This window comes from Chenopodium quinoa, unplaced genomic scaffold (genome assembly GCF_001683475.1).
Source record: "Chenopodium quinoa cultivar QQ74 unplaced genomic scaffold, ASM168347v1, whole genome shotgun sequence".
Taxonomy (NCBI): domain Eukaryota; kingdom Viridiplantae; phylum Streptophyta; class Magnoliopsida; order Caryophyllales; family Amaranthaceae; genus Chenopodium; species Chenopodium quinoa.
In genome coordinates this window covers 5373685-5444968 of record NW_018743792.1, presented here as the reverse complement: position 1 = coordinate 5444968, position 71284 = coordinate 5373685, and the positions used below count along the sequence as shown (strand labels likewise).

Sequence of the window (71284 nt, the reverse complement as noted above, 5' to 3'; positions counted from 1 at the left end):
TCAGTGTTGGAGTAATAGGCCCCTATCTTATGCAGCTAGAGTTACCCTCATCAACTCTATGCTCTTGAGTTTGCATACTTATTGGGCTTAGTGCCTTTTGGTGCCCAAGAAAGTTATGTTGAGAGTTACTCAGCTTTGTAGGGCTTTTCTTTAGACTGGGAATGAAACTTTAACTAAAGCTTCATTCCCCCTTGGCTTGGGATTGGGTGTGTAAGTCCAAGGTTGGTGTTGGTTTGGGTATTAGGGATTGCATGAAATGGAATAAGGCTGCTTTGGGTAGCTATGTTTGGAAGATAACAAAAAAGACTTATTCTCTTTGGGTGAAGTGGGCTCATTCAGTGTATATCAAAGATTAGAACTGGGGGGGACTATGTTCCCACTAAACCTGCTCGCTGGGTATGGAAACTGCTGTGTAAAGTGAAGGATGATTTGAAATTTGGGTTGCAGCTCAAAATTAGATTACTAGCAGATACAGAACTGTAGACTACTACAAATGGTTGCAAGGTTCCTTGGAGAGAGTGAATTGGTGCTCATGGATTCGAATAGGTACAATGTTCATAAGCCCTCTTTCATTGTTTGACTGGCTTGGAAGACTGAACCAGAGACAAGCTTGCCAATTTCGGAGCTTGTGATGACAGTTCCCGTATTTTGTGTGGGGAGCAGCCTGAGACTAGTGCTCACCTGTTTTTTAAGTGCATATATAGCAGATGAAGTATTTTGGAGATCTGTGATTGGTTGGGGATAAAGGAACATCATTGTAACATTGATAGTTACTGGAAAAACAAGAAGAGGAAGGGGAAGAAGGATATTCAGAAGAAGTTCTTCCTGGCTGTCCTAGCTAATGTTGTGTATCATATCTGGCTTGCCAGAAATCATGTGTTTTGGCATAAAGTTGTTCTGATTCCCTCTATTCTTGTTAAAGCAATTCAGAATGAAGTTGGTAGAGTTCAACAACTTGTTAATCACAAATTAAAGGCTGAAGACTGGAAGAGGCTGCACCAACTGAAGACAAGAAGTTGAATCTTAAAGCTGGGTTTTGTTCCTGCTGTTTTTGTTTTCTGTATGTTGTTACCTATTAGTCTATTTATTTATGTAATTTGATGGTTTTGTATTTGGTAGTTTGGTCCTTGCATGCTTTCCTGAGACCTTCCTGGAAGGTAGCAGGTTTGCTTGAGTCTAGGCTTGATTTTGTATGAATGAGCGACTTTGGCTTAGAAGAAGAGCCAATATATCTTCTGCAGGGGAGTTTTCAAGAAACTGCCTTTAAGAATTTCGTAACCAAGTCCATGGATATTCTATGACTATGAATCATGTTCAGGTATACAAACATTATGCTAACAAACTAATCGAGCTTCGGAACATAATTAGTAAGCACTGTCAAACATGAAAAGCAACCTTTAGGCAAAATAGCACCTGTGGTTCCAATTTTAGAATAGATGTCAATTACCACAAATGTTATTTATATTCAAAGTCCTAAGTTTTTTTGTTTATTCACCATATACCCCTTTTGCTAAAGCACGCCAAAATAATACATAGTAACAAGACTGGATTTTGATGTCGTGCTTCACTGCTTCTTACTTAGAACATGTATGTAAACTATTAAAACTAAGATAAAATATGAGCAAATGGTCATATAATTGTATGGAATGTTCAAAGCAACAAATTAACATCAAAAGGAAAAAAAAAAATTAAACACAATATGCCTCTTGCCTTATGCTATTTTGGATAACCTAGAAAGACTTTGAAGGAAGTTCTTATGGAATAAAGTGGATAAGTCGAAATATTCTCCTAGGCTTAGATGGGCTCATATCACAAAAGCTATGGAAATTGGGGGGTCTTGGCATTAGAAAATTGAGACCATGGAACTTAGCTTTCATGGCAAAATTAGGATGGACCATGCTCAATAAACCTGAAAAGTTGTGGGTAAAAATTTTGAATGAGAAATACTTATGTAAGTTTGCTCTTTTTTATTGCATTCCTAATAGCTTCTCATAGGGAATTGAACACTCCCTAATATTGTCATGTCCTAAAAGGCCGAATTAAGGCCATGGCCGAGAGGTTAGGGACCTTTCAAGCGGACAATGTAATGGGTTCTGATTACTTTCTATCAGTGCCGGATGTTGAAGATACAGTAGTCTGGCCTGAGGGGGCCAGCTATGGGGACGCCTGTTTTGGCTGCTATGAGGCGGCCATTAAGGATGGGTTAAGACTCCCCTTGCATCCGGCTGTTCAACAAATCCTGGATGGGTACCAGGTGGGGCTCTGGCAGTTGGCCTCAAACTCGTGGTCCAACATTCTGGGCTTTGTGGCAGGCTGTGAAATGTATGGGGTTGAACCAAATTTTGCAGCGTTCGCACAAATGAAATATCTTAGTCGAACCCCAAAAGCAAGCGGTATCGGATGGTACTAGATTTCCAGCCATAAGGGCTACTTGATGACAAGGGGAAGGAGAACTAGTGGAAGGACTGAAGGAACACCTTCTTCATTGTTTCTATCCCCAACAAACTTCTTAAAAAGAGGTACAATAGGTGGAACAGGGATCCACCTCTCCTCGTAGGCGGCTCTAGCCTGCCGCCTGTTCCTCGTAAAGCCAAGGAGGAGATCCTTGATCAAGGTCTCTTCAAAGTAGAGATCAGAGCCAAATCTGCTACTGGGGTACGAGTGTTAATCCCCTTAAACTGCATACCCCAATTCAATTGGTTGTATGATGAGTATTTCCTGGCCGCCTGTCGCCTAAGTGAACGGACCACTAGAGGTAGCCAGCTCTTTTTATGTTCTTGCATTTTTGTTTTTGCTTGAATTTTTACTAACTCTGTGATGCATTTTGTAGGTGAAGCCATGGACAGAATCTTTTCTTCTAAGAAGGTGGCCGCCTTTCTTCGCGCGGCTATTATTGGCCAGAAGCGGCCCTCTACCGACTCTCCTTCAAAGGAGAAGTCCAAGGTGAGGTTCCCACACTTCTAAAGATTCTTTGTGCTTTCCCCCCTTTTACCATACTAATAACCTTTTCTTGTCGCAGGACAGGGCACCTAAATCTTCTCCCTCCCAACAGCCAAACCTCATGGTTCCGAAACAGACGGCTAGAAGTACGCCTGGTTCTACTAGGTAACATCCGGCTGAAAAGCAGGCGCGGACCCCTCAAGGTGGGTCAAAACAAACAACCCCTGAATAGTCCACGTGGCTAACACGTGGCAGGCGCTGACTAGACCACGTGGCAGGGAAAAATCCCCTAAACATTTGCCCCTCACAAGGGTCACGTGACTTGTCACGTGATGCCTGTGACAGGTGTCGACTCATAACCAGGCGACGGCTTGTGACAGGTGTCGGCCTGTGGTAGGTCGTCTGTTTTTTCTCGCCTATTTTTGAATTTAGGGTTTGACCCTTCAAATTCTCGAATAACCCTATATAAGGGCATGTTGACCAAGTCTTTTGTTCACATTTTGTGAACTTTGCAAGAGAACTCGGAACCTCTGAACTTAAGCTCTGAAATTTCTGGACGACTGTTATTCATCCGACTATTTATGCTAGCCGATTGTTTGTGGTGACCGGCTGCTTTAGACTTCCGTCTCCTTTCTCAAACAACTTCCAATCTTTAGGTAACCATTTGCTCTTGCTCTTTTCTCATTTCTTTGCATTTTTCTTTTGAAGATATGGTATCCCAAAAGCACCCAGCACGACCTAGGTTAGTGATTAGTCAGTCATCAGGGACGGCTGAATCTAGGACTAAGAGTGTCGCCTGCCCCTTTTTGGACCAATCTCTGCCCTGTGCTCCAACTCCGACTATCTCTGTGTCTGTGTAGGACACTATGGCCAGAACAAAGAGGACGGCCAGATATACAAATTCAGACGACTCCTCATATTATGTTCAGATGAGCGAGCTCTCAGACCAGCCGCTTGGTCCCCCAAGCACTCCGAGTGATTCAATTTTAGGAGAATCGGAGGAGGTTCAAGGGGCCACTCCTATGCTTGTTGATATTTCAGGACTAGAGCCGGTCCTTTCTGATAAAGAGGAGTCGGCCTCTTCTGAGAGCTCAAGTGACTCTGAGTCCAGCTCATCCAGCCGGCAGTCTCTAGACTTAGAAGAGAGGCATTCTCGTCTTCATGAGGCGAGAGCGTCTCATGCGGTTGAAAAGGGAGTCGGCTGGGATGAGTCGTCTGCTTCTCATAGGGAATTGAACACTCCCTAATATTGTCATGTCCCTAAAAGGTATGGTGTCCTTCCTACAAGTGTATTATTCTGATAGAGAGTTCAGAATTATTACAGAGCTAATTCTTCAGTTAGGTCAAGTGATCGGAACGCCTAGGTGGAGGCCGCTTCCGATCAGTAATATTAAGGTATAATTAATATTACAGCTTAATCTTAACTGAACCCTTCGGGTCGAACCCAATCGAACAACCGATCCGATACAACGAATTAATCCGAAGGATTTTAATGAGTCGTCGGAGTTTTACGAACACAGACATCGGATATCGAGCCTAGGGCGTCGAGGCCGAGCGTTGCAAAATCACAAGCAACAAGTACAAGCATAGCAGTAGCACCACATTAGTCTAGCCATGTAGATGCTAGGCTAGCTCGAGCTAGTATGCACCTAGCATGGCTAGGCGCACAAGGCGGCCCATCGCAACAGCATGCCTGCGTGTGTGCGTGCCTTCGCATGGCACAGCAGCACAGCAGCACCGCAGCATGCATGCATGGGTGCCTAGACACCATCGCACCATCGCAGCCTACGCACAGCGCACCATCGCACCATCACATCACAACACTATCGCATGGCTAGGCTAATGCGTATGTGCGTATGCGTGTAGAGCATCGCAGCAGCAGCTCTAGGCTCGCCTAGTGTGTGTGCGCATGCGTGGAAGCCATCGCAGCATCGCTAGCATAGCACCAAGCATCACATGCTTGTGCGTGTGGCTGGCGAGGCGATGTCCAGCATGCGTGGCTCGCTAACAGCACGCATGCTAGGAGTGCGAGGGCCTTGCGTGTGCATGTGCGATGGCGAGGGAGGCAGGGTCCAGTAGCTTGCTAGCAGCGCCCAGCGCCTAGCAAGCAGCAGCAGCGTAGGCACTGCCCAACACTGCCACACGCATCTTGCTTGTGCTGGCTGGGCTGGTGCTAGCTGGCTGGGCTTGCTGGCACTGCTAGCTGGCGTGCTAGCTGGCTGCTAGCCCAGCAGCCCCTTGTGCCGGTTTTGTGAGGGGTGGGGACCAAGGCTTAGGCAAAGCCTTGGGGAGCAAGGCAATGGTCCCCCCCCACCTTCTCTTGGTTCTCACTTAAATCTCTCTCTCCCCTTGACACTTGTTGCATTGTGATTGATTTGATTATTAATTTAATTTAGAATTAAATTAATTATCAAAATTACTCATTCTCCCACATTGGTTGGGGAATGAAAATCAAGGGTTCATTTCCCTATAAATACCAAGGCATGGGTATTTGGGAAAGAACACACTTGAGTGGAAAAGTAAAGGAAACTCCATTGTTGAGTACACCTTGAAATTCGTAAAACTCCAAGTTTATATTTTGTCCGGGCCTTGACTAACCTTCGAGGCTTAGGACGATCGGGTCGAGTTCGAGGGTACGATCCCGTTGGAGGCCTCGCATTATCGAGATTGAAGTAAGAGCTTTGTGTAAGAGCGAAGCACGCGTCGAGGGTATAATTCTTATCCTTACTCTTAATTGTGTTTTAATTACGTTTTGCTTGTATTAGTTGCATTAATTATGGGGGCGGGTCTTGGGGGGTTTCTTTCGCATAGTGAGGGTCACTACGAAACCCAACAGCGGTATCGAAGCCACGCTCCTTTTAATTTTTGCAATTATTCATTAATTAAGGTGTTTTAAAGTAAGATTTATTTTCTGGTTTTTCTTTTCTAATTGGATTAGAAGCTCGTTTTGATTAATTTTAAAACTCGTATTTTTTCTCGATTTGGCTGTCGGAACCCAGATTTTGGCTCAAAAATAGTGATTTTTGGGTGGAATCGACATTCTAAACAGATTCTACCCTCTTCGATTCGAGAGCTATCTAGAAGCCAAATTCAAACCAGAAACCCAAGTTTTTGGGGTTTTTTCGTTTTTCAATGAAAATTTTAAATCTTTTTAAGCCTTGATTATTGCAAGCATTACAAGGTTAGATTAAAGGCATTATTGCATCCCTAATCTACTGCCTTTTTTAAATATCCTTAAGCATAATTATGGAGTTTTTAATTAGTGCTTGAGTTGATATGCTATTTTTCACACAAACTTGATTTTTCACAATTATGCAAATAAATTGCATTAATGTGTAAATGTTTGATGTGAATGTGTAATTTTAAGTTCCCAAGTATGTTATAAATCTAATCTTTAAAAGTTTAAATGATTGGAACTCTAACCCTAAATTCCATGAATGAACTAAGTTTGGATTTTTCATTTTGGTTGATTAAAATCCATGAAGTTCAAATACTTGTGAGTAAAATTTTGATTAATCTTCATATTGGAAGATGTAATCTTAGTATTTTACACAAGTATGAAAGTTGGAAAATTTTTATCATTAAATGGTTAATTTATTTTTTCCAACTCCCATTTGTCAAATCCATTATTAATTTGCATATTGGCTAAATTAATTATGGACATATCTCATTCAATTTTAAGCATAAAGAAAGACCTAAAAATTGTTTCAAAATAATTTTTTGAATGATTTAGGTTTATGCACCATTAAAATTGAATTTAATTAAGTTAGACTTATTTCATTTTAATTTTTTCCTCAAATTGATTCTAAAATAAAATTTAGAATTAATTTATGCCACACATAAATCTGGATGAAAATCCTGAGTAAAATGCACACAAAACGATGCAAAACCGCAAGCGCCACCAAGACTACTCGGGTTGCCTAGCAGCCCACATGTAGGCTGCCTATGGTGCACGCATGGGCTGAGCATTAATGGTGTGTGGCTTTGTGGCGAGGGGTGCTAAGGCGCTGGGCTTGGGTAGTGGCATTGGCTGCTGGTTGCTTGGGATGCTGCTAAGCAGCGTGGTAGCAAGCACCAGCCAGCCCCCAACTTGCTGGCAGGCGCCAGCATGCGAGCTAGCATGCGTAGCATGCGCAGCAAGCAGCTGGTGATGGCCAGCGTAGTGTGCTGTGCTGGGCGCAGCATGCTAGCACCAAGCGCCAGCACAGGCCTTGCTGCTGCGATGCGTGTGTGGCGAAGGCTGCTAGCGTGCTTGTGCTGCTGCTAGGCAGCGAGGCAACAAGCCCCACCCAGCCAGCCCACTGCTGCCTAGCAGCCATGGTGCGCAATGCACCATGCTTATTTGTGGCTACGTTGCTTGATTTTTGAGCTATGTAATTTTGTGAAAATTTTGCCGTTTAAATAATTTATGTAATTATTTTAACGAGGTTAGACCTCGGTTTTTCTGGCTTTTGCAAAATTTTTTGATTTTGACAAATTATGGGTTATGCCAACTTAATTAATCGGATTGATTAAGTATGGATGTGGAATTTAGTGGGAGCTTAGTTGATTACGTGAGCAAATTTTGCTTTTAGAAATAATGGATTAAACAACTTTGACTAGTTTTAATTAGGCGCGTTAATCGGATTAACCACTTAAGTTAGTTACTAGTTTTGTTTGTTTAATTATGTATTTCGTAATATGCATAGGCCATTCACAAATAATGAATGGGTGAATGAAAGATTGTTTTCAAAACAGGTTATTGAAAAAGGCGACTAGTAGGACCCGACTAGGATAGAAAATAAGGACTGTGTTCCGTTATGTATTTTTGTAAATCTAAATACGGTCTGCAAACCGTTAAGTATTTTTGTACTTTAGATTAATCTTAGTCGTAGTAGCTAGTTATTTTATTTTGGCAAAGATTTCTCAAGATGGCGTTTCGATGAAGACGAGCCAAGATGAAGACCCTTGAAGATTTGAAGATTTCAAGGGGTCATGCTAGTTGCCAAATGCATCAATTTATGCTTTATATATATTATTGTTATATATGAATGTTAGATGCATGTCTAGGATTTCATATGTTGCGACGATTAGTTAAGTTCACTTAAATCAACCAACATAGAAACCCTAGGTCCCTTATATTGAGCTAAAATTTGTCGTTCCAAGAACAACACTTACCGGACTTATGCGGGTATGTGATGGGCTACGCCGAAGCGAGGCATCACTACTTCCCTAGGAACGTAAGGTATACTAGGTATACAAGTTGTCTTGGTTAAGCTCAACGATATCAGTAAGGAGTCCTTAGATGTCGTGGCAAAAGAGATAAAATGTCAAGAGTGCATTAGATGCGACATTTTATCAAACCGAGAGTAGCTTGGAGCTATTAGCAATTGGATTGCTTACCTTAAGATATTTAATGTTAAGACAAGACAAAGCATGCTTAACCCTTTCTTGATCTTTGGGATCTTGGAATCATTTTATTCTCGCCCAAAAGGGACAAATTTATTAATGCGTGGATAAAATGCTCAATAAGATTGAAAATATGCATGAATGCTTTTAAATTTCAAACTTATTGGTTTATGAATGGTTTTTCATTTTAAATTCTTTCAATTGTAGAACAATGTCTGCAAGTAACTCAAACAACAACCAATTCTCTTTACGCTCAATTCCTGACAAGGAGAAGTTAGGCCAAACTTTCTTGATTGGCAAAGAAATCTGCACATTGTACTAATGCAAGAGCAAAAGGAATACGTCCTTGATGAGGAAATGCCCGACGCTCCAAATGAGGAAGTCACTCAGGCTGCCCTTAACCGATGGCAAAGTGCCAATCGGGATGTCAAATGCATTATGTTGGCCACCATATCTCCGGACCTTCAAAAGACTTTCTTTGAAAAGGAGACGGCTTTTGAGCTCATTTCTGAGCTTCAGAATATGTTTCAAGAGCAGGCTCGAACTGAAAGGTTCGAAACCCACAGGCAGATCCTTGAGAGCAAGCTCAAGAAAGGAGAGCCAGTTAGCCCGCATGTCCTCAAAATGATTGGATTATTTGAGAACATGTAAAGGCTTAATTCTGGGTATTCAATCGAGATGGCAATTGACATCATTTTCCACTCGCTTCACAAAGGCTATGATCAGTTCAAGATGAACTATAATATGCATAGCATGGAGAAAACCCTCACCGATCTTCATGGTATGTTGAAGCAAGCCGAGAAAACCCTCAAGGATGAGGGCAAGCATGACATTCTCATGGTGAGGAAGGGCAAGCCATTTAAACGTCCGCGCAAGAAGAAGAGCTTTAAAGGGAAAAAGAGAAATTTTCCGCCTAAGTCAAACACTGTTAAGGGCAGCAAGGACAAAAAGGTAGCCTCTTCCAAATTCGATTCCGAATGTTTCTACTACAAGAAGAAGGGACATTGGAAACGGGACTGCCTCAAATTCAAGGAAGATAAGAAGAACGGCATTGTTGCTTCTTCATCAGGTATTTTTGTTATATACTTAAACTTCGCTAGCAAAACATCATGGGTATTAGATACCGGATGTGGCTCACACCTTTGTTCCAATGCTCAGGGACTAAGGATAAATAGGAGGCTAGAAAAAGGAGAGGTCGAGCTTCGGGTCGGCAATGGAGCAAGAATGTCTGCCGTCTCCGTTTGAACTCTCAGTTTGTCATTGGCCTTTGGGCTTATTTTAGAACTTGACAATTGTTATCATGTTCCTAGAGTTACTAAAAACATTATTTCAATATCGGCGTTGGACGCCAAAGGTTTTGAATTTCGAATTAAGAACAATAGTTGTTCATTTTATTTCGATAATGTTTTATATGGTAAAGCATATTCAGAATATGGTCTTTATGTGCTTTCTCTTGACAAACAAGTCTATAAAATTGATGATACCGCCAAAAAGGCTAAGACCATCGAGTCGAATCAAACCTACTTGTGGCATTGTCGTCTTGGCCATATTAACGTCAAACGCATCAAGAAACTTCTACAAGAAGGTGTTCTTGACTCATTCGACTTATAGCCGTTTGAAAATTTCTAAGGATGTATATTAGGCAAGATAATAAAACAGCCATTCTCCAAGTTGGGAGAAAGGGCAAGTGACTTATTAGGTCTAATACACACGGATGTATGTGGACCAATGAGTACACCCGCAAGACAAGGTTACCGATATTTCATCACCTTCACCGACGATTTTAGTAGATATGGCTATATCTACTTAATGACGAATAAATCTAAATCTTTTGGGAAATTCAAAGAATTTCAGAAAGAAGTTGAAAATCAACTTGGCAAGAAAATTAAAGCCCTTCGATCGGATCGAGGTGGAGAATATTTGATCCATGAATTCGACAATCACTTGAAAGAAAATGGTATTCTTTCAGAATTGACACCTCCTGGAACTCCTCAATGGAACGGAGTATCCGAACGAAGGAATCGAACCTTGTTAGACATGGTTCGATCAATGACGGGTCTAGTGAACTTCCTATCTCTTTCTGAGGACATGCCCTACAAACCGCGGCACTAACACTGAACCGAGCTCCGTCAAAAGCTGTTGAAAAGACTCCATATGAATTATGGACTAAGAAACCTCCTAGGTTGTCTTTTCTCAAGATTTGGGGATGCGAAGCATATGTCAAACGATTAATTTCGGACAAATTTCACCCCAAATCAGACAAGTGTTTCTTTGTGGGGTATCCAAAAGAAACCAAAGGGTATTACTTCTACAATAAATCCGAGAACAAAGTGTTTGTTGCTCGTGATGGTGTCTTTTTGGAGAAGGAATACCTTTCCAAAACGACAAGTGGGAGGAAAATTGAACTCGACGAAGTTCGAGAGGACGAGCAACAATGTCAAACTGATAAAACTGACAATCTAAGTGCTTTGGAAGCAACTGAGAAGATTGGTCCAAAATCAAATAGACAATGTAAATGCTCAACCCATTACCCTTCGTAGGTCGCAACGGCAAAGATCTCAACTAGACAGATACCTTGGTATTGTCCTAACCGATGATCAAGACATCCTAGTTATGGATGGAGATGAGCCAGCGACATACAAGCAAGCTATGACGAGCCCCGACTCTACTAAATGGCAAGAGGCCATGAAATCCGAGATGGACTCCATGTCTGAAAATCAAGTCTGGGACTTGGTGAATTTGCCCGAGGGTTACACACCCATTGGTTGCAAATGGATCTTCAAATTGAAGACAAACAAGGATGGAAATGTATTGATATACAAGGCTAGACTGATGGCAAAAGGTTATAGACAAATCCACGGGATTGACTATGATGAAACCTTTTCACCGGTTGCAATGCTAAAGTCTATTCGAATTATTCTAGCAATTGTTACATATTACGATTATGAAATATGGAAGATGGATGTCAAACCGCCTTCCTAAATGGAATTTTGGAAGAAACTGTGTACATGAAACAGCTAGAAGGTTTTGTTGATCCGAGCAACGCTAGAAAGGTTTGCAAGCTTAAGAAGTCCATTTATGGACTAAAGCAAGCCAGCAGGAGTTGGAATCTGCGATTTAATGAAGCTATAAGCAAGTTCGGTTTCATTTAGAATCCAGATGAATCTTGTGTATAAAAGAAGGTCAGTGGGAGTGGCAGTGCATTCCTAGTCCTATATGTCGATGACATACTACTCATTGGAAACAGCACAAAATTACTGGAGTCCGTAAAGGGCTGGTTGGGAAAGTGTTTTTCAATGAAGGACTTAGGAGAGGCACGGTACATATTGGGCATCAAGATTTACAGGGATAGATCTAAGAGGATGATTGGATTAAGCCAGAGTACTTACATTGATAAGGTACTGGCACGATTCCACATGGAGAATGCCAAGAGAGGGCATCTACCCATGTCCCATGGCGTAACTCTCAGCAAGAAACAGTGTCCACAGACACCTGTTGAGCGGGAGAGAATGGATCAGATTCCATATGCTTCTCTAATTGGGTCGATCATGTATGCCATGATATGTACCAGGCCAGATGTATCGTATGCCTTGAGTGTTACGAGCCGATACCAATCAAACCCAGGAGAGGCGCATTGGACTGCGGCCAAAAATATCCTAAAGTACCTGAAAAGGAACAAGGATAAATTCCTGGTTTATGGTGGCCATAAAGACCTGGTTGTTGAAGGTTACACCGACGCCAGCTTCCAGACTGACAGAGACGACTTCAAGTCAAAGTCAGGAAACATATTCTGTCTGAATGGAGGAGCGTTTAGCTGGAAGAGTTTCAAGCAGAGCACCACTGCAGATTCTATAACTGATGCCGAATACTTGGCTGCTTCAGAAGCCGCTAAGGAGGTTGTTTGGATTCGCAAGTTCATCAGTGAACTTGGTGTTGTACCCTCCATCAAGGGTCCGATAGATCTCTATTGTGACAACAATGGAGCTATCGCTCAGGCTAGAGAGCCAAGAGAGCACTAGAAGGTCAAACATGTCCAAAGGCGATTTCACATGATCAGAGAATGGAAATCCGAAGGTGAAATCAAAATTTGGAAGATCGGCACGGATGATAATGTGGCTGATCCTTTGACTAAACCTTTGCCTCAAATGAAACACAACAAGCACATTGAGGCAATGGGAATCAAGCACGTCGGAGACTGGCTTTAAAATAACCTGTACATGTGTTTTAATTAAACTGGTTATTTTAATGTAAGACACTATATTGAAACCATTCATTAATGGAGTAATTAATTTTTATGCAAAATTAATTTCACTCCATTACTATTTAATTGTGGTTTTGAATTAAATAATGAGTCCATTCGATTTATTGAAATATTTTAAACAGGGTATCAAGACTATTTCTTGGATAAAGAAACACCTGTTAAGTGAACATTGAATATTTAAATCGAAAATTATCCCTAATCGAGGTCATCTAACTGATGGACGATTGATGACCACCAGAGATTAGTGTGTAGTATGATTTACAACACCGTTTCTTGTGCTGCAAAGACATGATGGTCATGAATCATTTTCACAGGTGCCAGTTTGGAACTGCACTGGATAGACCTATGAGAGTACTTTAAGAGATTCAAAATTGTCATAAGTACATTTCTCATTATAGCTATCGGAACTCGTTTCCTCGACCATGAGTTTTGTGAAGTTTTCTTGTTTGAGTATTAGTCTCTTTGATGTTGCCTAACGTCTTCCGTAACAAGGGCTCATAACGGGAACACTCAGGAGATTAGGTCCTCTTAGTAAGAGAAACTTACAATGCAAGACTGGGAATGTCCCCCTATTAACAATAGGGAACATGTCTTTGCTGTTTACAAGGTCGCTCGAAGAGCGAGACTGTGAAAATGCATGGCCATGCTCAGATGGATTTTAGAAATCATCTGCTTATTGACAGTCTAACTCGGAGATCGAGAAACACTTCTGAACGTAATAAGGATGACGATGAATCTTACCTTATAGTTCACGAAGAGACATTAAGCGACATAGGAAATGGGTTATACACTGTATGCACACTTGTCCAGAAGGACAAGTGGGAGATTGAAAGGAATGGTGTCCTTCCAACAAGTGTATTATTCTGATAGAGGGTTCAAAATTATTACAGAGCTAATTCTTCAGTAAGGTCAAGTGATCGGAATGCCTAGGTGGAGTCCGCTTTAGATTAGTAATATTAAGGTATAATTAATATTACAGCTTAATCTTAACTGAACCCTTCGGGTTGAACCCAGTCGAACAACCGATCTGATACGACGAATTAATCCGAAGGATTTAATGAGTCGTCGGAGTTTTACGAACATAGACGTTGGATATCGAGCCTAGTACATCGAGGCCGAGCGTCGCAAAATCACAAGCAACAAGTACGAGCATAGCCGTAGCACCACATTGGTCTAGCCATGTGGATGCTAGGCTAGCTCGAGCTAGTATGCACCTAGCATGGCTAGGCGCACAAAGCAGCCCATCGCAACAGCATGCCTGCGTGTGTGCGTGCCTTCGCATGGCACAGCAGCACCGCATCATGCATGCATGGGTGCCTAAAAACCATCATACCATCGCAGCCTACGCACAGCCCACCATCGCACCATCGCATCACAGCACTATCGCATGGCTAGGCCAGTGCATATGTGCGCGTGCATGTAGGGCATCGCAACAGCAGCTCTACGCTCACCTAGCGTGTGTGCGCATGCGTGCAAGCCATCGTAGCATCGATAGCACAGCACCAAGCATCGCATGCTTGTGCGTGTGGCTGGCGAGGCGATGCCCAGCATGCGTGGCTCGCTAGCAGCACGCATGCTGGGAGTGTGAGGGCCTTGCATGTGCGTGTGCGATGGCGAGGGTGGCAGGGGCAAGCAGCTTGCTAGCAACGCCTAGCAAGCAGCAGCAACGTAGGCACTGCCCATCACAGCCAAACGCATCATGCTTGTGTTGGCTGGGCTGGTGCTAGCTGGCTGGGCTTGCTGGCACTGCTAGTTGGCGTGCTAGATGGCTGCCAGCCCATCATCCCCTTGTGCCCGTTTTATGAGGGGTGGGGACCAAGGCTTGGGCAAAGCCTTAGGGAGCAAGGCAATGGTCTTCCCCACCTTCTCTTGGTCCTCACTTAACTCTCTATCTCCCCTTGACACTTGTTACATTGTGATTGATTTGATTATTAATTTAATTTAGAATTAAATTAATTATCAAAATTACTCATTCTCCCACATTGGTTGGGGAATGAAAATCAAGGGTTCATTTCCCTATAAATACCAAGGCATGGGTATTTGGGAAAGAACACACTTGAGTGGAAAAGTAAAGGAAACTCCATTGTTGAGTATACCTCGAAATTCGTAAAATTCCAAGTTTATATTTTGTCCGGGCCTTGACTAACCTTCGAGGCTTAGGACGATCGGGTCAGGTTCGAGGGTACGATCCCGTTGGAGGTGTTTCGGGGTTTTCTGATGTCCTACGGGAGAGTTACAATTCCGAGACTGGAACCGGACGCCTGTACCTGCAAAACAACGGAGACTCCTGGTGGTGGGAGCTCCGCCTCCAACGGTCAAGTTAGTACTTGATTAAGGAGTAATTAATGCGGAAATTAAAGTGATTGGGTCTCTCTAGGTGAGAGTGTAGGTAATCTGCTTTGTTAGCGTGATCAGCCTGTTATATCTGTAATCCCTCCTTAATGAGGATTAAGGGAGGTATTTATAACCTTGGGAAACGTGCCAATCCTAGGTTTAGGTTAACCTAGGGCTGATTGGGCTTCCCTCGGAAGTTGGGCCTGGGTGGCCGGTTTCTCACTTAGGCATGGAGTATGCCACGTGTCATGACATAATAGGTCCAAGGTGGACGAATAAGCGCGTGCCACGTGGCAAGCCCTGACAGTTCCAATTGGGGGACACTTGGCAGGACCTGATTGGCCCACGTGGCGCATTCCGATTGGTGGGAGCAAAATCCCCTAAACATTTGCCCCTCACAGGTGGCACGTGACTGGTCACGTGTTACCTGTGACAGGTGCCGCACTGTAACAGGCGACGGCCTGCTATAGGTGTCACTCGGCGAAAGGCCGAGAGATTCTCCCGCCCAAATTTTGAATTCTGGAAGTGACCCTTCGCCTTCCCACTTCGCCTATATAAAGGAGTGTTGACTTCAGTCATTTTCACACTTGAGAACTTTGTGAGAGAACATTCAGACCCCTGAACTTGCTCTGACATTTTGGACTCTTTCTGCCTACCGCCTGCTCTGACAAGCCGACTGCAAAGGATTTTCAGAACTTCACCAACCGTCACTCGTTTAGGTAACCGTCGGTTCTCTTACTCTTAATTTTCTCTTTATTTTATTCTTTTTTTTGAAATGGCACCACGGAAGCACACAACACGACCTAGGTTAGTGATCAGTTGGTCACCGGGGATGGCTGAATCTAGGACTAGGAGTGCCGCCTGCCCTTTTCCGGACCCATCTTTGCCCTTTATACAAAGTCCGACTATATCTGTGTCTATGTAGAGCATGATGGCCATAACAAAAAAGACTGCCAGGATCTCAAATTCAGACGGCTCCTCCCGCAGGGTGCCGATTAGTGAAACATCTGACCAGGCGCCAGATGTGGAAGTGAAACAAAGCGGCTAAAAAGCCGGCTATTCTGAGGGAATAATCAAAGTGACCCCTTCCCATTTCTCAGTTGACAATTCTTCATTCTCTCCTGCTCCTTTTAAAGGAGAGGAGGCGGGGCCCTCCGGGAGAGGGAAGGAGTCGTCCTCTTCGGACTCGTTAGAGGACGATTCCGAGTCTAGCTCTTCTGGCCATGCTTCTCTGGACACAGAAGAGAAAAACAGTCGCCTGCAAGAGGCAAGGCTTTCTCACGCAGTTGAGAAGGGGGACAATTGGGCGGAGCCATCCGCCTCTTACCGAGAGCAAAATACCCCCTACTACTGCACGGTACCTCGGGGCCGAATCACAGCCATGCAAGAGAAAGTGGAGAGCTTTATCGCAAACCACACAATGGGCCCCGGCTTTTTAGTGTTTGTGCCGGATCCAGAAGACACAGTCGTCTGGCCGGCTGGTACCAGTTATGATAGCGCCTGCTTTAGCTGCTACGAGGCGGCCATCAAGGCTGGGCTGCGCTTCCCATTACATCCGGCTGTTCAGCGGATCTTGGATGGGTATGAGTTGGGGTTATGGAAGTTAGCCCCGAACTCCTGGGTCAATGTACTCGGCTGTGTGGCCGGGTGCGAACTGCACGGGGTGGAGCCGAGCTTCGAGGCTTTCGCCCACATGAACTACCTCAGTCGGACCCCTAAGGCAGGCGGTACCGGCTGGTATCAATTGACGAGCCACAGGGGCTACCTCATGACGAGAGGTAAAGCAAACAAATGGAAGGACTGGCGGTGCACCTTCTTCATCATTGAGAGTTCAGACACAGAGCTGAACAAGCGCCTCAACAGGTGGAACAGGAATCCGCCCCTTCTTGCAGGCGGCCGCAGCATGCCGCCTGTTCCCCCCAAAGCTAAGAAAGAGATCCTTGATAAAGGACTCTTTAAAGTAGAGTCGAGGGTCGACTCTACTTCAGGGGTACGAGAGCAAGTAACCTTGCACTGCGTCCCGAGCTTCAAATGGCTCTACGACGAGTACTTTTTGGCCGCCTGTGGCCTCAGCAGTCGGTCCTCAAGAGGTAGTCGGCCTGTCGAATACTCTGCTGTTCCGTGCATTTTTGTTATAACTTTTATTAACTTTGCTGTTTGTTTTTGCATCGGACGCCATGAGCAAAATTACCGCCTCCAAGACTGCGGCGGCCATGTTGCGGGCCTCCATCATGCAACAAGCTTCAACCGACTCCCCCAAGGGGGCACCCTTGGTGGGCTTCGAACCTTTCACCCTCTTTTTGGAGTTGTGTTTATGCATATACTGACTTTTTTCTTCTTTTTTAGACGGGCGCTCCAAGAGCTTCTTCTTCCCAACAGCCGGACCCCAAGGCCCGGAGGACGACTGTTGCGAGCTCTCCTGGTTCTGCCGGGAAACATGCGGCGCCTGAGAAACAGCCGGCCACTTCTTCTAAAACTCCAGTTGGGCCGCCTAGAAGTATGAAGTTGTCCTTGTAAATTTTAGACTTGCTCCCTTTTTTACTAGGTCTAATCCGTTTGTTTATGCTTGATGCAGCCGGCCCTCAGGAGCCTGACTTGGTAGAGGTGGCCAAGTCTATGATGAAGGCCATTCCTCCAGCTGAAAGGGAGGCAGTCAGGGGTGTCGGCACCCTTGACCTAGACGGGATTGCAGGGGTCCTTGCTGAGGTATACTTAGCATATTTTTGAGTATTTGAATTCCAGGACGCCTGTTTTCTTTTTGTTTGGAAACTGACGCCTGTTCCCGTTTTTACTTAGGCCCTGCTCCGAGTGAACGGCCCTCGCAAGCTGCTTGACCGGAAGAACAAAGAGGTAAAGGCTGCAAAAGCTATGGCCGCCTCTAACTGTGATAAGGCAATGTTTCAAATTGCCCAAAATGAAGTTCTGACCATTGATATTCTTTATTATCAGGCGCAGGCTACCGCCGCTATCCGCGCTCAGTTAGAGGCGGCCTAGAAGAGGAATGGCGAGCTGGAGGCGACCATCAACAACCTCAAGGCCGAGCTGAGACCTCTTCGCCACAAGATGTCCTCATACGAAGCCTTGGAGAAATCCTTGGCCAACGTAAAGGAACGCCTGGTGACCCAGGAGAAGAGTTTTACTCAGGAGCTCTCGGAAATGGCCGAGCAAGAGAAGAAAGAGCTGGTCCGGGAGATGATGGAAGACTCTGCTCAAATCCAGCGCATGACTTGGGGCCGCCTCTTCCCCAATGCCGACTTTGCCTCATGGGAAAAAACGTACCGCCAGTGTTCTAACACATATAATCAAGAGATCCTGGCGGCTGCTGAGGAAGAGGAGTTGGAGGAAGCATTGGAGGAGGAGGAGCCGGTAGTGGCGCTTGTGCCGCTTGGGGGTAATGCATCAAAGAAGGATGCAGCTGAAGCCGAGTCCAGCAAGAAGAGTGCTGACCAGGCGGCAGCTGCTAATATTAAAGATCTGCCTCCTTCTTAAGATTTATGTATTCTTTCCACGGCCTGCGTGTCGTTTGTTTTGTATTTACCCGGCCAGGGGGCCGGGGCTCTGAATATTTTGCCGGTCTTTAATGACCGGCTTCTTTTAAATGAATTTTTTTTTTTGCTTCAAATTTGTTTAAGTATTGAATATTCTGATATCCAATTGTTCAATATACCGACTATTTTACATGGCCGATAGTTGCAGACAGGTACAGATAGTTAGTCACGCCGCCTATGCCCCTGGACGACTGGTTGTCTGTTTCCAGGCTAGACGATCAGTCGGCCATTTATCCAGTTGGTATTCGAACCATTTTAAAGACTGGATCCCCTTTAGGCAGGCGGTCCTGTCATTTGTAAAATTTACCAAGTAGGAAAGTGGTTTGACCAAGTAAACATGATTGTTACCTAGTTGCCAAGTAACTGAGTAGTAGAGGTATCAAGCGGTTGGTACCGGTTGTTCCCCTTTATTCGCCAATGTTTGTTGGCTTTTAACTCACGTTGTTAACCTAGCAGGAGTAGTGGTTGAGAGCCCTTGTTTGCTAAAAACAGGCGGACGACTCATACCTTTTAGGCTCCATACTAAGTTTGAGAGAGTGACTATGAGTTAACTTTGCTGTTACTCAGTCGCCGTCACTCCTGCTTGAGTAGTAAAGGTACCAGGCGGCGGAGGCTGGCTGAACCTTTTGATTTGCCAATGTTTGTTGGCTATTAACTCAAGAGGTTACCTAGTAGGAATAGCGGTTTGAGTGCCCCTGTTTGCCAAAAAACAGGCGGTCTACTCAAACCTTTTAGGTTCCATACCAAGTTTGAGGGAGTGACTATGAGTTAACGTTGGTGTTACTTAGTCGCCGTCACTCTAGCTTGAGAAGTAGAGGTACCAGGCGGCGGAGGCCGGCTAGACCCCTTGATTCGCCAATGTTTGTTGGCTATTAACTCAAAAGGTACCCCCTGCATTTATCCCAAGTAATACAGGCGGTCATCTGACTCAGATGTCAACTGCTACCACTGGTTTGGTTCGTGATACAGTTATCCTTGTCTCAGAAACGGTTACGTGGTTGCCCTTGGGGACAGTCGTATAGGTGTCGTGTAATTAGTTTATAGAGCAATGTTCCACCCAAAAGGGAGCTGCTCTCTGCGACGAATTTCAACCGGAGGGATGCCGCCGGACGCCTGCTATGTTGTTGGGACAGGTCGTATTAGTTTTGAAGATTTGATCAGTTGGCTTGGCGCCTGGTCTGATCATTCGGCCTGTGGCCTTGGTTAGTTCTTGGTGAACGTAGGTGCTAAGTAAAAGGAGGGTAGCCGCCTGTTAGGCAAAGGGTCGGCCAGGCCCTAATCTTTTTTAGCTAAGTATAAGGGGGGTGGTTGTGTGTTTGGAACCAGTCGGCCCTCTTCTATGGAGAGTAGCCGACTATATGTCCAGACGGCATGCCCCTATGGTGATAGATAAATACTCAATGGGGAGTAGCCGACTGTAAAGGTACATGCGGCATGCCCCTCTGAAGATAGAGTGAAATACTCAATGGAGAGTAGCCGACTGTAAGGTACAGGCGGCATGCCCCTCTGAAGATAGAGTAAAATACTCAATGGAGAGTAGCCGACTGTAAAGGTACAGACGGCATGCCCCTCTTAAGATAGAGTAAAATACTCAATGGAGAGTAGCCGGCTGTAAAGGTACAGGCGGCATGCCCCTCTGAAGATAGAGTAAAATACTCAATGGAGAGTAGCCGACTGTAAAGGTACAGACGGCATGCCCCTTGGTGAAGGATAATTAGGTCGTTGGACTAACTACCCTCAACCAAACAATATTTATAAACCTACACCTACACTAAACAAGTTTAGTGGTAAGTAGAGGGTCGAACCACGGAGACGACATAAACACTATCAACACCACCACCAATTAAGCTAGGTCAAAGAGATAGGATGGATAGAACAATAAACAAAAATGAGATTTATATTAAGTTAAACTAACACCAAGGGAGAGGGTCAAACATGACAATGATCTTCAATAAAGTTAGGCAATGGAAATGAGTTTACATGCGAACCAAATATCTCATATAAGGCAATACCAACAATACCATCTAACCACCTATCGGGGTCAAAGGCTTTCACAACTTAACACATGCTCATACTATCGTCATAAGCTGTGAAAGTTAAGGTTTTTGCATAGAATCGATCACCTAATGGATATCCCTAAGTTACACTATCGTCATAACTTGGTTCAATCCACCCAATTACAACACATGATTGGCCATTCACATGGAGTAATTAGTAAAACATGGTTACAAGGTATATTTAATCACATATAACCAACATTTGTCTAGCCTAATACATTCAAGATTCACCACATGCTATCACCAATCCCTTAGTAAAGGGAATTACTCACTAATCATGAACAACTAACACAAAACCCAACAAGAAGATCAAAGAGAAGCAATTAAACTAAACAACTACTCTAATCAAGCAAGAAATTAAGAAAGAACAATAATTGAGATAGAGTTTAGAATGCTTATTGAAGTATTGAAAAGGAATCCAAAACAATGTCACTTTGCATCTTCATCTTCTTCAATCCACCATTGAAGCTCTTCACTTTCTCTCTCTAAAATACCCTAAATTACTCTTAATCTACATTGCAAAGTAAAAAAACAAAGATTAAAACTAAATCTAAGCCTAATTTATGTGAAGATTGATGGAGAGATGTTAGGGTTTAACCCCTCAAAGAGGAGAGAGAAAACCCCAAAGAAACCCACCACCAAAACTTCTAAAAAAAAGAGGAGAGGAAGAAGCGTTTAAAAGACCCGTAGCTGCTCGTGCGCGCCCGCGATATTTGCCTGCGCGCCCGCGCACTGGGATTGGCCTGACAGCGACATTCATTTTCAAACGGCCATAACTTCTGTTCTAGGAGTCTTCTATGGGCGTGCAACCTACCGTTGGAAAGCTCTTTAAGTCTAGTTTCCAATGCAACTTGAATCACTTCAATCCAATTTGTAGATAAAAAGTTATGGCTAAAAGAGTGAACAAAGGTTAGCTTTGGAGTTCAGGCCCTTGAGCGCCCGCGCCTATCTTAGGAGCGCCCGCGCCTATCTTAGGCGCGCCCGCGCCTAAGCCGCGCCCAAATCGCGCCTACATTCTGCCTCCTTCAATATTTTCAACCCCAATGTTAGGCACGCCCGCGCTTGGTTTGGCGCGCCCGCGCCATTCTGAAAGCGCGACCCGCGTTGTCCGCATGGCCTTGCTTGCTTGCTCCTTAACTTCCTTTGTAGCTCTTCAAATGAACTCCAATTCTCCAAGCTCTTCATTCTCTCAAAATCAACTCCAAAAGCCTACAAAACACGAGGAAAAGCACAAAAACATAATAAAGAGAGAAACAGAGCAAAAGGGGTACAAACAAGGGACAAACGTAGAAAAATACGGCGATTAGAGGATCTAAATAGTGGCATAAATGCCACTTATCAAATTCCCCCACACTTGCCTCTTGCTTGTCCTCAAGCAAGAACAGAAGCAGAAACAAAAAGAAAGAAAAAGGATCTAATAACACTAAAAGGAGAGGGGTGAAAAAGAATATACACTAACTCACTTTCGTAGGAATCACGGTTGTTTTTAGCGTAAACAACAAGCCATTTAAACCTCAAAGTCGCCTATGAGGACGAGTGTGCTCTCGTAAGGGTTTCCAAAGAGTTTAACCCATAACTCTACACATAAAGCAACATAAACAAGGCAATGCATAGACAAATAAAATAAACACAAAAACAAGACGTTCTTGGTGGACTTTTTGGAACGAAACAAGCACCAATGAATGCACAACTTTCTAAACAAATAAGGGTATGCACGTTCCAAGATGTTTAGGGTTGAAAGAAACATAGACTAAGCTAAGCATAGAGAACTAAGAGCCGTACAATTCACCTTTCATCCCAAACTAGCTAGCCGCGTTCTCTCCACTAGCTTCAAGTCAACCATTAGGTGGGCTTCTCATGGTTCCTCGAAGGAACCGGAAAAAGATAAAGAAATGAAAACGATGAGAAGGTTATCCCTACGTCTTGGCTATGCACTGTCTCTCTATAAGCTTGACAACTATCTTCCTCCATCGATAAAGACTAAACTATATAGGATCTAAAGGTCTTTTATTGGTTGTAAGGGTATGCTTGGGGTGTAAGGTGGGAAAAATTTTGAAAATTTTAAAAATTTGGTGGTATTCCCCCACACTTATTCAATAAACACACACTTACAAGACTAAGAAACAGGACTCCCCCACACTTGAACGGAGCATTGTCCTCAATGCTCAAACACGAGGGATATGAAGGTTTTTTTTTTTTTTTTTTTTTTTTTTTTTTTTTTTTGGTCCTTACCTTATTTGAGTAAGGACGGCTTTTCATAAGCATTTGCTCTTATTTCACTGAATAGAATCACAGTTTACTCACTTGCTTGACCAAAGAACTACAACTTTCTCATTTGCGTTCAAAATCAACACAAAACAATTCTCAAACCAACATGCTTCACATAAACAAAAGGTTTAGGGGAACAAAAGGTCATTCGGTTTGTAATGTGGCTCAAAATCAAGAAAGGGAAATAGGCTCAAAGGGTTAGAAAGAGGGGCAAATTTAAAAGAAAACCAATTTTGTAACAAAACAAAAAGAAGGATAAGAAAATGAAAAATGCCTATTTCCTCCCTTAAAGGGTTCGGTCACGATCTCGGGTAGATAGAAGTCAAACTCTGGATTGAAAAATGCATAACCAAGGATCCAAATATGCCACTCAACAAAGTTGATGAAGGCTAGAACAAATAAACCTCACACGGGATTTGTATAGCAATTACCGACCTAAGGGGTTCATATCCACTATGGAGAGCGACACCGTCTTACCACAACCATGGATTAAGGCTACAAGTATCCCAAAGTTCTTAAAACCGCTACCTTAGCATTAAAATATGTTTAACTCAACCCAAAACACTCTCAAACCGTGCATACCATTACCAATTAGGAAGGAAAACATTCAAGGACACAAGTTCAAAGTAGTAAGACCAAAACAAGAACGGATCAAAACACATATGCAAACTTGCCTTGTTTTCAAAGGAAAAGACGCTATACAAACAAATATTCACAAAACGAGAACAACTTGAGAATGTATATACAAATTGCGCTAGAAGAGAGCATGATCATCATTTTTAACAAATAGCAACCAAATAAGAAAGCTCAAATATTTTTGGAATTTCCCCCTTTTTTTTCCTTTTTTTTTTAAACAAAAAATAAAAAAAAAAGAAAAGAAAATATTCGCAAAGACCTAGACTCAATAAGGTAATACAACAATAATGGAAGCCGTCCCCGGCAACGGCGCCATTTTGGTGAAGGATAATTAGGTCGTTGGACTAACTACCCTCAACCAAACAATATTTATAAACCTACACCTACACTAAACAAGTTTAGTGGTAAGTAGAGGGTCGAACCACGGAGACGACATAAACACTATCAACACCACCACCAATTAAGCTAGGTCAAAGAGATAGGATGGATAGAACAATAAACAAAAATGAGATTTATATTAAGTTAAACTAACACCAAGGGAGAGGGTCAAACATGACAATGATCTTCAATAAAGTTAGGCAATGGAAATGAGTTTACATGCGAACCAAATATCTCATATAAGGCAATACCAACAATACCATCTAACCACCTATCGGGGTCAAAGGCTTTCCCAACTTAACACATGCTCATACTATCGTCATAAGCTGTGAAAGTTAAGGTTTTTGCATAGAATCGATCACCTAATGGATATCCCTAAGTTACACTATCGTCATAACTTGGTTCAATCCACCCAATTACAACACATGATTGGCCATTCACATGGAGTAATTAGTAAAACATGGTTACAAGGTATATTTAATCACATATAACCAACATTTGTCTAGCCTAATACATTCAAGATTCACCACATGCTATCACCAATCCCTTAGTAAAGGGAATTACTCACTAATCATGAACAACTAACACAAAACCCAACAAGAAGAACAAAGAGAAGCAATTAAACTAAACAACTACTCTAATCAAGCAAGAAATTAAGAAAGAACAATAATTGAGATAGAGTTTAGAATGCTCATTGAAGTATTGAAAAGGAATCCAAAACAATGTCACTTTGCATCTTCATCTTCTTCAATCCACCATTGAAGCTCTTCACTTTCTCTCTCTAAAATACCCTAAATTACTCTTAATCTACATTGCAAAGTAAAAAAACAAAGATTAAAACTAAATCTAAGCCTAATTTATGTGAAGATTGATGGAGAGATGTTAGGGTTTAACCCCTCAAAGAGGAGAGAGAAAACCCCAAAGAAACCCACCACCAAAACTTCTAAAAAAAAGAGGAGAGGAAGAAGCGTTTAAAAGACCCGTAGCTGCTCGTGCGCGCCCGCGATATTTGCCTGCGCGCCCGCGCACTGGGATTGGCCTGACAGCGACATTCATTTTCAAACGGCCATAACTTCTGTTCTAGGAGTCTTCTATGGGCGTGCAACCTACCGTTGGAAAGCTCTTTAAGTCTAGTTTCCAATGCAACTTGAATCACTTCAATCCAATTTGTAGATAAAAAGTTATGGCTAAAAGAGTGAACAAAGGTTAGCTTTGGAGTTCAGGCCCTTGAGCGCCCGCGCCTATCTTAGGAGCGCCCGCGCCTATCTTAGGCGCGCCCGCGCCTAAGCCGCGCCCAAATCGCGCCTACATTCTGCCTCCTTCAATATTTTCAACCCCAATGTTAGGCACGCCCGCGCTTGGTTTGGCGCGCCCGCGCCATTCTGAAAGCGCGACCCGCGTTGTCCGCATGGCCTTGCTTGCTTGCTCCTTAACTTCCTTTGTAGCTCTTCAAATGAACTCCAATTCTCCAAGCTCTTCATTCTCTCAAAATCAACTCCAAAAGCCTACAAAACACGAGGAAAAGCACAAAAACATAATAAAGAGAGAAACAGAGCAAAAGGGGTACAAACAAGGGACAAACGTAGAAAAATACGGCGATTAGAGGATCTAAATAGTGGCATAAATGCCACTTATCACCCCTCTTAAGATAGAGTAAAATACTCAATGGAGAGTAGCCGGCTGTAAAGGTACAGGCGGCATGCCCCTCTGAAGATAGAGTAAAATACTCAATGGAGAGTAGCCGACTGTAGAGGTACAAACGGCATGCCCCTCTTAAGATAGAGTAAAATACTCAATGGAGAGTAGCCGACTGTAAAGTTACAGGCGGCATGCCCCTCTGAAGATAGAGTGAAATACTCAATGGAGAGTAGCCGACTGTAAGGTACAGGCGGCATGCCCCTCTTAAGTAAGATTTAAACATGGAGAGTAGCCGACTATTTGTTAGTAGGCGTGCCCCTCTTAGTACAAAATTGAATATTAAGTGCAAACTTTTATTAAGTAGCCCTTGATTATTTACATCATTCAAAAGAAATATTTCTTAAGATTATCTACATTCCAAGTTCGAGGCAACGGTTGTCCGTCTGGTGTTTCCAGCCGGTAGGTACCGTCCCTGACCTCTTCACAGATTCGGTAGGGTCCTTCCCAGTTGGGAGTTAGTTTGCCAGACTCATTAGCCCTACCAACTGCTTCCATTTTTCTAAGTACAAAGTCCCCCACTTTGAGTGGACGCCTGTATACTTTTTTGTTGTATGATCTAATCATTCTCAGGCGGTAAATTTCATGGCGCAAGACAGCATTGCCCCTCCTTTCAGGAAGTGAGTCTAATGCCAGGCACATGGCTTCCCAGTTTGCCTCTTCGTCATATAGCATTACTCGAAGAGTCGGCTCGTAGTGTTCTATTGGAAGAACAGCTTCCGCAGCATAAGTTAGGAGGAATGGAGTTTCTCCATTTGCCCCTTTTTCAGTCGTCCTAATGGCCCAGAGAACATGTGGTAATTCATCCGCCCATAGGCCGCCTGCTCGTTCAATCTTTTTCTTGAGACCGTCTGAGATGATTTTATTAAAGGCTTCTACCTGGCCGTTTGCTTGTGGACGGCCGAAAGATGCAAAGTAGTGTGCAATTCCTTGGTCACCCAACCAGCTTTTGAGAACAGGCGTCTCAAATTTGGGGACCATTATCAAAAACCATAGACATGGGAACCCCGAACCGAGTGATGACATTTTTCCAAATGAATGAAATTACATCCTTCGTCTTGATTCCCTTTACAGCCTCCGCCTCTACCCATTTAGTGAAGTAGTCGACGGCAACAAGTATGTACCTCCTTCCGCCTGTAGCAGGCGTATATGGACCCAGAATGTCCATGCCCCACTTAGCAAACGGTAGTGGGCTATGAATGGTAGTGAGGTCAGTAGCCGGACGGTGAATTAGTTTGCCAAACCTTTGGCACTTGTCACATTTTTTCACCATCTCCATCGCATCTTCTTCTAAAGTAGGCCAAAAGTAGCCCTGCCGCCTTGCCCGTTGAGCAAGCGTCCTACCGCCTATATGGGAAGCACAGTAACCAGAATGAAGATCGTCCAGTATCTCTCGCCCCTTTTCTGGAGTAATACACTTTAAGAAGGGTTGAAGGTACCCCCTTTTGTGAAGTTCTCCCTTTATTATTTCAAAGCTGGTTGCTCATTTTTTCAGTGCTGCCGCCTGTTGATGATCATCCGGCAGGGTACCCTTTGTCAGATATGCCCTGATTGGATCCATCCAGGTTGAGCTTCTGTCTAAGATTCCAATAGGTTCTTCCTCAATGCTTCTCCTCTCCATTACATCCCAAAAAACAGTTTGAGGAGTATCACAGGAGGCGGATGATGCTAATTTTGAAAGTGCATCCTCCTGGTTGTTTTCTGATCTCGGCACTTGGGTCAGATGGAAATCCTCAAGGGAGACGACTGCTTGTCGGACCGCCTGTAAATACTTGATCATGGCCGCATGGGTTGCTTCGTATTCGCCATTGTACTGACTCACTATCAATTGTGAATCGGAACAGGCGTCTATTTTTCTTGCCCCTGTCGCCTTGCACATGCGGATTCCGGCTAGTAAAGCTTCATATTCTGCCTCATTGTTTGAGGCCTGAAAACTGAAGCGTAGAGCATACTCGTACCTGTCGCCCTCCGGCGACTGACATATGACGCCTGCTCCACAGCCATTTTAAGTAGAGCTTCCGTCCACATATACCTTCCAGACTTGGTCTGGAACTTGAGAGTCAGGGGGACGAGTCATCTCAACAATAAAGTCAGCAAAGGCTTGCCCCTTCACTGCTTTTCTAGGCTCGAAAGTAACTTCGAGGCTCTGAATTTCTATGGCCCATTTGATCATTCGGCCTGACGACTCCATGATGGTCAGTGGCCGCTTGATAGGTTGGTCTGTATACACGACGACTGCATGTGCCAAAAAGTAGGGCTTCAATTTTTTAACAGCCATGAAGAGTGCAAGACCAAATTTCTCCACTAAGCGATACCTCAACTCGGCATTTTTCAGTACGTGACTAACAAAGTAGACCGGGAGCTGACAGCCGTCTCTTTCAGCAAGGAGAACAGCGCTTAACGCATGATCAGAGACGGCCAGGTGCATGTAGAGTACTTATTTGGGCAAAGGGCTGACCAGCCTCGGCAAGGAATGCAAGTGAACTTTCAATTTCTGGAAGGCGCCCTCAGCATCCGGCCCCCATTCAAACCTTGCCTTTTTCTTAATTGCCTGGAAAAAGTATAAGCATTTGTCGCCTGATCGGCTTAGAAATCTTCCCAAGGCCGCCAGACAACCAGTTAACTTTTGAACCTCTCGGATGGTACGAGGCGACTGCATGTCAATGACCGCCTGCACCTTCTAAGGGTTCGCCTCTATTCCTCTCTGATTGATAAGGAATCCGAGAAATTTCCCAGACTCAACTCCAAAGACACATTTCTTGGGATTGAGCATGACATGGTGCCGCCTGAGTGTGGCGAAAGTTTCTCGGAGGTCCGACAGATGATCTTTCTGAAGTTTAGTCTTGACAATCATATCATCAATGTATGCCTCGACGTTTCTCCCAATCTGATCAAAGAACACAGTGTTTATCATTCGTTGGAAGGTAGCCGGGGCATTCTTAAGACCAAACGGCATGACCGTGTAACAGTATAACCCCTGATCAGTGACGAAGGTCGTCTTCCCCTGATCTTTCTTCCATAAAGGAATTTGATGGAAACCAGAGTAGGCGTCCATAAAGCTCATCAAAGCATGGCCGGCTGTTGAGTCGACCAGGTTATCAATTTTAGGCAGAGGGTAACTGTCTTTGGGGCACGCCTTGTTTAAGTCTGTGTAGTCTACACACATTCGCCAAGTGCCATTCGGCTTTTTAACAAGCACCACATTTGCAACCCAGTCTAGGAAGTAACATTTCCGAATGAACCCTGCGTCAAGTAATTTTTTAACTTCGGCGGCTGCCGCCTGACTTCTTTCTTCGCCATGGTTCCGCTTCTTCTGCCTTACCGGCTTCTTTTTCGGATCCACGGCCAGTTTATGTACTGCCAGATCAGGACTAATGCCTGGCATTTCATGGACTTCGAATGCAAAGATGTCCTTGTATTCTTTCAATAGTTTGTGAAAGTCGTCACCCAGGACTCTTAGAGCAGTCGTCCCAACTTTGAATGTTCGGTCAGGACGTGAGTCGTCTAGGATCAGGTCCGTATGCTCACCAGCCGGCTGAGGGCGGAATTCATCCGACCGCTCCTCTGCCAATGATTGTTATTTTCTGTCTTTTCTTGCGGCCCCTGTCTGGGATGCCTTTCTCTTCTTGCCGCCTGCTTTTTGAACAGGCGCACTCTCCTTGACATTGTCAAGGTCTATTTTTGCACCACTCGACCCAGTTTCCATAACGGTGGGCTTGACATCCCAGAGATAGCACTCTCGGGCCATCCTCTGATCTCCCCTTAGGGACCCGACTGTTCCATTATCCCTCTCAAACTTGAGCAACATAAGAGATGGGATTATAACAGCCTTGGAATTATTCAGGGTTGGTCGTCCCAGAATCATGTTGTAGGCCGAGAGTTCTTCTACTACCAGGAACCGGACTACCATGTGTCGTCCTTCCCCTTTTTCGCCCAGACGGATGGGTAAATCCACTCGTCCCACTGGGTGGACGACTCCTCCTCCAAACCCTACTAAAGGGTGGGAGGCCGGATGTATGCAATCAGTCTGATATTTTAGTTTCGACAGACATTTTCTACTGATGAGATCTGAGGAGCTTCCGGTATCTATGAGGATTCGGCCAACTCTCTGGTTGGCCACTTTACATTCAATAACGATAGGGTCGTCATGCGGCCCTCTTACCCCTCCTAGATCTTCTTCAGTGATGACAATCTCAGGAAATGAATATTTGAACGGCCGTTCTTGGTGAACGGAATTTACATCTAACCGCCTGATATTGTCTTTGTTGCCCCTTATAGTGGGGCCGCCTCCTGAGAAGCCGCCTGCAATGGTGTAGACGACTGCATCATCTGTATCGGAGCTATCGGCCTGTTGATTCTTTTTGGCCGACTGCTTTTTTGAGGAAGTGTTCCCCGTAGATTTCTTGACATAAGTGTCAAGATCACCTTGCTTAGCCAGGCGGTCCAGATACCGCATGAGACTGATGCAGTCATTGGTGTGATGACCAACATCTTCATGATAAGCACAGAATTTTTCTTGGTTCCGGTTGTTTGCAGAACCCTTCATGGGGACCGGCTTCTCAATTGAGATCCGTCCCTTGATTTCTTTTAGGATAAACTGGTTATCCTTGTTAAACGCATACTTTGGGGAGTATGGTTTGAATTCTTTTTTCTTTTTCTAGGCCGGCTGTTTAGAGGAATCTGCCGCCTAGACCTCTTTTCTCCTCTCATCTTTGTTTGACGACTGTTTCTGTCGTCCTTCTCTTTTGTCGGACCTTTTCCCGTCCGACTGTTTTACCGTACAAAGATCAGTTTCCTGTATATAGGCTTCCGCTTCAATCAAGGCCTCTTGAAGAGTCGCCACCCTCTTTCGGACCAAATCAAATTTGAAGGTCGACCCGTCCTTGAGACCTCTGAAAAAGTCAGTATAGGCTACTTCATCCGGTAACCCTTGAATCTGTATTCTCATCAGGTTAAACCGCCTGATGTAAGAACGAAGCCCCTCCTTCTCGCCCTGCTGAATTGTTCCTAAATCAAGGGTCGTCTTCTTCGCAGGGATGTTCATGGCGAAGTTGGAGGTGAATAAGTAAGCAAGCGTCCTGAAGCTATTTACACAACCAGTCGGCAGGTTGCCGAACCATTGTTGTGCGATTCCTTTGAGAGTCGCTGGGAAACACTTGCACCAAGTGGGATCATCCAACCCTTGAAGGTACATCAGGTTGGTGAAGGCCATAAGATGGTCTTCTGGGTTAGTGGTGCCGTCATAGGCGCCTACTAATACATTTTTCACTTTGGCCGGCTGAGCGGCTTCAGTAATTTCCTTGGAGAAGGCCGACGGCTGTTCACCAAGTCTAAGCAACCGTAGCTGCCAGTCCATAGGTTGGACGTTTTTTGCTGCATGTCCACCAAACGGAGGTGGCTGCAAAAAATAATGTTGTTGCGGCACAAACGGTAAGTTTGGTACCGCCTGGTCGCTATGAAAGCCAGACTGACGGGAGGTGCCGCCTGACTGACTCTCATGATACGACTGAGTATGCCTCATCGAGGTATTTCGCAGACTGTCTTGGAAGTTTGAAGTAGAGGCCGACTCTGACAATCGGTCACTCTTCTTCTGCTCTAACAGTAGCCGAACGTCTGTGTATGATTTCCTCGACCCGTCCGCCTGAATATGACGAACAGGTTTCCTATTTCCTGGAGTAGGAAAACGGTATTTTGTGAAATCAAGGGCAGTCGGCTCCCGCTTCCTAGATTTAGGATGAGGAGTCGCCTCTCGCCCTTGAACTGGCTTCCTCTTCAGTGAAGTGGAAGATTTCTTAGCCGACTGCTCCTTGTCTAGAGCAGGCGGCTTCTTGTTCATCAACTCTTGAATTTATCCCTTGAAGTCCCTCATGAAGGTCATGAGTTCATTCCTTGTGATGGGAGCAGATCCATCAGTCGGCTGCTGCCGAACAGGCGGTGCGCCTGCTGGCTCGCTTCCTGTTTGAAGATGTTCCCGTTCCCTCCTTTCGGTATGACAGGTACGTCGGGCCCTTAGGGTCCCGTCTGAAGCTGTGTGAGCTTCAACTTCAAATTCACTCTCAGTATCGTGGTCCGAGTGAACTTGAGGGTCGTCTAGGGGACGCCTCTCTTCAGGAGTCGGTACAGACTTGGATGCCATCTCAGAAGTACTCTCCCCACAGACGGCGCCAAATGTTTCGGGGTTTTCTGATGTCCTGCGGGAGAGTTACAATTCCGAGACTGGAACCGGACGCCTGTATCTGCAAAACAACGGAGACTCCTGGTGGTGGGAGCTCCGCCTCCAACGGTCAAGTTAGTACTTGATTAAGGAGTAATTAATGCGGAAATTAAAGTGATTGGGTCTCTCTAGGTGAGAGTGTAGGTAATCTGCTTTGTTAGCGTGATCAGCCTGTTATATCTGTAATCCCTCCTTAATGAGGATTAAGGGAGGTATTTATAACCTTGGGAAACGTGCCAATCCTAGGTTTAGGTTAACCTAGGGCTGATTGGGCTTCCCTCGGAAGTTGGGCCTGGGTGGCCGGTTTCTCCATTAGGCATGGAGTATGCCACGTGTCATGACATAATAGGTCCAAGGTGGACGAATAAGCGCGTGCCACGTGGCAAGCCCTGACAGTTCCAACTAGGGGACACTTGGCAGGACCTGATTGGCCCACGTGGCGCATTCCGATTGGTGGGAGCAAAATCCCCTAATCAGGAGGCCTCGCATTATCGAGGTTGATGAAAGAGTTCGGTGTAAGAGTGAAGCACGCGTCGAGGGTATAATTCTTATCCTTACTCTTAATTGTGTTTTAATTATGTTTTGCTTGTATTAGATGCATTAATTATGGGGGCGGATCTTGGGGGGTTTCTTTCCGCATAGTGAGGGTCACTACGAAACCTAACAGTCCCAAAAGGCTGAATTAAGGCCATGGCCGAGAAGTTAGGGACCTTTCAGGCGGACTATGTAATGGGTCCTGATTACTTTCTATCAGTGCCGGATGTTGAAGATACAGTAGTCTGGCCTGAGGGGGCCAGCTATGGGGACGCCTGTGTTAGATGCTATGAGGCGGCCATTAAGGCTGGTTTAAGATTCCCCTTGCATCCGGTTGTTCAACAAATCCTTGATGGGTACCAGGTGGGGCTCTGGCAGTTGGCCCCAAACTCGTGGTCCAACATTCTGGGCTTTGTGGCTGGCTGTGAAATGTATGGGGTTGAACCAAATTTTGCAGCGTTCGCCCAAATGAACTATCTGAGTCGGACCCCAAAAGCAAGCGCTACCGGGTGGTACCAAATTTCCAGCCATAAGAGCTACTAGATGACAAGGGGGAACAAGAACAAGTGGAAGGACTGAAGGAACACCTTCTTCATTGTTTCTAGCCCCAACAAACTTCTTAACAAGAGGTACAATAGGTGGAATAGGGATCCACCTCTCCTTGCAGGCGGCTCTAGCCTGCCGCCTGTTCCTTGTAAAGCCAAGGAGGAGATCCTTGATTAAGGTCTCTTCAAAGTATAGATTATAGCCAACTCTGCTATAGGGGTACGAGAGTTAATCCTCTTAAACCGCATACCCAAATTCAATTGGTTATATGATGAGTATTTCCTGGCCGCCTGTGGCCTAAGTGAACGGACCACTAGAGGTAATCAGCTCTTTTTATGTTCTTGCATTTTTTGTTTTTGCTTGAATTTTTACTAACTCTGTGATGCATTTTGTATGTGAAGCCATGGACAAAATCTCTGCTTTTAAGAAGGCGGCCGCCCTTCTTCGCGCGGTTATTATTGGCCAGAAGCGGCCCTTTACCGACTCTCCATCAAAGGAGTAGTCCAAGGTGAGGTTCCCACACTTGTAAAGATTCTTTGTGCTTTCCCCCTTTTTACCATACTAATAACCTTTTCTTGTCGCAGGACGGGGCACCTAAATCTTCTCCCTCCCAGCAGCCGAACCCCAAGGTTCGGAAACAGACGGCTGGAAGTACGCCTGGTTCTACCAAGAAACATCTGGCTGAAAAGCAGGCGCGGACCCCTCAAGGTGGGTCAAAACAAACAACCGTCCCTAGGGACACTCGGCCTCCACGAGGTATAATTGGTTTAAATTTGTCAATCTTTCTTAGATCAGGCGGCCCATTACTTTCCCCTTGTCTAATTTTCCATGTTTTCTATTGCAGGCGGCCATCAGGAGCCGGACTTGGTCCAGATGGCCAAGCCCATGGTCAAGGCTATTCCCTCAGATGACAGGGAATCAGTCAGGGGAGTCGGCACCCTTGACTTGGACTCTATCATGGGTCTACTCTCTGAGGTAGACTTGATGAATTTTCTTCGACATTGAGCAACATTAGCATTTAAGTGCTGCCTGTTTCTTATAAAATCTTGACGCCTGTTTTGTTGATTCGCAGGCCTTGTTTCGTGTTTATGGTCTCCGCCGTCCCATCACCAAAAAGAACAAGGAGGTAAAGGTTGCGAAGGCCATTGCCGCCTCTGATTGTGACCGGGCAATGTTTCAGATTGCCCAAAATGAGATTTTGACAACTGACATTCTGTATTATCACGTGACTGCCACCTTAGAGGTCAAAGCCGAATTGGAGGCGGCCAAGAAGAAAAACTTGGAGCTGGAGAAGGCGATTAAGGACCTTCAAACCCAGTTGCAGCCGCTGAAGCATGCAAAACATGCGGCCGAAGAGCTTAAAAAGTCGAACTAGATCTCAAGGAGCGCCTGTCAACCCAGGAGGCGGCCTTAACCAAGCAACTCGGCGCTAAGGCTGAGTCCGAAAAGATGGCCCTAGCCCAGGACATGATGGAGGACTCTTCGGCCATCATGAAGATGACCTGGACTGCCCTCTTCCTAGACTCAGACTATGAGCAATGGGAGTCTAAATTCGCCGCCTGCACTGAAGAATATAACATCAAGATTATGCAGCAGGCGAACGATGAGGATGAAGCGAAGGATGAGGCGGTCGGCTCCTCTTCTGAAGGTGAGGATGAAGATGAAGAGGAGGAGGGGGCGGACGCCAACAAGGGGGAGACTGAGAAAGAGGAGGCGGACGCCCACCAAGAGCAGGCGCCGGCTAATGAGCCACAAGAGAGTGTGCTTGAGGAGCAGGTGCCCATTGCTGAAGCTGATCAGGCGGCCGCCGTTACTGAAACCCCTCTCTCCAATGCTTAAGCTGCTTATTTTTCAACTCTTCTTCGGCCTGCGTGCCGTCCTCTTTTTTTTTTTTTTTTTTGTATCCCTTTACCCGACCAAGGGGTCGTGGTCTATAAATATTTTTGCCGGCCACCATGGCCGGCCGTTTATGAATGAATTTTGGCCACTATTTAGTCGTCTTGTCCAGCAATCTTAATTTTGTTATTTCTCTTTGCCAAGTGTAGAATGTCTTTAATAGCCACTTGTTTATCATGCCGACCATTCTTGCTTGTTGTCCTCCTTTTTGCATCAAAATTTGCATTTGAATGTTTTTAAATGTTTGAATGTTGCTAAGTATAGAAAACGTCTTAGTGGCTGTCGCAACCAACTGAAATTGTTGCCCCTGGCCGACTGATTGTTTCTTTATCAGTCAGTCGGTCATAAGTTCAGTCGGCCTTCCTTGAAAGATTGGGATAGCAGACTTTCCATACTTAGATCATTTTAGGAATATTATTCAGGCCGCCTGTTGGTCGCGCTTGAGCACAGGCGGCTGTCTTGAGGGTTTTGAGAAATGGTCGTAGTAGGCGTAATTGAGGGACTAAGTACCAAGATCTTAGCAGGATTCCCCAAGACTTGGACCATTGTGGGTAGCCGCCTAGTTGAGGAACAGTCGTCCTAATTCTGTAGACCTGGCGTTGGTCTTATAAGGGCCCTACCTAGGTGGTTGGGCGCCTTTTTTTTAATTGTTTTTCAAGTTTGATGGAGACAGGCCGTCTGTAAACGGGACGCCTACTTTGATGGGTTCCGCCTATATTTGCTACAGACGTTCCCTTATTAGGTCTAGAAGGAACAGTAGTGAACGGCCGCCTGTTTTCAAGAACAGGTGGCCCTTTCTTACTTTTGGTTCCATTTCTAGGTGGCCTTTTCTTACTTTTGGTTCCATTTCTAGGTGGCCTGTTTTCAAGAACAGGTGGCCCTTTCTTTTGTTTGAGTAGTAGGGGGGTCAAGCAGCGGAGGCCGCTTGACTTCCATTTGGCAAGTTTCATTGGACAGACCGCCAAATTATGCCAAAATGTTTGGTAAAGACAGGCCGCCTGTTCACGTGGACGAGGCGCCTGGTCTGTACAACTGCGCCTACATTGGTGGACCTAGTTGGAATAGTGGCCAAGTACCCTTGTTTGCCAAAAAACAAGTGTTCTTGTTCCTTTTAGGTTCCAAACTAGACTGTGTGACTATGAGTCTCCCTCGGGGCTACTCAGTCTCCGTCACTGATTTGAGTAGTAGAGGTACCAGGCAGCGTAGACCGGCTGGTCCCCTTGATTCGCCAAGTTTTGCTTGGCTAATAACTCAAAAGGTACTGTCTGCATTTATCCCAAGTAATGTCAAGCGGTAATCCGACTCAGATGTGAACTAACTACCACTGGTTTGGTTAGTAGTAGAGTTATCTTTATCTCAAGGGTAAACGGGTACGGGGTTGTCCTTGAGGACAGTCGTTAGGGTCCGTTTGTTTGTGGTTTATAGAGCATTATTCCACCCAAAAAGGTGCTGCTCTCTGCGATGAATCTCATCCGGAGGGATGTCACCGGACGCCTGCTATATTGCTAGGACAGGTCGTATTAGTTTAATTTTTAGATAAGATCAGTCGGCCTGACGCCTAGGCTGACCATCCGGCCATAGGCCTTGTTTAGTTCGTAGATGCTAAGTTACCGTAGACTTTGGAGTGTAGGAGAGTAGTCGTCTGTTTTAGGTTCAGGCGACCCTCTTCTATGGAGAGTAGCCGACTGTATGCTCAGACGGCATGCCCCTCTAATGAAAGAGTAAAATACATATTGGAGAGTAGCCAACTACTGTACAGGCGGCGTGCCCCTCTGATAAAATTAAAGTACAGAGTATTGAAATAATTACAAGTTTTATTAATAACCCTTGTACAATTACATAATTTAGAAGTAATACTTCTTCAAATTGTCTACATTCCATGTTCTAGGTAGGAGTTGGCCGTCTGGTGTTTCAAGGCGATAGGTGCCGTCTCTAACCTCCTCATAGATCCGGTAGGGTCCTTCCCAGTTGGGAGTTAGCTTTCCCAACTCATTAGTCCTACCGACTGCTTCCGTTTTTCGTAGTACAAAGTCCCCCACTTTTAGTGGACGCCTGTGTACTCTCTTATTATAAGCTCTTGTCATTCTCAGACGTAGATCTCATGGCGTAGGGTTGCGTTGCCCCTTCGCTCGGGGAGTGAGTCCAATTCTAGGCGAATGGATTCCCAATTGGCAGCCTCGTCATACACCATGACACGAAGAGTCGGCTCATAATGCTCAATGGGTAGAACAGCTTCTGCCCCATAGGTCAGGAGGAATGGGGTTTCCCCAGTCGCCCCTTTTTTAGTCGTCCTTATGGCCCAGAGAACATGTGGTAGCTCGTCTGCCCATAGGCCGCCTGCTTTTTCAATCTTTTTCTTGATACTGTCAGAGATAATCTTGTTGAACGCTTCTACCTAGCCGTTTGCTTGGGGTCGGCCAACTGATGCAAAGTTGTATGCAATTCCTTGATCCCCCCGCCAGTTCTTGAGAACAGGCGTCTCGAACTGAGGACCATTATTAAAGACCATTGACATAGGCACCCCAAATCGTGTAATGACATTCCTCCAAATGAATGAGATAACGTCATTGGTCTTAATACCTTTGACAGCCTCGGCCTCTACCCATTTGGTAAAGTAGTCGACTGCAACCAGGATGTATCTCCGGCCGCCTGTTACGGGTGTATACGGACCCAAGACGTCCATGCCCCACTTGGCAAATGGTAAGGGGCTATGTATGGCCGTCAGTTCTGTGGCCGGACGATGGATTAGCTTGCCAAACCTCTGACACTTGTCGCATTTTTTCACCATCTCCATAGCGTCTGCTTCTAGGGTTGGCAAGAAATATCCCTGCCACCTGGTTCTACAAGCTAGGGACCTGCCGCCTACGTGGGAGGCACAGTACCCCGAGTGCAAGTCCTCTAAGATCTCTCGCCCCTTTTCCGGGGAGACACACTTGAAGAAAGGTTGGAGATAGCCCTTTTTGAAGAGTTCCCCTTTATGCATTTCAAAGTTGGACGCCCGTTTTTTCAGCAGGACCACCTCTAAGTAAGTAGGCGGTAGGGTGCCATCTGTTAGGTATGCCCGGATGTCATCCATCCAGGTGGAGCTTTTGTCTAGGATCCCAATAAGGTCCTCCTCGATGCTTCGTTTATCCATTACTTCCTAGAAAACCGTCCTTGGTGTGTCGCAAGAAGCTGATGATGCCAATTTAGAGAGGGCATCCGCCTGGTTATTCTCATACCTGGGCACTTGATTTAGGTGAAACTCTTCAAGTGTCCCGGCCTCCTGCTTTACCGCATGTAGGTACTTGATCATGGCCGGATGTGCGGCTTCGTAGTCACCATGGTATTGGCTTACAATCAGTTGTGAGTCAGAACAGGCGGCTATCTTCCTTGCCCCGGCCGCCTTACACATGCAGATGCCAGCCAAAAGGGCTTCATATTCCACCTCATTGTCCGAGGCTTGGAACTTAAACCGTAGTGCGTACTCGTACCTGTCCCCTTCAGGGGACTGACATATGACGCCTGCTCCACAACCGTTCATTGTAGAGCTCCCGTCCACATAGACTTTCCAAACTTGTTTAAGATCAGTCGGTCTGGTTAGTTCCACTATGAAGTCAGCGAATGCTTGCCCCTTCACCGCTTTCCTTGGCTCAAAAGTGATCTCTAGACTTTGGATCTCGATGGCCCATTTTATCATTCTGCTTGACGACTCCATGGTTGTCAGTGGCCGCTTGATTGGCTGGTCGGTGTAGACCATAACCGTGTGTGCCAGAAAATAAGGCTTCAATTTTTAACTGCCATGAAGAGGGCAAGGCCAAATTTCTCAACCATAGGGTACCGTAACTCAGCGTTCTTTAAGACGTGACTGATGAAGTAGACCGAGAGCTGGCAGCCGTCCCTTTTAGCAAGGAGGACGGCACTAAGGGCATGGTCAGAGACTGCTAAATACATGTATAGTACTTCCTTGGGTAGAGGGCTGACCAGCCTTGGCAAGGAGTGCAAATGTTGTTTTAATTTTTGGAAGGCCGCCTCTGCATCCGGCCCCCATTCAAACATGGTCTTCTTCCTGATAGATTGAAAAAAGTAAAGGCATTTGTCGCCCGACCGGCTGAGGAACCTCCCCAATGCCGCTAGGCAACCCGTAAGCTTTTGCACTTCTCGGACAATGCGGGGCGACTGCATGTCTATGACCGCCTGTACTTTCTCGGGGTTAGCCTCTATCCCCCTTTGATTGATTAGAAATCCGAGGAACTTCCCAGACTCAACACCAAAAACACATTTCTTAGGATTGAGCATGACCTGGTGCCGCCTGAGTGTGGTGAATGTTTCTCGGAGGTCGGCTAGGTGGTCCGTCCGGAGTTTAGATTTAACAATCATATCATCTATGTACGCCACCACATTCCTTCCAATCTGGTTGAAGAAGACCGTATTTATCATTCTTTGGAAGGTGGCAGGCGCATTCTTTAGTCCGAACGGCATGACAATATAGAAAAATAACCCCTGATTTGTGACAAAGGCCGTCTTCTCTTGATCTTTTTTCCACAGGGGTATCTAATGGAAGCCTGAGTAGGCATCCATGAAGCTCATCAAGGCATGGCCGGCTATAGAGTCGACCAGGTGGTCGATCTTTAGGAGTGGGTAACTGTCTTTGGGACATGCCATGTTCAAGTCTGTGTAGTCTACACACATGCGCCAGGTCCCATTCGACTTTTTGACAAGTACTACATTCGCTACCCAGTCTGGGAAGTAACACTGTCGAATGAATCTTGCATCCAACAATTTCTTAACCTCGGCGAATGCCGCCTGGCTTCGTTCTTCACCATGGTTCCTCTTTTTTTGCCTGACCGACTTCTTTTTGGGATCCACAGCAAGCTTATGTACGGCCAGATTCGGACTTATGCCTGGCATCTCATGAACTTCAAATGCAGATACATCTTTGAATTCCCTTAGCAGTTGGTGTAGGTCATCACCAAGTTCAGCAAAAGCAATCATCCCGACCTTAACAGTTCTCTCAAGGTGAGTGTCATCCAGGACGATGTCTACATGTTCACCAGCCGGCTGAGGGCGGAATTCATCTGACCGCTCCTTGGCCAATGATTGCTATTGTTTTCCTATTCTTTCGGCCTCTAGAGGGGTAGCCTTTCTCTTCTTGCCGGCTGCTGTTGGGGCAGGCGCGGCTCCCTTGACTTGCTCTAGGTCTGTAGTCTCCCCACTGGGGCCGGCTGCCTCCACAGTGGGTTTGATGTCAGAAAGATAACACTCCCTGGCCATCTTCTTGTCTCCCCTATGGGAGCCGACTGTTCCATCATCTCTCTCAAACTTGAGAAGCATGAGAGATGGAATGATAACATCTTTTGAATTATTCAGGGTGGGTTGCCCTAAGATCATGTTGTAGGCCGACAGTTCTTCCACCACCAAGAATCGGACCACCATGTGACGGCCCTCCCCTTTCTCACCCAAGCGGGTAGGCAGATCCACCCGTCCAACTGGGTGTACAACCCCTCCTCCAAATCCCACTAAGGGATGGGAGACTGGGTGTATGCTGACGGGCTTGTACTTGAGCTTTGCCAAGAACTTGTTGTTGATGAGATCAGATGAACTCCCGGTATCTATGAGAATCCGGCAAACTCTCTGGTTGGCCACCTTGCATTCAATTACAATGGGGTCGTCATGTGGCCCCCTGATTCCCCCTAAGTCTTCCTCAGTGATAACAACTTCTGGAAATGAACTTTTGGAGGTCCGTCCCTGGTCGACGGAGTTAACATCTAGACGTTATAGGTGTCGCCCTCTTCCGGTCCGCCTGTTTCCGTTTAGGGTGGTGGGTACCCTTTGATTTCTTGACATAGGAGTTGAGATCTCCTTTGTCTGCCAGGAAGTCCAAGAGGCGCTTGAGGCTGATGCACTCATTGGTGTCATGACCAATGTCCTCATGGTAATAGCAATATTAATCTTTGTTCCGATTATTGACGGAACTCTTCATGGCGGTCGGCTTCTCAATTGAGAGTCGGTCCTTGATTTCCTTGAGGAGAGTCGGTCCTTGATTTCCTTGAGGATGGCATAGCTATCATTGTTAAACTCATACTTGGGGGAGTATGGTTTAAATTCCTTTTTCGTCTTCTGGGACGGCTATTCAGAGGAGTCGGTCGCCCAGACTTCTTTTCTCTTTTTCTCTTCTTTATTTGGCGACTGCTTTGGTCGGCTCTCTCTTTTGTCGGACTTCTTGTGGTCCGACTGCTTTCCAACATTGCAGAGGTCGGTCGCCTGAATGTAGGCGTCCGCCTCCATCATTGCTTCTTGGAGGGTGGTCACCCTCTTTCTGACGAGGTCGAATTTGAAGTTCGACCCGTCCTTCAGACCTTTGAAAAAGTCTGTGTAAGCTACGTCATCAAGTAATCCCTGTATCTGAATTCTCATCAGATTGAACCTCTTGATGTAGGAGCGCAGTCCTTCCTTCTCTCCCTGCTGCATGGCCCCCAGGTCAAGGGTGGTCTTCTTAGCAGGAATGTTCATTGCAAAATTTGACGTGAACAAGTAGGCGAGGGTCTTGAAATTGTTAATACACCCGGCCGGCAAGTTGCCGAGCCATTGCTGGGCGACGCCTTTCAATGTGGACGGGAAACACTTGCACCATGTGGCATCATCCAATCCTTGGAGGTACATAAGGTTGGTGTACGCTATCAAATGGTCTTCTGGGTTGGTAGTGCCATCATATGCCCCTACCAACACATTTTTTACTTTGGCCGGCTGGGCGGCCTCTATTATTTTCTTAGAGAAGGCGGAGGGCTATTCTCTAAGTTTGAGCAACCTAAGTTGCCAGTCCAAAGGCTGAACATTCCTTACCGCCTGTCCTCCAAAAAAAGTAGGCTGTATGAAATATTGGGACTGCGGAACGTATGGTTGAGGAGGCACATACGGGGCCGCATGATGTTTCTGGGAACTAGAACGAGAGGAGGCTCCGGGCTCTCATAATTTGATTTTGAATACCTCAGGGAGGTATTATTTAGACTGTCTCGAAAATCAGACGTAGAGGCGGACTCTGACAGTCGGTCATTCTTCTTCTGCTCCAGCAACATTCGAGCATCGGAGTATGTTCTCTTTGACCCGTCCGGCTGAATATGACGGATGGGCTTTCTCTTCCCTGGTGAGGGGAAGCGGTACTTGGTTAGGTCGATCACTGGCACCTCCCTCTCCCTAGGCTTAGGGTAAAGAGTCGCCTCCCGATCCTTTACAGGCTTCTTCCTCCCAGATTGGGAGGGTCTTCTGGCCGACTGTTCCTTTGGTGGAACGGTCGCCCTTTGTTGATAAGCTCCTGGATCTCCCCCTTGAAACTATTCATGAAGGTCATGAGTTCGTCTCTGGTGATGGAGGCAAATCCCTCGGCCGCCTGTTGATGATCAAGCGGCTGGCTGGCTGGTTTACTATTTATTCCAGCCAGGCAGTCCTGCCGTTCCCTCCGTTCGGTGGGACGAGTGTGTCGAGCTCTTAAGGTCCCGTCAGAGGCCGTATGAGTCTCTACTTCAATTTCATTGTCAGTATCCTGGTCCTTCTAGACCAGGGGGTCGTCCATGGGACGCTTCTCACTTAGAATCGGTACAGACTGTGATTCCATCTCGAAAGTACTCTCCCCACAGACGGCGCCAAAATGTTTCGAGGTTTTTTTATGTCCTACGGGAGAGTTACAATTCCGGGACTGGATCCGTGCGCCTGTACCAGCAAAACAACGGAAACTCCGCCTCCGACGATCAAGTTAGAACGTGTTTAAGGAGTAAAAAGGTGCGGAAAGTAAAAGTGATCTGGTTCCTCTAATGGGAGGAGTGATCGAGGTGTGCAATTAATGCTAAGTCTAGTCTAGCAAGTAGTATGCACGAGGGTTTAGGCTTCTCTTGATGAGATGATTAATTCATTCTCCATGTGTTTAATGAAGGCTAATTACTGTATTTATAGCCTCGAAATACGTGCCCAATACTAGGTTAGATGGTAAACCTAGGACAGATTAGACTTGCCTCGGGATTTGGGCCTATGATGACCGTTTTCCAGGTTGGCAATCTAGGTGCCACGTGGTGTGGCATGGTTGGTCCACGTTGAACCTCCTGGAGTATGACACGTGGCAGCCCCGTGAATGGTCCACGTGGCAGGTGCTGACTGGACTACGTGGCGGGGAAAACTCCCCTAAACACCTTGAGTTTTAATAATAGATTATAGATACTCCCTCTATTTTTAATTACTTGCTTCACTTTTCATTTTAAGCCGTTATTAATTACTTGCCCCTTTTCTTTATTTGGAAAACTTTTACAATATTTAATTTATTTCTCTCAAATAGTGGACCCTACATAAATCATATTTTATTATTTTCATATTCTCTCTCCTCCAATTCTCTCAACAACATTTTCTTTTTACAATTTTTTATTTTTCAATCAACCCTAGTACCTCCATATTTTATTATTTTTCCTAAAACTCTACGTATGAAGAAATAGAGCGTAATTAAAAACGGAGACTCGAAAAGAATATCAACTTATGTATCTTATGACATTTGAAAAGGACAAAAGTCCATTGTGCCCCTAGATATGGTCCATCCCGGGTAGCAGGCTATCAATTCAAAGGTTTCTACCGTATCCGTTTTGTATCTGTACCCAAAGCCATTTCTTACCCGAACTCGTGCTAGTTTCAAGTTCCCACTTTGATGTTAGAACTTAGAACCAGAAGTCCAGAACCACCGTAAATCTCACTTTCCTTCTACTCGTCTCATTTATCTCTCTCTCTTCTCTTTCTCTCTCTTCAACAACAATGGCATCTCGTATTGTGGCGGCTGCTCGTCAAGCTGCTTCCATCACCCGGATCTCCTCATCCCAACAACCTCTTCCTCGCCTGGTTCAACGCCGTGGCCTCGCTGGTGCCGCCGGTAATTTTTCGATTTATGAATCGTGATTTTCCTTTCAATTTGTTTGTATTCGATCTTTCTTTTAACTACGCAATATATGGTTCGACATTTGTATTTTGAATGATTTTCTATAATTTTTGGAAGAAAAAAGTCAATCCTTTTTTATATATTGTGATATTGAGTTGATTATGAATGTTGATCGTGATTTAATTTAATTTTTTTATTGTTGAATGGGTGTTTGATTAAAGTATTTGAAATCAAAGTGATAATTGGAATACAAATGTCAGCTGATTAATTGAATATTTAATGTAGTTTACATTTTGTATGATTTTCAATTGCGTTAGGTATTTTTCGGGTTTGGAGAGAGTCCTTGAAAAGGGGAGATTTACTCAAAGATTCAATCCCAAGTTTTGGGTACGAGCCCGGTGTTAACGAACTATATTGGATTCCACATTGTATTTAGATGTTTATTATATTACGCTACGATGTATGTAAAAATGTAAAATGAAGCTTGTTGTGAAATGAATTGATTTATTAGGGTTTTTTGTATTATTAGTATTTGCCTCTTTATGGGTTAGTATTTTGATTTTTCAACTTCAGAAATAGCAGACTCATTGTTAAACAATTTAAAAGATCTAGGGGCAAAGTAACATTCATTAAATGTAATATAACTCTTCGATTCAACGACCCTTTAGTTTAAACACTGATAATCTGGTCGTTGTAAGTGTCATAATTTAAGTTATAGAACGGTTATTGCCAAAAATGACTAGTTAACTTCATACGTTCCATGTCAAGGAAATAAAAAAAAACACATAGTGGAGTAGACTGTTGAATTTTGCTACAATGTGTGCTTAGCTCTGAACATTTTCTTGAAATTTTTTTATTTCCATTTTGAATTGCATACTTCTTGGCATGTATTTATATGACATCTGTTGTGGTTGAGATGCAATAGGAACCTAATTTCCTGGCCAAAACTTCAATGTGGATTTGTCTTTGGCTTTGTAGTTCTAGATAACTGAGAACTCCACTGGGTTAGACCCAAAAATCAAGTGTCACTTATAAACTATTGTCAGCTTCTAAACATTTAGCTATGTGTTCCATGATGTATTGTATTATTCATTGCAGATCACCACGGGCCAGCAAAGGTAAACTGCTGGCAAGAACCAAGGAATCCTGCTAACTGGAAGGAAGAGCATGTGAGTATCTAATGCTGTGTATTATATACCTTTACCGTGTTTGTGTAATACCAAGCCTGCAATGATATTTGAGTGTTGATGAAATAAGCATTATTATATTATGCTATGTTGCTGGTTCTGGTCTGATTATTCAGTTTTACATGTTAATTAGTTAATGATAGGCTGATAGCTAATTTTGGAAAATTATTTAACATAAAAGGTATCAGAGAAGCTTATATTTCAAGTTTGATTTGATTTTCTGTGACAAACAGAATTTATCCTAGGATTGTAAATTCTTCTTCTGTGTATTGCCACACCTCTTCTCTGATAGCCCTCTAGTCTTTTTCTATATTGCGAACTTGATATCTCTAAACATATTCTTGAGTTTATTCCCACTTAGGATAAATGTGGCCCTTGTTTTGTGAAAGCCATGTAAACATTTTAAAGTTTATGAGGCTCATTCTGGGCTTATTGACTAAGGTTTTCTCAATTTCATCTCTTAAATGAAAATATTATCCATTTGGACACTCCCAGGGTCCTAAACGGCATCAATACACTCTTCTTTTTTGATAAAGTAAATATTTCACGGGAAAACTAGGTAAGTTTCCAGAATAGATGGGTGGGTAGAGTGGAGAAAGGTGGTTTAAAGTGGAGAGGTATGTATAGGACAATCTGTTGAGGAGCATGTTTATGCTTGAGAGACATTGTAGAACCCTGTCTGCAACATATTAATATCCTCATTCCCTTGGAGCAAGTATTCAGCACAAATGTCTGCTCATCAGTCATCAACTCGTACGCTGTTTCAGAGAAGTACATCAAATGTCATTTGTGCATCACTGTAATTAGGATGATCAACCCTTTTCAATCAAGGAAAGTTGTACAACTAACATAATTGGTTCTTACTCGGCTAATTTTTTAATTTTTATCCGTCTTGCAAAAAAATTGTTATACTTCCTCCGTTTCTCAAATATTGCACCATGGGGAATTTTATGCATCCCAATGTACATTTTCACTTTTATTATTAATTATACAAGCGTGAAAATTATAAGAAGTTGATCTTATGAAAGTATATATTGAGACAAATGTAACAGGACCCCACATAGCTGTCTTTTTCTGATGTATGAATCACTACGTCGTTGGATTATGTGAATTGTGTTAAAAGTGCAAATGGTGTAGTTTTTAGGGAATGAAGTATAATGCTTGATTGCTTGGCATATGTTTTTATGTAAGAGTATTAAGAAGTTATAACAAAGATGTATTTATGGATTCATATGTTGTAGAAAGTTTTAATTAAGGCTGGTTGAGCAGTATTGGAGATAGGTGCAGGTTGTATACACTATTGCTTTCACGTTCATATTTACTAATGGTTGTTGAAAAGTAGTTGCATGCTTCTGTGGGAACACCACTTATGCCTTGCCAGCTGACCACATTCAGAATAGTGAACAATATAACTTGTTTTTCTGGATGAAGTTTTCAAAGTAGCTTAGCTCTACTGGGCTGGGCTTACTTTTCTGTTTTTTTTTTCGAGGAAAAATCTTATCTGTATTTGGTCAAATTTTTTTTTTTGTTTATTTTTTACTAGAAGGATTAGGCTGGGGTAACCCTTTCTGTGGTTCACAAGGAAGGATATATAGTAAGACCCGTTTTATGCTAGAGCTAGATCCTTTCAGTTGTGCCAATTATTTTTTGACATGTGCAAGAGAGGAAGAGTGACAAAAAGGTCTATGCATTGTTTTATCTCTTTGATTTTGTACGGGTCAGAATATAATTTTTGTTTATAAGAAAATAATTTTTGTTTGTCTTCTGTTTGATTTGTTTTGACTGTATCTGTTGTTTGTGAGGTTTTCTTCACACACTCTCTTTCTCTCACTCTTGGAGCTTCATTTTTTTTTTGTGTATAGAGCCATAGAGGAACTACTAACTTGAGTTTATGTTGTATTGTGCAGTTTGTCATTGTATCCCTCACTGGATGGGGTTTGCTTATCTTTGGAAGCTACAAGTTCTTTACTAAGGGCAAAGGCAAGACAGAGGAGGTATTTTTTTTTCCCTTAGAGATCTTAATGTTTTCAGTGCTTACTAGGATCTGCATGGGAGTCATCTTAATTTATTCATTTGATAGTATCTGAACAAAGAGCTGTCTTGAGACAGAATAAACTTATATGTTAAACAATGTTTAGCTTTGCAAGCAGTGGTTTATCAATATATTATGTAGTACTCCTCATGTCTATTAATGATAAGCCACACTTTTATATTTAGCTGTCCCAAAATTAAAGGCTACTTTCTATCTGTAATAAGATAAACTTAAAAGTGTCCATGATACTTTTACACTATGTTTGGATAGTTATCGTGGAAGGATGTGGAGGAGGGAAGTAGAGTGAAAAGAGAGGGAGGTGAAAGAGAGGGGGGGTCGGGGGGGGGGGTGGTTGAGCTTTAATATCCTAATTCTTTCCAAGATTAGAAGGTTTTCGTTTATTTATGGAAGGATAATAGATCTTCCCTTCCCTTCTGGGTTTCCCTTTCCCTCCAAATTACCTTATCCAAACACACTCGTAATGAAACCATGAACTGATTTTTATTATTGAAGAGTAATTTATGAAAAGTTGAGTTGTGAAAATGTAAATGTTGAAAGTTCTTGTACAATCAAATAGTCAATTCTGTAAAAATGACCCCTAATTAAGTGTGGCTTTTTGTTCAAAGGTGGAGTAAATATTTTTGTTCTTTGTGCAAGTGTTGTCCTGATACCTATATCCTCTTTATTGGATGTTAGATTGCCTTATGATTTACTGAATGTTTCTTCTTATTCTGTTTCACTATCTCCTATAGAAGGTGGCAGCGGCTTCACAGTAGAACAATCATGAACTTCAAGATGCTTTAGCAATAAAGTCCGTGCTCAAAACTGTTCAACCAGGTGGATGTTTTCTGATATTCCAATTGTTGCCGGTTAGATAGTTTTGGAGCAAACAAATGTGATAAATGGATTTTTGACAATTTGAAATGTTGATGATAAACATATAATTGTCTAAATTAGTGACCTCCTTTGAATTTACCATAAATACCAATTTACTTTCTCATTTTCTTTATTATGGTCTGCTGCTTCTGTTCATGGATTTAGGACAGCATACGACCAGTTTGTTGTATCTTATGGTTCAAGAAATTGAGTGGATGATGTCAGCAACTTTATTTGTTTGCAAATGCCAAAATTTCCCGGAATGATGTACAAGGCTAAAGTAGCCTTCTAAAGTTCTAATGCTGTACTTTGGACATGTTCTTGTACAAGTTATGGTTGGTGTTTAGGAATTTAAGCTACTCAGTGCAATTCAAATTGTTTGAAAAGCAACCCTTGTAATTCCATGGGTTCTGAATCATACTTCTTCCGTATGACTTGGATGTTCGAATAGAGGCTTTAGAATTGGGGATCAGATATTAGAGATTTTAGTAAAAAGTAACAGAAAAATGTAGATCAAGTTGGCATTTTGTTTTTTCAAACATCCCTTCTCCTTATGACTTAGATTAATTTTAAATGATTAAATAGAGGCTTTTAGACTTAGGGATCAGATAATAGAGATTTTAGTAATAGTTGACGGAAATATGTTGAAGTTGGCATTTCGTTTCTTCAGACATGTCCTTAGTAATCCCTATTAGGAAGACTCTATATTTGTAATCTTGGAGAACGTTTAAGAAAAAGGCATTTTTTTTCGTGTACTGACATTTGATTAATGGTCACAGCATCACAATTAGTTTTGCAGTTGGGATATCTGCAATAGACTTTGGCATTACTTTGCTGCTCTTAGGGAAGTTCTAAAGGTTTCCTCTTCTTGCTGATCATTTTGAGTTGGCACCCTAAAATTCTGTTTCTTCTGCTTCCTCATCAGGATCCGATTCTGAAAATCTTCTGATGTCATCTCTATCAATTTCTGGTTCATTAGTTTCAGCATCCTCTGAATCTTCAGCATCACTTTCTTCAATTACAATTTCATTTCCTTGTTCATTATCAATCTCTTGCTTCTTCACTTCGATGCTACTAATCTTTTCCTGTTTCCAGTTTTCTTCTTGGTCATGTAATTGACTGGTGATCTCATCAGAACTTTGCTTCCTGGTAGTACTTTGGACATCATCTATATTGCTACCCTCGTCATCAGTTAGCAATTTGGTTTTGACAATCTTATTTTGCTCCGTGCTCACCAATCTCCCATGTTCATATACTTGTTCAGTTTCCTCTGTTCTATTAGATTGTATCTCTTTCAATTTCATTCCTCGTTCTTTGCTCTTCTTGGCATCTTCCTCTCTGGATTGGCCATCATTTCTGGTGTCTGGTATGTGATGTTTTTCACGAAGATATTTTTTAATCTCAGACTCATTATTTCTGGGTAGGTCAAATTTCTGCTGTTCTTCATTTCTATTAAGAACTGGAGTGCTTCCAGTCTTGCTCACAGTGTACAAGTCATCACCCAATCTCCTGTTTCTTAGAACCTCTCTCCTCTTGCCCTTGGAATGTCTCCTTCTTGCTCTAGAACCATAGCCACTTACACATGTATCTGGCTTTTCCAACATCTGGCCGCCTCTGAGAAGGCTTGTATCTTTCAAGCTATCCGTTGTTTGATGCTCTTGTAATTTCTGTTTCTCCTCGTCATGGCTAGTGTTGGTTTCTTTTGCTTTATCCTCATTGACCTTGGTACCTTGTTCAGCATGATAATCTGCTGTTTCTTTATCGTCAGTTTTAGTATCCTCGTTCTTCAATTCAACTCCATCTTTCACATCATTCAACTTCTCGAGTTCAATGTTTGTACTGTGATCATTCACTCTCTGAATAACATTGTCATTGTGGCTTCTACTGTCACCCATTGTTGAATCTGTAAATGAATCGCTACTTAATTGTAAATCCCCCTCATCTCTTGTGCCAACACTGATGGAACTTGTTACAAGTCTTGTTGTTTCTGAATGCAAATCTTCTCGTTTTTCAAGCTGGAACTTCAGATCTTCAATTTCTGCATCTTTCATCTTTAACATGTCCTTTAAAACAGTAACCTGAGGGGGATCTTCGCTACTCGAGTTCTTTCCTTCTGTCAGAATCTGAATCTTGTTCTTTTTCTCCTCAAGCGTCAACTCTATCACCTTCCTTTCATCCCTGAGAGATGAAATCATAGATTCCATTTCTGAAAGCCTCCTATCGAGCTCCAACTTCTGTGTTCTCAGGGAGTAAGCTTTGCTGTTCATTTCTTCGATTTTCTTCCGAGCTTCTTGATTGAACTCTTTCTCTCTCTGCAAGCTCCGCGGGATATAGATGTACGATAAGAAGTCAATCTAAAGGCATTCCATTAACTCTCAGCATTACAATGGTCAATTCTACAGTGACATGAATTGTATTAAAAGTGCTACGGATTAATTTGTAAGAAAATTTTGATGTCTAAAAAGTGTATTTTTGTAATATTGGATTAATGGACGTGTGATATAAGTTAATACTATGTATTTCGATTCATGTCTATAAGATGTGACTATGTTTTAGTCTGGTAAGTTAATATTATCAGTTATAAAAATTTTAAACTACTATCAATTAAAAAAAATATATGTTTAGCGTAATGATTTCATATATATAAATGCAACATTTTTTATGTATTTCCTTTAATTAAGTATGTTGTTGAAAAGATTCAAAACGACATAAAAGTAAATTGCATGCCAAATGCCTGAAGATAATTGATTAATACCTTCCCCACTCCAAAATAAATATATATTCACATAATAACGTAATTTGAACGAGTAATGTAATTTGAACGAGTAATGTGACAACTACGTATATAGAAAGAAATAAAACGAACCTGGAAGAGAAGGTGAAGGGTAAGAAGCTCATGGTCTTTCTCCTTAACAAGATGAGTAAAGATATGTTTCTCTCTGATCTTATGAAGCACCATAACTCCAAGAATAGCCGCCCCAAACGCTAACAACAGGATCAACGCGTACGGCTTACTGATACTACTACTCCCTCTTTGATTATGATTATGGTTGTTGATATTCTTAAATGAGCTCCCCATTTTTTTCCGTCTTTCTAATTTCTTACTATCTCTCTCTAGAATAAGCAGCTTAGTTATTATGTTATGTCGTTGTTTGGTTGTTGGGCGTTTCATTCAAAAATGCGTCTTAAACTGTTCACTTCTCTTTCTCTCTCTTAGCGAGTTTGTGATGATGAGTAATGTTTTGGCATGCATGAGGAGGAGCTGAGGTAGAAAAGGAAATTTTTTTTTTCTTTTTTCTTTTTTCTTTTTTTGTCAAATGTAATTGAGCATGGAATTTGTGCCTTCACCTTGAAAATGTGATACTTTCATTAATTTTGCCTTGAGTTTTTTTTTTGTCGTTTTCGATTGTTTTTAAATACTTGCTAGTTGCAACACTCACTTCTTTTGACTGTTTTTAAATATTTATAACACTTTTTAATTTGGCATGAAATCATATCATGATAATTTTATTATTTCACTTTCACATTAACTTTACCTGCACAAATTTTTATCCCATACCTGTACATACTTTGTTTTTATCTCTCTCACATAAAATTACTCATCAAAATGTGTTTTTTAGTATACTTTAACTGGCATATAATTTTCGGAAATTAGTTACATTTATCATACATAGTGTACATCATACACTTAAAAAAAAAAAAAAAAAAAAAAAAAAAAAACCTTTTGAGTTATGAAGATTTACATTCTTGTTGGAAGCGTGAGTTGTGCACCCAATGCATGTCACTCCACTTGGATAGAAGGGATATCAACTATCAAGCTACCCTCTCTTGCTTACCACCAGTCTACGGGTGGTCTTTAGTTTCAGCCTCGGTTTTACAACTGCCCTTTATTTTACTTGTATTATTATTCATTTTCGATGGGTCTAACTGCCACTCCTTAGCATTAATTTACGACAAAAAATTATCGTCCTAATTTTTTTTAGGAAAAATTGTATTAAATAATACGACCTTTGCTCCATCCGTTAAAAACAAGTCCACCTTTTGTTTATTTCAAAAGAATATCACCTTTGGGGGTGTCCGCTTTAAACAGGATTTTTTACCTGCAACCTTAATGATCGGTCATCCTTTTGATTTTTTCTTTTAATAACTTCGTTTAACACTTTAATTAACTCTTAATTAGGACTTTAATTATGGTTAACAATTAATATAATTAAAATTTCTTAAAAAAAAAATTAATTAAAATAATTTTTTTTTTTAAAAAAAACTGCAACAACTGCCACCTACGTACTACACTGCATCTCGGCGCGCCCCACTCTCTGCCCTCCGGTGCCGGCCACACCCAGATCCCCCCTCCGGCGCCGGCGCCCGTGCCGATCCTTCCCCTCATTCCCTCTTCCCTGAACTAGCTTACCCCTGCTACCCGAAATCCATCTCCATTACCCACCCTCGAACTAGCAAACCCCCTAAAATCCATTACTCACCCTCGAAAAACCCCAACCAGACCTCCCCAACCGTCGTCAACGGTTTCGATTAGGGTTTTTAAGGGTGGGTGATGGATTTAAGGGTTTCGATTTGGATAAGGCGAGGAGCGGCATCAACGGCGGTGCGGCGGAGAGAGATAAGTTGGGCGGCGACAGGTGGAGTGCGGTCTTTTACGCTGCGGAGGTGGAGGTTGTTGCGAGGTGTTGGAGGTTTTTGCGAGGTGTTGGAGTGGCAGTAGCGTTTGGTGGGGCTGTTGTGTAGGGGTTCGGTGCCGGTGGTGGTGGAGCTGGGCGTCGGCGGAGTCGTTGCGTATGGGGGAGGGGGAGAGGAGGTGGCTGAAAGGTGGGAGATGTGGTGGCTGGTGTTTTTTTTTTAAAAAAATAAATTAAATTAATAATAATAATAATAATTTTAAAAAGTTAAAAACATTAAAAACAATTCTATTTTCAGACCAATAAAATGATGACATGTGTCCATATAACCTATTAATCAAGTTACCAACAGGTTATAACTTGTTTAAAACGGACACCCCCCAAAGGTCGTATTATTCTGAAATAAACAAAAGGTGGACTTGTTTTTAGCGGACGGAGCGAAAGTCGTATTATTTAATGCAATTTTTCCTTTTTTTTATTAATATTATATTATATTTATGATATTAATAATGAATTACTTAATACAATGTTATCTGACATGCATTAAAAGACATTGCGCGCACAAAACGCTAGTTTAATGGAAGATAGGGCAATATCATGGTTGGAGCTGAAAAAATCGATAGCGAGAAGGATCAAGAAAAGAGTTACTGTAGTCTATAGAACGTTTGCATCTAACAAGGAAACAACCTCGTCTGTAAAACACGACCTCACCGGCTCAGATTTGGACATTTCACTTGAAAAACATGCAATTATTATCATTAGTTCATTATAAAACATAAATCTCAAAATGGTTTTCTCTTTGAAAAACCCGTTGACGAAAAACTGCTAAAAAGTAAAGTACAAAACTGCAAAGCTATTCCAAGAAACAAGATGATCTTGTATACCTTTGTTGCTCACTCAACCAGAATTCTTCTGGAATGTGTATGATACAAATTACAAAAACTTTACAGAGAATGCCTTCATTACTTTGAAGAACATTGCTTACTCTGAAATTCATCAGACGTTAATGTGTTCATAAGCTCCTGAAGCCTTGCAGCACCAGGGCCTGGCTTAAAATCAGAATAGTTACCCCGCAATGAGCAGGGGTCAACCCCACCAGAAGAGTTTCCGATACACCATGCACCAGGGGGAAATCTGTTTGTGCGACCTAAAAGCTCTTTATCAATCTCGTCCAAAACAGGGTCATTTCTCGCAAATTTGCGGGCAAATAGTGCACCACTTTTTACCATCTTATCAAAGTCCTTCATGGACAAAATGCGAGGGTGTTGTTTTGGTGGATTGTCCCATGCAATATAATGAAGATCATGACCTATTGCTGTACTACGGAAATCCTCATTGTTACAAATTACAGTATGAAAATAACTTTCAGGAGAAGACATAAAATTAGTGAAATACATTAAAACTGTTCTAGGGAAATTGTCCCATCCCCATATACAATATTCCACAAAAGATCGAGTCACAACTACCCATGCTGAACCTGCAACGGGGTAAGAAAGTGAAAACTGTCAAATGCATTTTTTTTTTTTGTTTTTTGCTACTTTGTTCCCATGAAACAGCTATCTAAGAAACTTTGCTCAAAAGATCAAATAGGCAATTCCATTGAGTCAACTACCACCACAGCTCATATCAGTAGATAGATAAATAAAATGATATACTATCATATGCCAAAGGGTTGAAGGGAAACCAAAGACATCTCTCCGATTATGTATATAAGTTGTTGAAGCTAATAAAGGTTGGGAAAAATCGGATTGCAGTATACTTCAGTTAAACACTAACTTCATTTTTCACTTATTTTGACCCTAAACATTTAGCAATTGCTTCAATAAACCATAAAGAAGAATTTGATTTACGCTTTGTTTGGATAGCAAATAAGGAAAGAAAGGAAGGGGAGGAAAAGAGAAGGAAGGGAAGGGAAAAGAAAGGGAGGGGGAGGTGAGCTCCATTTTCCCTCCTAATCTCTCCAATTTTGGAGGGATTATGCATATTAAAGAGAGGGAGAAAATGGATCCCTCTCTCTCCTTCCCCTTCCTTCCCCCAATCCTTTACCCAAACAAGAGAGTTTGTCCTCCTCCCTTTCTCTTCCCTTCCTTTCCTTCCATTTCTTTCTATCAAACAAAGTGTTAGTTCAGTTTGGTTCAGGTATTTTAGTCTGGTTCAATTTCAGACTTTTTGGTTTTGCAGAATTCTAAAGCTGGACCAATATGATAAACCAAACACATATGAGATATGACAAGTCTCCCATACTCTCTAAATAGGACATGATTCATTTGAGTCATCGAAATAACTCAAGAGTTACATTAAAAATGGCACATAAAATAAAAGAATACAAGCTAAGGAAATGGTGAATGTTTAATATGAATCACATCAGATTTAAACACAGGTTTTTGATTGATTTCTCATAGTCACAACTCATGAAAACTGATTCAGACTTCCAAAAAAATATTCATAAAACTCCAGCCTTTCACTATCCAATTATTCAAGATAAAGCTTTCTTTCATAAACATGTTTCCACACCTATACATTACACCTTAACTCTAACCTCCAAAATAAAACCTAACGAAGCCAAGGAGAGGTAAGAAGATACACAAGAGTACATTGGGAAAATTCTTGAGCCTTGACAAGCTGTATAAGTCACGTACAAGGTAGGAGCGGACTGGGAAAATTTGGAGTTTAACAAGGAAGAGCCGGCCAAATAAAATATAAGAGCAGATAGGATATACACGTTCTTAACAAGGGATACAGTCACCTGATGATTGAATGTCCTAAAAAATATGAATGTATTATGTGATGACCCCAAAAGATATTTGAGAGATCAAAGCTAGATGGAAAGATCCCTTGGGATGAAAAGGAAGAGAAATTGATATAGGCAGAAGTCAGTTATTGATGATGAACTATCCCTTTTCACCTCCAATATGTGATGAGGAACCACTATTTCAATGTAAATATTTTGAGCTATATTGCTAATTCTTCACAGATATACGAAGCAATGTAGTCAAATTATTAAGCTTGAATCGTCTACTCTTTTTCAAGGTTCACATTAGGAATATCCATGACGCTATTCCACAGCTTAATAAAGATTGGAGTCTCAAATGACAGCCTTCTTTTTCCAATGATTTTTCCTCAAACAGATTGGTTCTCTCCCATCCAATCATAAGTTTAATGATAGTGGTCAAAGGAATGAGTTTAAAGATAGTTGTACATTATGATGCCTAGGTTTAGGATGCTTGGAGGACTTTTGGTGTATCATTTTTGTTGGCAGTTTTTTTGTGGTAGTTTTTATAGCTTCTTTTGCTTTGATCTAAGTGGTTGTAGTGGCATACTGCTTTCAGTAATTAGTATCACTCCTATGAACCGAGGATATAACACTCCAAAAAGAGTGTGGAAGTGAGGGCATCCTTTCAATGCAAATCCATGGTAAAGTTTGAAGCTCCAATGACTATTTGGGGTCGAGTTTTACTATGAAACGCCACCCATGATCTTGACTAGGCTTACGAATCTCCATTTATATAAATAAGCCCTCTGTCACATAGTTTTAAAGACTCAATTTTGATGTTGACCAAGGTAACTTGGTGTCATAGGTGTCACCCTATACAAAAGTCATCATGTTGAATAAATACTCCTTATTTTATGATGGTAAAATTAGATAAGTTTATCCCACCTGTTTTATTTGTGACTGGAATTCCTTAAGATTATTATGAGTTCTGATTGTAAGACTGCTTTGTGCTCAAGTCTTAGATTCTTTTAGACATTACCCTCTTTTATTTATGATTAAAATGTATCGTTCTTTAAATTCTTCAAAGCGTGAACAAAAGACACCAAATAGTTATCTTCATCTGACGATTTTAATCGTAGAAAAACATGAATTCCTCGAAAGAATCCTCGCGTGCACCACATCCCTCTTTTAAAGAGTAATGTTACATTGCATATCAAATATAATAATAGAGTACAGTTATTAGCATATCTTACATGATAGCCATCTATCCTCTCCATATGATGTGAGAGAATGCATGACTCTCCTCTACTTAATTTGAATTTAGCTTAGCTTATGGCTAACATGTTTTTACATGTACTTGTGTGGATTTTCGTGATTTTCCCTATTTTTAGTAAGTTTCCATTAATTTATAGTTTGGATCCTAATTGAGTTACAAATTGTTTTTCACTTTTCTAGTAGATTTAGGATTTGTTTTGCATTTTGTGATTAAGGTTAGTTTAACATTCTTTGGGCAACAAGTATCTTAGAATTGTTACTGATGCAAAATTTGTACTGGCTTGATTGGAAATTACTAAGTACGTAGTTGGTGGAAAAAGCAGCAAATTTAATATGTAACGTAATATATACAGTTAAATCAAAATATGTTCGAAGCAATATGTAATAAAATCAAACATGGGTAGGAATCACATCTAGCTATGTCTTGGTCAATTCCAGTTCCATATGGTTTGCTACGGGTTTCTGGTATAGATTTTCTTCACATGATAGACTGAAAAAACAAGCATGGTCTCAGGTTATTTCGTATGGCGGTATGGGTGATCCAGTCAGATCAGCTTTACTATGTCTAAGTTCTAACTATAAGTATTTTGATCCATATCGTCCTTTGAGATATGCGCATATAGTCACAACATTACCTAGCAATCTAGATGCAATTTCAGAAGAGTCATTAAGTCAAAAGGTTAGTTTACAAAGTGTACACATGAAGTAAAGTATAAAGAAAATGCAGACATCTGATTAGACATACCAGTAAATAACTTAAAAGCAGTAGGAAGTGATCGGCGCTGGGTAGTCATAAGAAGATCAGACTTTTTGGACAAGTAGAGGCCAGGATCTACAACAATAGGCCTCGCCCTCTGGCTCCTGTAGATGTAAAATGAATTAGCATACAAGTAAAGAGTAGTTTATAGTTTAGGTCTGCAGCAGAAGCATACTCACAGTTTCCACCCATTTACCATCTGCATATGCTCAATAAAGTTCAGATTCCGTGACAAGTTGGAGAAAACATGAAGCATATCTGTGTGATGAAAAATAAGATGACATTATACGCAATACGCTTTGTGTTGAAAACTGTAAATTTAGCAGATAAGGTAAGTATGAAAAACAAATACTCCAAACTATCAAGCATATTAGGCGTCCAAATTATACAAGCATACAGCTGCTAATAAATGCAAGGATAGTAGAGCCAGGATCACCACCTTACCATTAACTCTCAAAACAAAGAGGAAAATGGATGAAGGAATTAATCGAATGATTGATGTTTCAGACAAGATAAAAATTAGGGTAAAGACCCGATACTAACTGACAAGTACAAAAGCTGAAATAAATATCCTAAACCTCGCAACACATTACTTCCTAAAACCTGTCAACATATATTAGGAATATTCATTAAGCTAGACAACACATGAGCTAGAGCATAACTGAAAGAAAAAGTACTATATTAGACATTTGTAAAAACGATCAGGATTTGTGGTATGGAAGGCAGATTTACATCCATGCTATGTTCTTTGTGTCAAAGTTAACTTTTACTAATAATCTTGCAGGACAAAAGCAACAGTTTGAAAAGATCCTGGGTAAGCAAGGTCCTGAAGAAATACACCATGACAGATGTCACTTTTATGGAGCATTAAGTAAGATGTGATCAAATTATACAAGCATATTGTATATATTTTCCACTTCTATCTAATAATGATAACCAGTAAAAACTCTATTGTTGGCAACACTGGAAGGTCCCCTAACACACAGCCAATCCCTGACCAAAGATCATCCACTACACTGCAATCTCATATAAATTTGTGCATTAGTTAAAACTTTACGTATACTTTTATGTAAATAATCAAGCTGGGATTGATAGTAGATAACATTCGAAATAGCTAACTTATTTTCTAACATCTAGATTGAGATCAATCCATGTAAAGAGAATGCATCAAATTAAAATCCTACCAATGGCTACAAAACTATAGAATAGGATAAATAAAGGTTTTTTAGGAACCAAAAGGCCGGTAAGGTAGCAGTGATGGTATTAGGTTTTCCATCCTTCAGTTTCTCACAAGAATACCATGAGATTTATACAACACCAAGCATTTTTTTTTAGGACTTTTTATGCAGTAAGCTTTAAGATCTGACAATAATAGAATGAAGGTGATAGCATCATAGGCCTCACAGATCATTGCTATTTCTACACAGGACGATTTAGAGGAAAGGCCTGCTCATTTATACTAGACATGCTTGAAATACCTATCAATAATGCACCCTCCATCCCGTGATAAAAAGTTCTACTTTCTATTGTTATTTGTTTCATAAACTATCCTAATTTATCTAACCATTTATATATCTCTATAATGATTTACCAATATATTATAGGTTAATCTTATACATTTGTCAGTAATCAAACTCAACATGCTAGAGGAGCTAAGTTATACTAATAACTAATTGAGGCAATGAAGGTGCAAGTATACTTTATTTGGCTATTAGGCACAATTCATAAAAGATCGTTGTGTTAAGAAACTGACTCATTGCTACAATTTGGTAACGATAAACTTATATACAGCCCATTCACAAAGCTAGAAATATAAAAGATCAACAAGATATAGACCCATCAACTTTTCTTATGGTTTCATCTCTCAATTCACTTGAAAAAAGTAAAATACATTAGATCAATCACTATGAGGCTCTACAATAAGCCAATTCACCTTCTTCCTTCAGATTAATCGCATCAATGAGCTTTTACATCTAACAAAGCTAAAATTCAAACCGTATAAAACATGTTATACATTGAGAAGAGAAATAACACATGGGTCACAAAAACAAGAAATGAGAAACAGCATAAAGCTTTCTCAAACGACATTGCACAGTAAAGACCATAAGAAAACTGTAATGGCAAAGTTTATGGAACTAACCATCTTGCGTCATTAGAGGATAATCTGAGGCGCTGAGGTTAATAAACCAATCCCAGTTCAAACTTTCCCTTAGCAAAATGGCTATAGCTTGCAGAGTGCAAGCAATCATTGTTGGTCCTTTATAAGTCACCAAATTCGATTTATCCATCACTCGAACATTCTCCACTTGATGAAATGTAGGATCACTTTTAACAGACATTGTCAAATCTAATCTTTCCCTAGGTGGAGCTTCAAAATCCATATGCAAAATATACTGATTTCGCGGATGGTAAACAGATTGCAATACTCTCATGATTCTCTGACTATCACCTTTAGTACCCGATATTAGATAAGCGAATCGAGGTGGTTCATTCTTCGAATTCCCACTCAATAATAATGATCTCTTGATATTATCTTCAACAAAATAATCAGTCCACTCCTCAGACTTCTTACCAACTTCCATACCATCAAATTGTGATACATCCTCATCAACATTCGGCGAATACATTCCAAAAATACTAGCTAACAAAAGAGTAATCGATACGAGTAAACTCGCGAAGAACGGTATAATCCATTTCCTATCACTAAAAAACCTGCTTGAATGAGGATTCACATTCTTCCTCATAGCCATTAAACTAGGTAACCATAAATTCAACAAATACAAAATATTGACAAAATTTCTTCAAATTTACAGAAGCTTATCAAATGGGATTTCCGTGGATTCAACTGAAATTCCCAAATCTAAAAAACTAATTTGAATTTTCCAATCTAAAAAAAAAAACACTAAAAATCAAAAGAAAAATTGAAAGAGTTACACCAATGAAAGAATTGAAGACAACGATTATTTACCTAGTTAGTGATAGAATTGAATTTCTGGAAAAGTTTGAATATGGCCCAAATCCTTTTCTCTCACTTTGAACTTCATTTTAGGGTCAAATAGTAGGGAAGAAGAAGGATGTCCTTTGCTTCTTTCTTCTTTTTCTGGAAAAGTTTCTCCAAGCTGGGAAATCAGTAAAATAATGATTCACTTTAATTTGTGAATTATTACTAATTTAAATTTATTGAGTTTAAAATAAAACCCTATCAATTCACCTTTGAAAAAATACATCCTTCGTTTCCTTTTAGTTGAAACATTTCTTTAGTCACGTATGTTAATGTACAAATTCAACCGTTAATATCTTTGATTACCGGTTATCAAAAATTATAAAAAGATACATCATGACGAATCTAACAAAACCCCACATGACAATATTTTTCATTACGTATATATCACAAAAAACGGTAAAAAAAAAGGTGTGTGAATAGTGCTAAAATCAAAACGTGTCAACTAAAAAAAACGGAGGTAAAACACATTAAAACACATTGGCTAGAGAAAGCTAGAGAGAGAAAGCTAGAAGTTCGTCCATGGTTTTCTGATTTTGCTGTTTTTTTCATCAAATCAAGATCTATGGCTCGGAAAATAAAGCAATCTACTCTTGCTCCTGCTAAAATCTCTACAAAAATAATTGAATCTCTGTTTACCCCTGCTACGATAGGGTTTCCTCCATTGCAAGAATCTGTTGATGAAGGTGATGAGTTGATAACTCCACCCCTTGGTCTTGTGCATCCTTCAGCGGGCAAGATATCTAGGCAGGATGCTGAACTTCTTGCTCTTAATTTTGGATCTATTGCTCTGAAATCCAATGTAACAGTAACTCAACCCTCCGGTACTGTTCCATTGGCGAATGACATTGGCTCAGGTATGGTTCAATCTTCTAAACTTGTAACTCCTAACTGAGCGCAACTTGATTGGGATTGTTGTGTCTTCGAGTATGGGTTTGCCTAATTCTATTGTAGATGTTGATGCAATTAATGATGTTAATGCAGATGGTGCTAAAAACCCGTCTGGGGCTGTGAATCGGGTACATTCGAATACTGGGTTGCGCCATTCTGGTTCTGGGAAGGGGATAAATATTGAATCTGTGAATGATAAATCTGTTAATGGTGATAATAATGTGGGAGATATTAATGTTACCTTCTCTAGGAAATTGAATGCTAAGGGAGCAACACTCCAGTTTGTTGCTCCTCAGATTAAAAATGGGAAAGCGGTTGCTGTGTTGCCTGTTGTTGAGTTAGATGAGGGTTTTAAGAAATGGAGAAATGATGTTATTGTATATGTGGTTGGGTTCCAGCCTACTATTGCTGCTATTTGCACGGTATTTTTCTCAACAATGGAGCTCATTTCGTAAACCTGAAATTTTCTAGCATGATGATGGTTATTTTATTGTGTGTTTATCTACTTGTGCTGAGTTGAATACGGTTTTGTGTGCTGGTCCTCATATGGTGAATGGCAGACCTGCAATAATTAAGCCTTGGTCTGATAAGTTTGATTTCAGTGCTGAAGTTTTTCGTGTTGTGCCTTTGTGGGTGATTTCCAAATTTACCTCTTAACTGCTGGGGAGTTGAGACTTTGAGAAAAATTGGTAGTCTTATTGGGGTACCATATGTGCCGATGAATGTACCTCTAGACAATTGAGGGTTTCCTTTGCTAGGCTTCTCATAGAAGTCAATGTCGCTAAACCTCTCCTGAAATCTGTTTGGGTTGAAAGTCCGAATGGTGAGATTGTGGAATTAAAGATTGAGTTTGAATGGGTTCCGCCTTATTGTGATAAATGTAACAAGGTTGGACATTGTTGTGTGAAAATGATGAATTCTCAGCTAGGAATGGCTAAACCTAGCACTACTCCGGCTATGCATAACTCTGGGCAGCAGAAGAAGGTTTGGGAGCAGAAGCGGAAAGAAAGTGCTCAAAATGCTGTGATGAAGATCGTGAGTAAGGGGGATGATGGTGCTTGGCATGTTATGAATAAGAAAGGTAAAGGGATTGCTATTCCTGAACTTTCTCATTGTCCTAACCCCTTTGATGTGTTACAGAATTTCAGTGAGAAGGAGAATGATAGTTTGGTTTATCCTAGAGGGGGTAGGCCCCCTTTGGTTCAATTATCATTGCTATCTGGAATATGAGGGGCCTTAATGACCCCACTAAAGTTGCTGATGTTAAGTAACTTATCTCTAGGAATAATTGTGATGTAGTTGGTTTGATTGAGACAAAGGTGAAAGAGAAAAATTGCAAAGCTCTCCAAAAGAAAATTCACTCTGGGTTTTCTTGGTTCTCTAATTATGCTTTCTCTCCTAAGGGGAGAAATTTGGATTGGTTAGAGGGAGGATCGAATTTCTGTTGATATTGTTCTCTCATGCTCAATTTATTCATTGCATCCTCACTTCTGTTGACTCTTAAAGGAAGATTGCTTGTATTGTTGTTTATGGCTTGCACTCTATTCATGATAGGAAGATGATGTGGGATGGGATTTCAAAGCTTGGGGCTATTTCTATCCCTTGGCTGTGCTCTGGTGACTTTAATTATGTGTTGAATAATGAGGATAGGATTAATGGCAACCCTGTTTCAGATTATGAAACTAGGGACTTTCACAGGTTTCTTGAAGATGTGGATTTGGTTGAAATCAAGAGCAAGGGTGCATTTTATTTATGGTCTAATAAGTCTTGTTTCGGGGTTTTCTGATGTCCTGCGGGAGAGTTACAATTCCGAGACTGGAACCGGACGCCTGTACCTGCAAAACAACGGAGACTCCTTGTGGTGGGAGCTCCGCCTCCAACGATCAAGTTAGTACTTGTTTAAGGAGTAATTAATGCGGAAATTAAAGTGATTGGGTCTCTCTAGGTGAGAGTGTTTAATGTAGGTAATCTGCTTTTTTAGCGTGATCAGCCTGTCCTCTCCCTTAATGAGGATTAAGGAAGGTATTTATAACCTCGGGAAACGTGCCAATCTAGGTTTAGGTTAACCTTGGGCTGATTGGGCTTCCCTCGGAAGTTGGGCCTAGGTGACCGGTTATCCCAGGTGTCATGGGAAGGACACGCGTCGTGTCGTAATTGGTCCATGGTGGACGGATCATTGCTTGACACGTGGAAGGCTCCTATTGGCCCATGTGACGGACACATGGCGGAACCTAATTGGTCCACTTGTCAGATGGTGACTGGTGGGGAAAAATCCCCTAATCATTTGCCCCTCACAGGTGGCACGTGACTGGTCACGTGTTACCTGTGACAGGTATCGCCCTGTAACAGGCGACGACCTGCTACAGGTGTCACTCGGCGAGAGGCCGAGAGATTCTCCCGCCAAAATTTTGAATTCTGGAAGTGACCCTTCGCCTTCTCACTTCGCCTATATAAAGGAGTGTTGACTTCGGTCATTTTCACACTTGAAAACTTTGTGAGAGAACATTCGGACCCCTGAACTTGCTCTGACATTTTGGACCCTTTCTGCCTACCGCCTGCTCTGACAAGCCGACTGCAAAGGATTTTCAGAACTTCATCAATCGTCACTCGTTCAGGTAACCGTCGGTTCTCTTACTCTTAATTTTCTCTTTACTTTATTCTTTTTTGAAATGGCACCACGGAAGCACACGACACGACCTAGGTTAGTGATCAGCCGGTCACCGGGGACGGCTGAATCTAGGACTAGGAGTGCCGCCTGCCCTTTTCTGGACCCATCTTTGCCCTTTATACAAAGTCCGACTGTATCTGTGTCTATGCAGAGCATGATGGCCAGAACAAAAAAGACTGCCAGGATCTCAAACTCAGACGGCTCATCCCACAGGGTGCCGATTAGTGAAACATCTGACCAGGCGCCAGATGTGGAAGTGAAACAAAGCGGCTTGAAAGCCGGCTGTTCTGAGGGAGGAATCAAAGTGACCCCTTCCCATTTCACAGTTGACAATTCTTCATTCTCTCCTGCTCCTTTTAAAGGAGAGGAGGCGGGCCCCTCCGGGAAAGGGGAGGAGTCGTCCTCTTCGGACTCGTCAGAGGACGATTCTGAGTCTAGCTCTTCTGGCCATGCTTCCCTGGACACAGAAGAGAAAAACAGTCGCCTACAAGAGGCGAGGCTTTCTCACGCAGTTGAGAAGGGGGACGATTGGGCGGAGCCATCCGCCTCTCACCGAGAGCAAAATACCCCCTACTACTGCACGGTACCTCGGGGCCGGATCACAGCCATGCAAGAGAAAGTGGAGAGCTTTATCGCAAACCACACAATGGGCCCCGGCTTTTTAGTGTTTGTGCCGGATCCAGAAGACACAGTCGTCTGGCCGGCTGGTACCAGTTATGATAGCGCCTGCTTTGGCTGCTACGAGGCGGCCATCAAGGCTGGGCTGCGCTTCCCACTACATCCGGCTGTTCAGCGGATCTTGGATGGGTATGAGTTGGGGTTATGGCAGTTAGCCCCAAACTCCTGGGTCAACGTACTCGGCTATGTGGCCGGGTGCGAACTGCACGGGGTGGAGCCGAGCTTCGAGGCTTTCGCCCACATGAACTACCTCAGCCGGACCCCTAAGGCAAGCGGTACCGGCTGGTATCAATTGACGAGCCATAGGGGCTACCTCATGACGAGAGGTAAAGCAAACAAATGGAAGGACTGGCGGAGCACCTTCCTCATCATTGAGAGTTCAGACACAGAGCTGAACAAGCGCTTCAACAGGTGGAACAGGAATCCGCCCCTTCTTGCAGGCGGCCGCAGCATGCCGCCTGTTCCCCCCAAGGCTAAGAAAGAGATCCTAGATAAAGGACTCTTCAAAGTAGAGGCGAAGGTGAACTCTACTAAGTACCCCTGCACTGCGTCCCGAGCTTCAAATGGCTCTACGACGAGTATTTTTTGGCCGCCTGTGGCCTCAGCAGTCGGTGCTCAAGAGGTAGCCGGCCTGTCGAATACTCTGCTTTTCCGTGCATTTCTTGTTATGACTTTTATTAACTTTGCTATTTGTTTTTGCAGCGGACGCCATGAGCAAAATTACCGCCTCCAAGACTGCGGCGGCCATGTTGCGGGCCTCCATCATGCAACAGTCTTCAACCGACTCCCCCAATAAAGGGGCACCCTTGGTGGGCTTCGAACCTTTCACCCTCTTTTTGGAGTTGTGTTTATGTATATACTGACTCTTTTCTTCATTTTTAGACGGGCGCTCCAAGAGCTTCTTCTTCCCAACAGCCGGACCCCAAGGCCCGGAGGACGACTGTTGCGAGCTCTCCTGGTTCTGCCAGGAAACATGCGGCGGTTGAGAAACAGCCGGCCACTTCTTCTAAAACTCCAGCTGGGCCACCTAGAAGTATGAAATTGTCCTTGTAAATTTTAGACTTGCTCCCTTCTTTACTAGGTCTAATCCGTTTGTTTATGCTTGATGCAGCCGACCCTCAGGAGCCTGACTTGGTCGAGGTGGCCAAGTCTATGATCAAGGCCGTTCCTCCAGCTGAAAGGGAGGCGGTCAGGGGTGTCGGCACCCTTGACCTAGACGGGATTGCAGGGGTCCTTACTGAGGTATACTTAGCATATTTTTGAGTATTTGATTTCCAGGACGCCTGTTTTCTTTTTGTTTGGAAACTGACGCCTGTTCCCCTTTTTACTTAGGCCCTGCTCCGAGTGAACGGCCTTCGCAAGCCGCTTGACCGGAAGAACAAAGAGGTAAAGGCTGCAAAAGCTATGGCCGCCTCTGACTGTGATAAGGCAATGTTTCAAATTGCCCAAAATGAAGTTCTGACCATTGATATTCTTTATTGTCAGGCGCAGGCTACCGCCGCTATCCGGGCTCAGTTAGAGGCGGCCCAGAAGAGGAATAGCGAGCTGGAGGCGACCATCAACAACCTCAAGGCCGAGCTGAAACCTCTTCGCCAAAAGATGTCCTCATACGAAACCTTGGAGAAATCCTTGGCGAGCGTAAAGGTACGCCTGGTGACCCAGGAGAAGAGTCTTACTCAGGAGCTCTCGGAAAAGGCCGAGCAAGAAAAGAAAGAGCTGGTCCGGGAGATGATGGAAGACTCTGCTCAAATCCAGCGCATGACTTGGGGCCGCCTCTTCCCCAATGCCGACTTTGCCTCATGGGAAAAAACGTACCGCCAGTGTTCTGATAGATATAATCAAGAGATCCTGGCGGCTGCTGAGGAAGAGGCGTTGGAGGAGGAGGAGCAGCCGGTAGTGGCGCTTGTGCCGCTTGGGGGTAATGCATCAAAGAAGGATGCAGCTGAAGCCGAGTCCAGCAAGAAGAGTGCTGACCAGGTGACAGCTGCTGATATTGAAGATCTGCCCCCTTCTTAAGCTTTATGTCTACTTTCCACGGCCTGCGTGCCGTTTGTTTTGTATTTACCCGGCCAGGGGGCCGGGGCTCTGAATATTTTGCCGGTCTTTAATGACCGGCTTCTTTTTAATGAATATTTTTGTTTTGCTTCAAATTTGTTCAAGTATTGAATATTCTGATATCCAATTGTACACTATACCGACTGTTTTACATGGCCGATAGTTGCAGACAGGTACGGATAGTTAGTCACGCCGCCTATGCCCCTGGACGACTGGTTGTCTGTTTCCAGGCTAGACGATCAGTCGGCCATTTATCCAATCGGTATTCGAACCATTTTAAAGACTGGATCCCCTTTAGGCAGGCGGTCCTGTCATTTGTAAAATTAACCAAGTAGGAAAGTGGTTTGACCAAGTAAACATGATTGTTACCTAGTCGCCAAGTAACTGAGTAGTAGAGGTATCAAGCGGTTGGTACCGGTTGTTCCCCTTTATTCGCCAATGTTTGTTGGCTTTTAACTCATAGGTTGTTAACCTAGCAGGAGTAGTGGTTGAGAGCCCCTGTTTGCTAAAAACAGGCGGACGACTCATACCTTTTAGTGTCCATACTAAGTTTGAGAGAGTGACTATGAGTTAACTTTGGAGTTACCCAGTCGCCGTCACTCCTTCTTGAGTAGTAAAGGTACCAGGCGGCGGAGGCCGGCTGAACCTTTTGATTCGCCAATGTTTGTTGGCTATTAACTCAAGAGGTACCCCCTGCATTTATCCCAAGTAATACAGGCGGTCATCTGACTCAGATGTCAACTGCTACCACTGGTTTGGTTAGTGATAGAGTTATCCTTGTCTTAAAAACGGTTACGTGGTTGCCCTTGGGGGCAGTCGTATAGGTGCCGTGTAATTAGTTTATAGAGCAATGTTCCACCCAAAAGGGAGCTGCTCTCTGCGTCGAATTTCATCCGGAGGGATGCCGCCGGACGCCTGCTATGATGTTGGGACAGGTCGTATTAGTATTGAAGATTGGATCAGTTGGCTTGGCGCCTGGTCTGATCATTCGGCCTGTGGCCTTGGTTAGTTCTTGGTGAACGTAGGTGCTAAGTAAGAGGAGGGTAGCCGCCTGTTTAGGCACAGGGTCGGCCAGGCCCTAATCTTTTTAGCTAAGTATAAGGGGGGTGGCTGTGTGCTTTGGAACCAGTCGGCCATCTTCTATGGAGAGTAGCCGACTATATGTCCAGACGACATGCCCCTATGGTGATAGAGTAAAATACTCAATGGAGAGTAGCCGACTGTAAAGGTACAGGCGGTAGCCCCTCTGAAGAGAGTAAAATACTCAATGGAGAGTAGCCGACTGTAAAGGTACAGACGGCATGCCCCTCTGAAGATAGAGTAAAATACTCAATGGAGAGTGGCCGACTGTAAAGGTACAGACGGCCTGCCCCTCTGAAGATAGAGTAAAATACTCAATGGAGAGTAGCCGACTGTAAAGGTACAGACGACATGCCCCTCTTAAGTAAGAATAAAAACTGAGTATGGAGAGTAGCCGACTGTTTGTTAGTAGGCGTGCCCCACTTAGTACAAAATTGAATATTAAGTATGCAAACTTTTATTAAGTAGCCCTTGACTATTTACATCATTCAAAAGAAATATTTCTTAAGATTATCTACATTCCAAGTTCGAGGCAACGGTTGTCCGTCTGGTGTTCCCAGACGGTAGGTACCGTCCCTGACCTCTTCACAGATTCGGTAGGGTCCTTCCCAGTTGGGAGTTAGTTTTCCAGACTCATTAGCCCTACCAACTGCTTCCATTTTTCTAAGTACAAAGTCCCCCACTTTGAGTGGACGCCTGTGTACTTTTTTGTTGTATGATCTAGTCATTCTCAGGCGGTAAATTTCATGGCGCAAGACAGCATTGCCCCTCCTTTCAGGAAGTGAGTCTAATGCCAGGCGCATGACTTCCCAGTTTGCCTCTTCGTCATATAGCATTACTCGAAGAGTCGGCTCGTAGTGTTCTATTGGAATAACAGCTTCCGCACCATAAGTTAGGAGGAATGGAGTTTCTCCAGTCGCCCCTTTTTCAGTCGTCCTAATGGCCCAGAGAACATGTGGTAATTCATCCGCCCATAGGCCGCCTGCTCGTTCAATCTTTTTCTTGAGACCGTCTGAGATGATTTTATTAAAGGCTTCTACCTGGCCGTTTGCTTGTGGACGGCCGACAGATGCAAAGTAGTGTGAAATTCCTTGGTCACCCAACTAGCTTTTGAGAACATACGTCTCAAATTGGGGACCATTATCAAAAACCATAGACATGGGAACCCCGAATCGAGTGATGACATTTTTCCAAATGAATGAAATTACATCCTTCGTCTTGATTCCCTTTACAGCCTCCGCCTCTACCCATTTAGTGAAGTAGTCGACAGCAACAATTATGTACCTCCTTCCGCTTGTAGCATGCGTATATGGACCCAGAATATCCATGCCCCACTTAGCAAACGGTAGTGGGCTATGAATGGTAGTGAGGTCAGTAGCCGGACGGTGAATTAGTTTGCCAAACCTTTGGCACTTGTCACATTTTTTCACCATCACCATCGCATCTACTTCTAAAGTAGGCCAAAAGTAGCCCTGCCGCCTTGCCCGTTGAGCAAGCGTCCTACCGCCTATATGGGAAGCACAGTAACCAGAGTGAAGATCGTCTAGTATCTCTCGTCCCTTTTCTGGAGTAACACACTTTAAGAAGGGTTGAAGGTATCCCCTTTTGTGAAGTTCTCCCTTTATTATTTCAAAACTGGTTGCTCGTTTTTTCAGTGCTGCCGCCTGTTGATGATCATCCGGCAGGGTACCGTTTGTCAGATATGCCCTGATTGGATCCATCCAGGTTGAGCTTCTGTCTAGGATTCCAATAGGGTCTTCCTCGATGCTTCTCTTCTCCATTACTTCCCAAAAAACAGTTCGAGGAGTATCACAGGAGGCGGATGATGCTAATTTTGACAGTGCATCCGCCTGGTTGTTTTCTGATCTCGGCACTTGGATCAGATGGAAATCCTCAAGGGAGCCGACTGCTTGTCGGACCTCCTGTAAATACTTGATCATGGCCGGATGGGTTGCTTCGTATTCGCCATTGTACTGACTCACTATCAATTGTGAATCGGAACAGGCGTCTATTTTTCTTGCCCCTGCCGCCTTGCACATGCGGATTCCGGCTAGTAAAGCTTCATATTCTGCCTCATTGTTTGAGGCCTGAAAACTGAAGCGTAGAGCATACTCGTACTTGTCACCCTCTGGCGACTGACATATGACGCCTGCTCCACAACCATTTGAAGTAGAGCTTCCGTCCACATATACCTTCCAGACTTGGTCTGTAACTTGAGAGTCCGGAGGACGAGTCATCTCAACAATAAAGTCAGCAAAGGCTTGCCCCTTCACTGTTTTTCTAGGCTCGAAAGTAACTTCGAGGCTCTGAATTTCTATGGCCCATTTGATCATTCGGCCTGACGACTCCATGATGGTCAGTGGCCGCTTGATAGGTTGGTCTGTATACACGACGACTGCATGTGCCAAAAAGTAGGGCTTCAATTTTTTAACAGCCATGAAGAGTGCAAGACCAAATTTCTCCACTAAGGGATACCTCAACTCGGCATTTTTCAGTACGTGACTGAAAAAATAGACCGGGAGCTGACAGCCGTCTCTTTCAGCAAGGAGAACAGCGCTTAACGCATGATCAGAGACGGCGAGGTACATGTAGAGTACTTCTTTGGGCAAAGGGCTGACCAGCCTCGGCAAGGAATGCAAGTGAACTTTCAATTTCTGGAAGGCCGCCTCAGCATCCGGCCCCCATTCAAACCTTGCCTTTTTCTTAATTGCCTGGAAAAAGTATAGGCATTTGTCGCCTGATCGGCTTAGAAATCTTCCCAAGGCCGCCAGATAACCTGTTAACTTCTAACCTCTCGGATGGTACGAGGCGACTGCATGTCAATGACCGCCTACACCTTCTCAGGGTTCGCCACTATTCCCCTCTGATTGATAAGGAATCCGAGAAATTTCCCAGACTCAACTCCACAGACACATTTCTTGGGATTGAGCATGACATGGTGCCGCCTGAGTGTGGCGAAAGTTTTTCGGAGGTCCGACAGATGATCTTTCTGAAGTTTTGACTTGACAATCATATCATCAATATATGCCTCGACATTTCTCCCAATTTGATCAAAGAACACAGTGTTTATCATTCGCTGGAAAGTGGCCGGGGCATTCTTAAGACCAAACGGCATGACCGTGTAACAGTATAACCTCTGATCAGTGACGAAGGCCGTCTTCTCCTGATCTTTCTTCCATAAAGGAATTTGATGGAAACTAGAGTAGGCGTCCATAAAGCTCATCAAAGCATGGCTGGCTGTTGAGTCGACCAAGTTATCAATTTTAGGAAGAGGGTAACTGTCTTTGGGGCATGCCTTGTTTAAGTCTGTGTAGTCTACACACATTTGCCAGGTGCCATTCGGCTTTTTAACAAGCACCACATTTGCAACCCAGTCTGGGAAGTAACATTGCCGAATGAACCCTGCATCAAGTAATTTTTTAACTTTGTCGGCTGCCGCCTGACTTCTTTCTTCGCCATGGTTCCGCTTTTTCAGCCTTACCGGCTTCTTTTTCGGATCCACAGCCAGTTTATGTACCGCCAGATCAGGACTAATGCCTGGCATTTCATGCACTTCGAATGCAAAGAGGTCCTTGTATTCTTTCAATAGTGTGTGAAAGTCGTCACCTAGGACTCTCAGAGCAGTTGTCCCAACTTTGACTGTTCGCTCAGGACGTGAATCGTCTAAGATCAAGTCCGTATGCTCACCAGCCGGCTGAGGGCGGAATTCATCCGACCGCTCCTCTGCCAATGATTGCTATTTTCTGTCTTTTCTTGCGGCCCCTGTCTGGGATGCCTTTCTCTTCTTGCTGCCTGCTTCTTGAACAGGCGCACTCTCCTTGACATTGTCAAGGTCTATTTTTCCACCACTCGACC

The 71284-nt window shown here is 43.1% G+C and overlaps 3 protein-coding genes across 5 annotated transcripts; 1 reads left to right on the top strand and 2 right to left on the bottom strand.

Annotated features, from left to right (window-relative positions):
• Positions 1-43323: 43323 nt before the first annotated feature.
• LOC110685224 lies at positions 43324-47940 on the top strand. Of its 2 annotated transcripts, none has more exons than XM_021861712.1 (4): positions 43324-43576; positions 44681-44751; positions 46677-46763; positions 47557-47940. In XM_021861712.1, the coding sequence occupies exons 1-4, from the start codon at positions 43462-43464 to the stop codon at positions 47575-47577; spliced, it is 294 nt and encodes a 97-aa protein (XP_021717404.1). In that variant the 5' UTR covers positions 43324-43461; the 3' UTR covers positions 47578-47940. The 2 variants fall into 2 exon arrangements, with proteins under 2 accessions (XP_021717404.1, XP_021717403.1); XM_021861711.1 differs by having other exon boundaries at positions 43330-43576; positions 47554-47940.
• A 199-nt stretch (positions 47941-48139) lies between these two features.
• On the bottom strand, positions 48140-51376 carry LOC110685223 (glutamic acid-rich protein-like). Of its 2 annotated transcripts, none has more exons than XM_021861709.1 (2): positions 50544-51376; positions 48140-50031 (listed from the first exon to the last, which is right to left on the bottom strand). In XM_021861709.1, exons 1-2 carry the CDS (start codon positions 50847-50849, stop codon positions 48571-48573), a joined length of 1767 nt encoding a protein of 588 aa, XP_021717401.1. In that variant the 5' UTR covers positions 50850-51376; the 3' UTR covers positions 48140-48570. The 2 variants fall into 2 exon arrangements, with proteins under 2 accessions (XP_021717401.1, XP_021717402.1); XM_021861710.1 differs by having other exon boundaries at positions 48140-49989.
• A 1791-nt stretch (positions 51377-53167) lies between these two features.
• Positions 53168-60206, bottom strand: LOC110685222 (beta-glucuronosyltransferase GlcAT14A-like). Its single transcript, XM_021861708.1, has 4 exons — positions 59197-60206; positions 57236-57314; positions 57045-57160; positions 53168-53788 (listed from the first exon to the last, which is right to left on the bottom strand). Exons 1-4 carry the CDS (start codon positions 59804-59806, stop codon positions 53274-53276), a joined length of 1320 nt encoding a protein of 439 aa, XP_021717400.1. The 5' UTR covers positions 59807-60206; the 3' UTR covers positions 53168-53273.
• Between the last annotated feature and the right edge of the window lie 11078 nt (positions 60207-71284).

Excerpts from the sequence above, each read along its gene's own strand:
- LOC110685224 (XM_021861711.1), top strand. The coding sequence starts at position 43,462 with ATGGCATCTCGTATTGTGGCGGCTGCTCGTCAAGCTGCTTCCATCACC. Across the intron at positions 43,577-44,680 it reads TGGCCTCGCTGGTGCCGCCG|ATCACCACGGGCCAGCAAAG; the intron begins GTAATTTTTCGA and ends TATTCATTGCAG. Across the intron at positions 44,752-46,676 it reads CTAACTGGAAGGAAGAGCAT|TTTGTCATTGTATCCCTCAC; the intron begins GTGAGTATCTAA and ends TGTATTGTGCAG.
- LOC110685223 (XM_021861709.1), bottom strand. The coding sequence starts at position 50,849 with ATGAAACGCCCAACAACCAAACAACGACATAACATAATAACTAAGCTG. Across the intron at positions 50,032-50,543 it reads CCCTTCACCTTCTCTTCCAG|ATTGACTTCTTATCGTACAT; the intron begins GTTCGTTTTATT and ends GAATGCCTTTAG.
- LOC110685222 (XM_021861708.1), bottom strand. The coding sequence starts at position 59,806 with ATGGCTATGAGGAAGAATGTGAATCCTCATTCAAGCAGGTTTTTTAGT. Across the intron at positions 57,315-59,196 it reads TCCTCTAATGACGCAAGATG|ATATGCTTCATGTTTTCTCC; the intron begins GTTAGTTCCATA and ends TTCATCACACAG. Across the intron at positions 57,161-57,235 it reads ATGGTAAATGGGTGGAAACT|GAGCCAGAGGGCGAGGCCTA; the intron begins GTGAGTATGCTT and ends TTACATCTACAG.